This window comes from Tachypleus tridentatus, chromosome 1 (assembly GCF_004210375.1).
Source record: "Tachypleus tridentatus isolate NWPU-2018 chromosome 1, ASM421037v1, whole genome shotgun sequence".
Classification (NCBI taxonomy): domain Eukaryota; kingdom Metazoa; phylum Arthropoda; class Merostomata; order Xiphosura; family Limulidae; genus Tachypleus; species Tachypleus tridentatus.
The window spans coordinates 110867946-110940034 of NC_134825.1; the positions used below are offsets into that span (position 1 = coordinate 110867946).

The 72089-nt window shown below is 35.6% G+C and overlaps 4 protein-coding genes across 5 annotated transcripts; all 4 read right to left on the reverse strand.

The window, feature by feature from the left end:
• Positions 1-8884: 8884 nt before the first annotated feature.
• Positions 8885-11635, reverse strand: LOC143253575 (COX assembly mitochondrial protein 2 homolog). Its single transcript, XM_076507693.1, has 3 exons — positions 11482-11635; positions 10415-10486; positions 8885-9096 (listed from the first exon to the last, which is right to left on the reverse strand). Exons 1-3 carry the CDS (start codon positions 11560-11562, stop codon positions 9007-9009), a joined length of 243 nt encoding a protein of 80 aa, XP_076363808.1. The 5' UTR covers positions 11563-11635; the 3' UTR covers positions 8885-9006.
• A 2439-nt stretch (positions 11636-14074) lies between these two features.
• LOC143258295 (uncharacterized) lies at positions 14075-35341 on the reverse strand. Of its 2 annotated transcripts, none has more exons than XM_076517252.1 (5): positions 35190-35341; positions 29709-29843; positions 20477-20550; positions 15931-16043; positions 14075-14837 (listed from the first exon to the last, which is right to left on the reverse strand). In XM_076517252.1, the coding sequence occupies exons 2-5, from the start codon at positions 29831-29833 to the stop codon at positions 14682-14684; spliced, it is 468 nt and encodes a 155-aa protein (XP_076373367.1). In that variant the 5' UTR covers positions 29834-29843; positions 35190-35341; the 3' UTR covers positions 14075-14681. The 2 variants fall into 2 exon arrangements, with proteins under 2 accessions (XP_076373367.1, XP_076373369.1); XM_076517254.1 differs by lacking the exon at positions 35190-35341 and adding an exon at positions 30942-31099.
• Positions 35342-50707: 15366 nt separating this feature from the next.
• LOC143253626 (uncharacterized) lies at positions 50708-52657 on the reverse strand. Its single transcript, XM_076507820.1, has one exon. The coding sequence runs from the start codon at positions 52568-52570 to the stop codon at positions 51500-51502; it is 1071 nt and encodes a 356-aa protein (XP_076363935.1). The 5' UTR covers positions 52571-52657; the 3' UTR covers positions 50708-51499.
• An 8363-nt stretch (positions 52658-61020) lies between these two features.
• On the reverse strand, positions 61021-65171 carry LOC143258280 (sal-like protein 1). Its single transcript, XM_076517251.1, has one exon. The coding sequence runs from the start codon at positions 65073-65075 to the stop codon at positions 61173-61175; it is 3903 nt and encodes a 1300-aa protein (XP_076373366.1). The 5' UTR covers positions 65076-65171; the 3' UTR covers positions 61021-61172.
• Positions 65172-72089: the final 6918 nt, after the last annotated feature.

Consider the following 72089-nt stretch of genomic DNA (forward strand, 5'->3'; position numbering starts at 1 on the left):
ATTATCACCTACAACAATACCCTATTCTTAACTATATACTACAACAATACTGTTTCTATTTCTATATTATCACCTACAAAAATACCCTATTCTTAACTATATACTACAACAACACTGTTTCTATATTATCACCTACAACAATACCCTATTCTTAACTATATACTACAACTGTTTCTATATTATCACCTACAATGATACCCTATTGTTACCTATGTACAACAACACTGTTTCTATATTATCACCTACAACAATACTGTTTCTATATTATCACCTACAACAATACCCTATTCTTAACTATATGCTACAACACTGTTTCTATATTATCACCTACAACAATACCCTATTCTTAACTATATACAACAACAAACTGTTTCTATATTATCACCTACAACAATACCCTATTCTTAACTATATGCTACAACAACACTGTTTCTGTATTATCACCTACAACAATACCCTATTCTTAACTATATGCTACAACAACAGTTTCTATATTATCACCTACAACAATACCCTATTCTTAACTATATGCTACACTATTCCTGTATTATATACAACAACACTATTCCTGTATTATCATCTACAACAATACCCTATTCTTAACTATATGCTACAACAACACTATTCCTGTATTATCACCTACAACAATATCCTATAATTAACAATATACTACAAGAACACTGTTTCTGTATTATCACCTACAAAAATACCCTATTCTTAACTATATACTATAACAACATTTTTTCTATATGAACACCTACAACAATACTGTTTCTATATTATCACCTACAACAATACCCTATTCTTAACTATATACTACAACAACACTTTTTCTATATGAACACCTACAACAATACTGTTTCTATATTATCACCTACAACAATACCCTATTCTTAACTATATACTACAACTGTTTCTATATTATCACCTACAATGATACCCTATTGTTACCTATGTACAACAAAACTGTTTCTATATTATCACCTACAACAATACCCTATTCTTAACTATATGCTACAACAACACTGTTTCTGTATTATCACCTACAACAATACCCTATTCTTAACTATATATTACAAAAGTTTCTATATTATCACCTACAACAATAACCTATACTTAACTAGTTTCTATAATATCACCTACAATAATAATCTATTCCTAACTATATACTACTACAATCCTGTTTCCATATTATCACCTACAACAATACCCTATTCTTAACTATATACTACAACAAACACTGTTTCTATATTATCACCTACAACAATACTTCCTATTTTTAACTATATACTACAACAATACTGTTTCTATATTATCACCTACAACAATACCCTATTTTCAACTATATGCTACAACAACACTGTTTCTGTATTATCACCTACAACAATACCCTATTCTTAACTATATACTACAACAACACTGTTTCTATATTATCACCTACAACAATACCCTATTCTTAACTATATACTACAACAACACTGTTTCTGTATTATCACCTACAACAATACCCTATTCTTAACTATATATGCTACAACAACACTGTTTCTGTATTATCACCTACAACAATACCCTATTCTTAACTATAAACTACAACTGTTTCTATATTATCACCTACAACAATACCCTATTCTTAACTATATACTACAACAACACTGTTTCTATATTATCACCTACAACAATATTCTCTATTCTTAACTATATACTACAACAACACTGTTTCTATATTATCACCTACAACAATACCCTATTCTTAACTATATACTACAACAATACTGTTTCTATATTATCACCTACAACAATACCCTATTCTTAACTATATACTACAACAATACTGTTTCTATATTATCACCTACAACAATACCCTATTCTTAACAATATACTACAACAACACTGTTTCTGTATTATCACCTACAACAATACCTTATTCTTAACTATATACTACAACACTGTTTCTATATTATCACCTACAATGATACCCTATTTTTACCTATGTACAACAACACTGTTTCTATATTATCACCTACAACAATACCCTATTCTTAACTATATGCTACAACAACACTGTTTCTATATTATCACCTACAACAAAACCCTATTCTTAACTATATACTACAACAGTTTCTATATTATCACCTACAACAATACCCTATTCTTAACTATATGCTAAAACAACACTGTTCCTGTATTATCACCTACAACAATACCCTATTCTTAACTATATACTACAACAACACTGTTTCTGTATTATCACCTACAACAATACCCTATTCTTAACTATATGCTGCTACAACAACACTGTTTCTATATTATCACCTACAACAATACCCTATTTTAACTATATACTACAACAATACCCTATTCTTAACTATATACTACAACAAAGTTTCTATATTATCACCTACAATGATACCCTATTGATACCTCTGTACAACAACACTGTTTCTATATTATCACCTACAACAATACTGTTTCTATATTATCACCTACAACAATACCCTATTCTTAACTATATACTACAACACTGTTTCTATATTATCACCTACAACAATACCCTATTCTTACCTATGTACAACAAAACTGTTTCTATATTATCACCTACAACAATACCCTATTCTTAACTATATACTACAACAACACTGTTTCTGTATTATCACCTACAACAATACCCTATTCTTAACTATATACTACAACAATACCCTATTCTTATATTATCACCTACAACAATACCCTATTCTTAACTATATGCTACAACAACACTATTTCTGTATTATCACCTACAACAATACCCTATTCTTAACTATATGCTACAACAACACTGTTTCTATATTATCACCTACAACAATACCCTATTCTTAACTATATACTACAACAGTTTCTATATTATCACCTACAACAATACCCTATTCTTAACTATATGCTACAACAACACTGTTTCTATATTATCACCTACAACAATACCCTATTCTTAACTATATGCTACAACAACACTGTTTCTATATTATCACCTACAACAATACCCTATTCTTAACTATATACTACAACAACACTGTTTCTATATTATCACCTACAACAATACCCTATTCTTAACTATATACTACAACAACACTCTTTCTATATTATCACCTACAACAATACCCTATTCTTAACTATATACTACAACAACACTGTTTCTATATTATCACCTACAACAATACCCTATTTTTACCTATGTACAACAACACTGTTTCTATATTATCACCTACAACAATACCCTATTCTTAACTATATGCTACAACAACACTGTTTCTGTATTATCACCTACAACAATACCCTATTCTTAACTATATACTACAACAACACTGTTTCTATATTATCACCTACAACAATACCCTATTCTTAACTATATACTACAACAATACTGTTTCCATATTATCACCTACAACAATACCCTATTCTTAACTATATACTACAACAATACTGTTTCTATATTATCACCTACAAAAATACCCTATTCTTAACTATATACTACAACAACACTTTCTATATTTTCACCTACAATACCCTATACTTAACAATATGCTACAACACTGTTTCTCTATTATCACCTACAACAAAACCCTATTCTTATCTATATACTACAACAGTTTCTATATTATCACCTACAACAATACCCTATTCTTAACTATATACTACAACAACACTGTTTCTATATTATCACCTACAACAATACCCTATTCTTAACTATATACTACAACAACACTGTTTCTATATTATCACCTACAACAATACCCTATTCTAACTATATATACTACAAACAAAGTTTCTATATTATCACCTACAATGATACCTCTTCTATTGATACTCTGTACAACAACAGTTTCTATATTATCACCTACAACAATACTGTTTCTATATTATCACCTACAACAATACCCTATTCTTAACTATATACTACAACTGTTTCTATATTATCACCTACAACAATACCCTATTCTTAACTATATGCTACAACAACACTGTTTCTGTATTATCACCTACAACAATATACAACAATACCCTATTCTTAACTATATACTACAACAACACTGTTTCTGTATTATCACCTACAACAATACCTTATTCTTAACTATATACTACAACAACACTGTTTCTATATTATCACCTACAACAATACCTATTCTTAACTATATACTACAACAACACTGTTTCTATATTATCACCTACAACAATACTGTTTCTATATTATCACCTACAACAACACTGTTTCTATATTATCACCTACAACAATACTGTTTCTATATTATCACCTACAACAATATTGTTTCTATATTATCACCTACAACAATACCTATTCTTAACTATATACTACAACAATACCCTATTCTTAACTATATGCTACAACAACACTGTTTCTATATTATCACCTACAACAATACCCTATTCTTAACTATATACTACAACAGTTTCTATATTATCACCTACAACAATACCCTATTCTTAACTATATGCTACAACAACACTGTTCCTGTATTATCACCTACAACAATACCCTATTCTTAACTATATACTACAACAATACTGTTTCTATATTATCACCTACAACAATACCTATTCTTAACTATATACTACAACAATACTGTTTCTATATTATCACCTACAACAATACCCTATTCTTAACTATATACTACAACAACACTGTTTCCATATTATCACCTACAACAATACCCTATTCTTAACTATATACTACAACAATACTGTTTCTATATTATCACCTGCAACAATACCTATTCTTAATTATATACTACAACAACACTGTTTCTATATTATCACCTACAACAATAGTGTTTCTATATTACCACCTACAACAATACCTATTCTTAACTATATACTACAAAAATACCATTTCCATATTATCACCTACAACAATACCCTATTCTTAACTATATGCTACAACAATACCCTATTCTTAACTATATACTACAACAATACCCTATTCTTAACTATATACTACAAGAAAACTGTTTCTATATTATCACCTACAACAATACCCTATTCTTAACTATATGCTACAACACTGTTTCTATATTATCACCTACAGCAATACCCTATTCTTAACTATATACTCAACAACACTGTTTCTATATTATCACCTACAACAATACCCTATTCTTAACTATATGCTACAACACTGTTTCTCTATTATCACCTACAACAAAACCCTATTCTTATCTATATACTACAACAGTTTCTATATTATCACCTACTATATGCGAAAACAACACTGTTTCTATATTATCACCTACAACAATACCCTATTCTTAACTATATACTACAACAACACTGTTTCTGTATTATCACCTACAACAATACCCTATTCTTAACTATATACTACAACAAAGTTTCTAAATTATCACCTACAATGATACCCTATTGATACCTCTGTACAACAACAGTTTCTATATTATCACCTACAACAATACTGTTTCTGTATTATCACCTAGAACAATACCCTATTCTTAACTACATACTACAACTGTTTCTATATTATCACCTACAATGATACCCTATTGTTACCTGTGTACAACAACACTGTTTCTGTATTATCACCTACAACAATACCCTATTCTTAACTATATGCTACAACAGTTTCTATATTATCACCTACAACAATACCCTATTCTTAACTATATGCTACAACAACACTATTTCTGTATTATCACCTACAACAATACCCTATTCTTAACAATATACTACAACAACACTGTTTCTGTATTATCACCTAAAACAATTCCTTATTCTTAACTATATACTACAACAACACTGTTTCTATATGAACACCTACAACAATACCTATTCTCAAGTATATACTACAACAACACTTTCTATATTATCACCTACAACAACACTGTTTCTATATTATCACCTACAACAATACTGTTTCTATATTATCACCTACAACAATACTGTTTCTATATTATCACCTACAACAATATTGTTTCTATATTATCACCTACAACTATAATACTGTTTCTATATTATCACCTACAACAATACCTATTCTTAACTATATACTACAACAGTTTCTATATTATCATTCTTAACAATACCCTATTCTTAACTATATGCTACAACAACACTGTTTCTGTATTATCACCTACAACAATACCCTATTCTTAACTATATACAACAACAACACTGTTTTTGTATTATCACCTACAATACCTATTCTTAACTATATACTACAACAATACTGTTTCTATATTATCCCCTACAACAATACCTATTCTTAACTATATACTACAACAATACTGTTTCTATATTATCACCTACAACAATACCCTATTCTTAACTATATACTACAACAACATTGTTTCCATATTATCACCTACAACAATACCCTATTCTTAACTATATACTACAACAATACTGTTTCTATATTATCACCTGCAACAATACCTATTCTTAATTATATACTACAACAACACTGTTTCTATATTATCACCTACAACAATAGTGTTTCTATATTACCACCTACAACAATACCTATTCTTAACTATATACTACAAAAATACCATTTCTATATTATCACCTACAACAATACCCTATTCTTAACTATATGCTACAACAATACACTATTCTTAACTATATACTACAACAATACCCTATTCTTAACTATATACTACAACAATACCCTATTCTTAACTATATACTACAAGAAAACTGTTTCTATATTATCACCTACAACAATACCCTATTCTTAACTATATGCTACAACACTGTTTCTATATTATCACCTACAGCAATACCCTATTCATAACTATATACTCAACAACACTGTTTCTATATTATCACCTACAACAATACCCTATTCTTAACTATATGCTACAACAACACTGTTTCTGTATTATCACCTACAACAATACCCTATTCTTAACTATATACTACAACTGTTTCTATATTTTCACCTACAACAATATGCTATTCTTAATTATATACTACAACAATACTGTTTCTATATTATCACCTACAACAATACCTTATTCTTAACTATATACTACAACAACACTGTTTCTATATTATCACCTACAACAATACTCTATTCTTAATTATATGCTACAACAACACTGTTTCTATATTATCACCTACAACAATAACCTATTCTTAACTAGTTTCTCTAATATCACCTACTATAATACCCTATTCCTAACTATATACTACTACAACACTGTTTCTATATTATCACCTACAACAATACCCTATTTTTAACTATATGCTACAACAATACTGTTTCTATATTATCACCTACAACAATACCCTATTTTAAACTATATACTACAACAACACTGTTTCTATATTATCACCTACAACAATACCCTATTCTTAACTATATACTACAACAACACTGTTTCTATTATTACCTACAACAATTCCCTATTCTTAACTATATACTACAACAATATTGTTTCTATATTATCACCTACAACAATACCCTATTCTTAACTATATACTACAACAACACTGTTTCTATATTATCACCTACAACAATACCCTATTCTTAACTATATGCTACAACAGTTTCTATATTATCACCTACAACAATACCCTATTCTTAACTATATGCTACAACAACACTGTTTCTGTATTATCACCTACAACAATACCCTATTCTTAACTATACGCTACAACAATACCCTATTCTTAACTATATACTACAATAATACTGTTTCTGTATTATCACCTACAACAATACCCTATTCTTAACTATATACTACAACAATACGGTATTCTTAACTATATACTACAACACTGTTTCTATATTATCACCTACAATGATACCCTATTGTTACCTATGTACAACAACACTGTTTCTATATTATCACCTACAACAATACCCTATTCTTAACTATATACTACAACAACACTGTTTCTGTATTATCACCTACAACAATACCCTATTCTTAACTATATACTACAACTGTTTCTGTATTATCATACAACAATACCTTATTCTTAACTATATACTACAACAACAGTTTCTATATTATCACCTACAACAATTATATTCTTAACTATATACTACAACAACACTGTTTCTATATAATCACCTACAACAATACCCTATTCTTAACTATATACTACAACAACACTGTTTCTATATTATCACCTACAACAATACTCTTATTCTTAACTATATACTACAACAACACTGTTTCTATATTATCACCTACAACAATACCTTATTCTTAACTATATACTACAACAACACTGTTTCTATATTATCACCTACAACAATACCTTATTCTTAACTATATACTACAACAACACTGTTTCTATATTATCACCTACAACAATACCATATTCTTAACTATATACTACAACAACACTGTTTCTATATTATCACCTACAACAATACCTTATTCTTAACTATATACTACAAGAACACTGTTTCTATATTATCACCTACAACAATACCTTATTCTTAACTATATACTACAACAACACTGTTTCTATATTATCACCTACAACAATACCTTATTCTTAACTATATACTACAACAGTTTCTATATTATCACCTATAACAATACCCTATTCTTAACTATATACTACAACAACACTGTTTCTGTATTATCACCTACAATAATACGTTTTGATAGATATAATAGAAGGAATAGTTCTGGAAGTTTAAAAACTTACCCTAAGGTAACAAAGATAAATTACCACTGTTTGTTAGCATTCTTATTTTACTTTAGTTGCAGTGACAAAATGTGGACTAAAACTTTGTTTATTTAATAGAGATAATTTATCCTAAGTCCGTTGTATGCATTCATTTAAAGAAAAGTTCACTCATGACTGGTTAATTAAAGCTAGCATGCATGACACCAGTCAGCTGGGTATAGTCATCAACTTTCTTTTGTTCCATATGTGTACTGTTATTATTTTATTCCAAGTTATGCAAGTACAGACCTTAAATAAACAAACACAAAAGATATGTACTTTACTGTACTCTTATAATAAAATGACTACAAATCAGTTTCCTAATGATTCTTTTTGTTGAAGTTTCATCGTCAGTTTTTTGGCCTGGGACTTTTCATAATTTTCTCGTCTTCGATTTTCTCTCTGAATTGAGAAATAACAGAGAATGATATAAAATGTATTGAATATTAAGATTTACAAAACAGATGTAGAATTAGCTAATATTCTGCTTTGTCAACATAACCACATAATAAAGCTATTATATTTAACTTCATAGCAAGAAAGGACAGCAATCAGTAACATTTTTATATTTCATTTACTGAAAGCATGTCTTAGTGTACCAAATGACAGAGTTATTTAAATGATTAAATACTGAGTTAACATTTGGATAAACAGCTATAGGTAGAAATAGATGCCAATGGCATCACATGGGAAGACAGAATGTACTTGATAGTTTCAACTATTAAAGAAACTTCATTATTGTTATACCATTGTTAAGTTTCTTAAAATCAATTATTTCATCAGATAAGTTTGTTTATTTTAACCAACTAAAGAGAAACCCTTGAAGAAAAGTTAGACTTGTTTTGTTTATTGACACTGGTAAAATTGTGATTTCATTAATTTCATACTAATAATTCATGGCTAGTTTTGATATGAAAATAGGGAGTCACATTACTATCGTAACTTGAAGAAGTCATCATTTCACATTACTATCGTAACTTGGAGAAGTCGTCATTTCACATTACTATCGTAACTTGGAGAAGTCGTTATTTCACATTACTATCGTAACTTGGAGAAGTCGTTATTTCACATTACTATCGTAACTTGGAGAAGTCATCATTTCACATTACTGTCATAACTTACAGAAGTGATAATTTCACATTACTATCGTAACTTGGAGAAGTCATCATTTCACATTACTATCATAACTTGGAGAAGTCATCATTTCACATTACTATCCTAACTTACAGAAGTGATCATTTCACATTACTATCGTAACTTAGAGAAGTCATCATTTCACATTACTATCATAACTTACAGAAGTCATCATTTCATATTACTATCATAACTTACAGAAGTCATCATTTCACATTACTATCATAACTTACAGAAGTCATCATTTCACATTACTATCATAACTTGCAGAGTACACATACTTTTTTTGGATTTCAAAATAATTTTCCAAGAAAGAAACAGCTTTTTTAATCCTGAATATAATTAATATTAACTCTTAAACAGTGGGAAGGTTATAGCTAACAGCAACAGTTGATGATGGCTTCTGTTTATGGGTTAAACTACAGTCTAGATAATTATATGGAAGTTTTTTAAATTTCTACTTACTGTTATATCACACTGTTTCTGGAAAAAAAAAGCCTTACAATTATTTTATGTTGTCTTTAAAACTACTACTCATATTTTCACGATATTAATTTTGATGTTAAAACCATATTGATGTACACACCTCTCTCTTCAGACACTGTAACACATCCCTGTCTAAATCATTACAAAAGCCAATAAACTTCTTCCATTTGTTCTAAAAATAGAAAAAAAGACATTCATTAGTTAGTTTGTAAGTATTCATGAACTCTACAAACAAAATTCACTGACCTTTCATTATTTATAAACAAAGGAGGTCTTACTCGTAGAAAACAAAACTTCTGATGTTCTGTGTAGTTGTTGGTAGTTATCAGTAATTACTGTTTCCCATAACTGATGTTAAATAATCAAACTAAATAACCAATTATTTTGTGTATTTTATTTAGTAATTTAATACTGACACTTGTTCTCTCTGTTAAAAAACTATGTAATTACTCTGAGGTGTAAGTTACATAAATTAGTCCTTGATGTTATATTCTATGTAAACCTTACAATATGTTACTCCTGTTACGTGAAATGAATTACAAGACGTGGTAATTACCTGTATGTACTTACCTCACACTATCAGACTAATGAAGGGTTCTAAACTGAAATCTATAGTTTGTTTATTATTATATTAAATCTATTACACAAGATAACAATACTAACACTAGTAGTAGTACAAGTAAAAACATTAAGCCTAAACCACATTCAACACCCTCTTTAAATTTGATATCGTGATAAAGTTTAGTGGATTTTTAAAAATATTTCAGCCTTTTGAAGTGGACAAGCTAAAGACAATGTGAAATTAACAGTTAAGACCTTAATCTAAAGTTATATTATTGTTAATTTAATAATTAAACAAGGGCTAAAGATAGCCCGCTCATATAGGCTGAAACTCACAGTTTTAATAACTTAAAAAAAGACATATTTACTATAAAGTTGATCATTATATTATTATTAAATTTAATTATCCAATGGGATACCTCGTATGTTCCCTGTTTAATATTAATAATATATTATTAATTGTAACGCACTGGCATAGCTCTACGTCTGACTGTTAATAATATTGCTAAAACTAATTAGCAGGCGAATGTAACCTCTTTTAAAAATATATTTAATGTATTTGATAAGTTAGATTGACGGTATTCAATACTGATACATAATACTTACCTCTTCGTGACATGTTTTTAATTTTCTGATTAAGATATTACATTCCTCAGTATGAAGATGGGGAGACAAATCTGGATGCATTTTAGGCTTGGTGGCGCTACATGACTACTCTGGGTCCCAAGTCTTTTTTTTTGTGTGTTTTATCGAATAATATTATAAACATAATTTGGTTTTGTGAACGTTCACTTTCGATCAAATATAAAACACTTTTTTTCTTTTCTGTCTTATTAGACTTTCAACCTGGTTGTACTTGGCTAATGATTGCATTTCTGGAAACTGATGTTTTATGTCTTCCTTGTATTTCTAAAGCCAATTCTAAGAGCACGTGATTTCGAAAGAAATCAAATTAGCATGTGATAATATGCCGAACACATTTAATCTGCTATATTCTTTGCCGACGAGGCCTTTCGCCTATACTGGGTCTCATCAGGGCGGCTGGAATGGGCATTGTTTATATCATGGGTTCTCCAGTCCCAACAAACATGTGAGGGCGTTCGATTCGTATTCTGAGGGTCGCGGGTTCAAATCCTCGTCGCACCAAACATGCTGGCCCTTTCAGCCGTGTGGGTGTTACGATGTGTCGGTCAATCCCACTATTCGTTGGTAAAAGAGTAACCCAAGAGTTGGTGGTGGGCGGTAATGATTGGCTGCCTTCCATCTAGTCTTACACTGCTAAATTAGGGACGGCTGGCGCGGATAGCTCTTGTGTAGCTTTGCGCGAGATTCAAACAAAAACAAACAAACCCAACAAACATGCCGTGAGGGCGTTATAAGATACTGTCAATCTCACTGTTTTTGATAAAAGAGTAGCCTTAGGGTTGGTTGTAGGAGATGATGACTATCTGCCTTCTCTCTGATCTTTCACTGATAAATTAGAGACGGTTAGCGAAGAGAGCCTTCGTGAAAATTTGCGCGAAATTCAAACCAAACCTAATCAATTTCAGCACTTTATCAACAAATGTCATAGTGTGAACTACTCACAACTAGATTACAAAAGTGAACTGCAGTGATGTAATTAAGTGTGTATGCAGACTTTTAATTTGGGTGATTACTGGGATTGTAACAATTGCTAGTGAACGATATTTTGTCATAATTTGTTGAAATGATTAAGTTTTCGTGTCTTCAGTATCTAGTGATATTTTAACTATTACTTCTTTCTGTGGAAAGATAACATTTTTATTTCAAAAAGGCCCAGTCTGTAATAAAGACTGATAGTAATAATATTGAACACTAGATGGTGTTACCGTATCTATGCATAATAATTCATACGGTTTTTAAATATCTCGGTAAATGGTTTATCTTCAATGTTTGTACTTAATTTCTAATTATTGTCATGATATATTTCAATATTCCATGTGGATAGTTCTCTCGAAAGTTCCGCCTTTCTTGAATTCGTTCATAAAACGAGTGTTTTATACACATAATAGGTTTCTCTTGATGACGATACGTTTATATCTCCATTAGTTGTCCAAAACATTTCATATTCCACATGAGACTGTAAGTCACTTTTTTATCATAAAACTTTTTAAATATAACTCTGTTTTTTAGCAACGTAACGTAATCTTCTTGTGAGCTCACGAAAAAGTGAAACGTTAAGAGAAAGCTAAAAACTGCTACTTTACGTTCTGAGCTTGTGTGTTTATTTCTTATAGAAAAACATCTGGCTATTTGTTGTGTCCACCTAGCGTAATTGAACCCCTGATTTTAGTGTTGTAAATCCGGGAACTATTTGTTTACTATCACCAAGTTACCCCACCATGGTAAATCAGTAAACTTTCATTGTAAACTATACCGGCATGCCTAGCTGGGTTAAGGCGTTCGACTCATAATGTGAAGGTCGCTGGTTCGAATCCCGGTCGCACCAAACATGCTCGCCCTTTTAGCCGTGGAGGCGTTATAATGCGACGGTCAATCCCACTATTCGTTGGTAAAAGAGTAGCCCAAGAGTTGGCGGTGGGTGGTGATGACTAGCTGCCTTTCCTCTAGTCTAACACTGCTAAATTAGGGACGGCTAGCACAGATAGCCCTCGAGTAGCTTTGTGCGAAATTCAAAAGCAAGCAAAGCAAAGCTTTATGCGAAATTCTAAAAACAACCATTCATTGTAAACTAGTATTTTAGCGTAGGTGACTAGACATTTATTGGACTTTTACATTTAGTGTTCTGCATTTACAGAATTGTTTCTTTCTTAATTGCGTAACATGTAATATCGGTTAATAAATGTTTACGTGTTGTATTTCTTTCATCTGTTTGATTTACTGCAGCATTGATATAATCCACGAAATGTTATTTAGAAATATTTAATGGAAATCGAAAGTGTATACCAAATTTAATTGGTCCAGCAGGGTCAGGTGGTTAAGGTATTTGACTCGTATTTCGTGGGTTCAAATCCCCGTCACACCAAACACCCTCGCCCTTTCAGTCGTGGGGGAGGCGTTATAAGTGACAGTCAATCCCACTACTTGTTGGTAAAAGAGTAGCTCAAGAGTTGGCGGTGGGTGGTGATGACTAACTGCCTTCCCTCTAGTTTTACACTACTAAATTACCAAGTTCCATCGTGTAGCTTTTCGCGAAATTCAAAAATAAACAAATAAATTTAAATTTGAACAGTTTTATTATCCATATGAGTTACAGAACAAAATAGTTAATAAATATTTCCAAACAGGGTTAGATGAATATGTAAGACAAAGTTTTTATTTAGCTGAATATGAGGTACTTATATATCTAATGACTTCTAAATATCTAAGAAAACTCAAACCTTTGTTAGGTTCAATTTTTGTACGGTGGTTTCAACTGGATTTTTTATTCGCCCAGAGCTTAAACAATAGTCCTTAAATAACATTTAGAAATGTTTATACTTGTGTGTATTTTATTTATTTAATCTATTGTTATTTATTTTATTTTAGAAATAAAAGAGCCTTAGACCGTGATCTGGTATTCGACCTAATGATACTGAGACAACTGACAAGAAATGTTTTACCAGAAATGTAAGTATAAACCATTTTCAGAAACATAAAATAAGCATATTATTTACTGAAACTAATAATCCAACCATATTTAAAGATATTTTTCAAAAGTATTTCCACAAAACATAAACACCTGTCTTTATGTCTTAAGCCTACGAGAAACTGTTACATCATAGATACAGCGCAATCTATCACAGCCATCGACTGTAGGTATAAATTTAAAAGTTTTTATGGCACTAGTTCTTAACACCAGCCATCAGAAGTACACAAGAACGTGTTGCCCAGAGATTGTCAGCGAGTTTTTTTCTAAATTTATCCAAGTCGTAGTTGATGTGGTGTTTGTGACGCCAACATGGTTTCCCACGAGAATCCTGAATGCAGGTAAAAAATGCCTGAAACAAAACACACACATGAAGATCAGTGCTCTGTACGTAAGTAAATGATAAACATATTTACTGTTCATACAAATAAAGTTTATAACAATAATAAATGTTTTGATACAAACTGTGGAAACTTCAATACATTGCATGTAGGGGGCGCTGAACTGTATATTAACAAGACTTCATTGGGAATATTGTGTTCAGTCTTGGACTCTTATTGTAAGAAAGACGGTGAATTGTTGGAAAGGGCTTAGAGAAGGGTTAGTAGAATGATGCCTTGAATGGAGAAGTTGTCATATGAGGATGGGCAAATTATTTTCTCTTGACACGAGAAGAGACAGGACGATGTGATTGAAGTATTTAATAAAGGGAATTAACATTGTTGATGAATCGTTTTTGTTTTGTTCATATTTAACAGCAGGACTAGGGAACACAAATATAAAGTTTGGTAGGGTAGGAGTCATCTTTGGCTAAGACAGTTTCACTTCTCTAACAAGGTAGTTGGACCTGGAATGAGTTGCCTTTGGATATAATAGAACCATTAAATTAATGTAAGTTTAATAAAAGGCGTGATAAAGATTGTCTTTAAGATATTCTAAACTTATTTTAATTTATTGTTGTCGTAAGACCTTGTCAACGTAACCTGTAATTGTTTCTTTCAGCATTACCACTTATCGTTTTCTGAGTGTGAAATCTTACACAAAACAAGTCGACGGCCATGTTGATTTGTTCTTCGTTATTGTTTCTCAGTATTTCCAGCAGGGCTTGATTTGTTTGTTGTGAAAATATATTTATGAAACAGTATATTTATATGACGTTTTAAAGTGACCCTTTCAGTGGATAAGGTGTGTGTAATTTAATATTTAACTAACGGTAGAGACTATGAACAATTGTTTATCCACTGATACATTAACGCACACAAATTATGTAATCGAAACAAAGAACGAAATATTTATTTAAAAAAAATATTGAGACAGATTTCAGTATTGTGATAGTTATTTAAAATAGAGATAGAGAGGTCACATACTCTGACATAAAAGTTCATTCTTCTAACAATTTATATATAAGATGGTCACTAGGTGGTACCACATGTCAGTTAACTTACCTGCCGTAAAGAACATTTAACTTGATATGAGTGGTGACTCTTCAGGAAGTGAAGGAGTTTTAATACTCTCAAGAAAACGTTTCCACATTTGTGGAGAGCGTATTTATGGCACTCTGGAAAACAAACGTGTATTTATTCAGAATTATAAGAATATACGTGAATAAATTATAATACAGAAAAATCAACGTTAAGTAACTGAGGAGCTAGGCCTAATGTTTCAAGAACGAATTTCAGTAACCCAATCGTAATAGTGTTATGTAGATGAAATGATGCACTGAATTATAACACGAAATACAATTTATGTAGATGACATGATGCACTGAATTATAACACGAAATACAATTTATGTAGATAACATGATGCACTGAATTATAACACGAAATACAATTTATATAGATGAAATGATGCACTGAATTATAACATGAAATACAATTTATGTAGATGAAATGATGCACTGAATTATAACATGAAATACAATTTATGTAGATGACATGGTGCACTGAATTATAACATGAAATACAATTTGTGTAGATGACATGATGTACTGAATCATAACATGAAATACAATTTGTGTAGATGACATGATGCACTGAATTATAACATGAAATACAATTTATGTAGATGACATGATGCACTGAATTATAACATGAAATACAATTTATGTAGATGACATGATGCACTGAATTATAACATGAAATACAATTTATGTAGATGACATGATGCACTGAATTATAACATGAAATACAATTTATGTAGATGACATGATGCACTGAATTATAACATGAAATACAAGTTATGTGGATGACATGATGTACTGAATTATAACATGAAATACAATTTGTGTAGATGACATGATGCACTGAATTATAACATGAAATACAATTTATGTAGATGACATGATGCACTAAATTATAACATGAAATACAATTTATGTAGATGACATGATGCACTGAATTATAACATGAAATACAAGTTATGTGGATGACATGATGCATTGAATTATAACACGAAATACAATTTATGTAGATGACATGATGCACTTTATTATAACATGAAACACAATTTATGTAGATGACATGATGCAACGAATTATAACATGAAATACAATTTATGTAGGTGACATGATGCACTGAATTATAACATGAAATACAATTTATGTAGATGACATGATGCACTGAATTATAACATGAAATACAATGTATGTAGATGACATGATGCGCTGAATTATAATTTGATGGCGAGGTGTGATGGTGATGGTGGCTTAAGGTTACGTTGCAATTCAGTGGTTCTTCAAGTGTTAATTTTACGTATCTTACCAGTAGCACAATGTGTACTGAGTTTTATACTGGCATTTTAACACATAACATTAATATTACCTATCTTACAAATGTTGGAACAGTTTTCATAGCTGCTCCCCTAATGTACCCCAATGCTGAGGAAAAATCGAATATCAGTTTTGGTTTGTTGGGCTATTATAAATTTTTGCGCAGAGGTACACAGGTACTGTCGGTGAATAGTGCCCTAATTTCGAATTTTAATTTGTGTTTTAAAAGCTAAAGAGAAGGCAGCTGGTTAACAGCACCCAAGGAACCTCTTGAACTACTCCTGTCTGGGCGAATAGTGTAGTTTGACTGTAACTCTTATACAATATTTACGGCTTCAAAGCGTGGAGTTCTTTGCAGCATTTGGTCGCGAACCACGAGTCCTTGGTCTCGTATTTCGAAAACACTAACCACCAGTCCTCTTGTATGTTTTTCTGGGAAATCACAATTATTTTATAACACGAGTCCTCTTGTATATTTCTCTGGGAAATTACAATTATTTTATAAATATCTAGGTGGCGGTAGCTCAGCGCTAAAATTGTGTTTTGATCCCCATGATAAACACAGTGCAGATATTCCATTGTTAGTTTTACACTAAAACAAACACACATTGGATTTTGGTTTTTGTTAATGAAGCGGTGACATAACTGTAGTTGAAAAAAAATCACGAAATATCTCGCGCATTCCCTGACACAGGTTTGGAAATGAAACAGAAACGTTCACAAATCAACAAATCCAAGAGAAGATTTTTGTTTGTTTGTTTGGTTTTGAATTTTGCGCAAAGCTACAGGAGGGCTGTCTGCTTTAGCCGTCCTTAATCTAGTAGTGTAAGACTAGAGGGAAAGCAACTAGTCATCACCACCCACCGCCAACTCTTGGGCTACTCTTTTGCCAACGATTTAACGGACATTATACCCCCCCCCCCCACGGCTGAAAGGGCGAGCATGTTTAGTGTGACGGGGAATCGAACCCTCGGAACCCTCGCCCATGAGATTACGAGTCGAGCGCCCTAACCACCTGGCCTCGACAAAGTGAAGATACCATGAAAATTAATTCGCAGTTACCTTAGCAACGTTACAAAGTTAAGAAAGCGAAATTACAAAAATATCTTCCCGGAAAGCCACGTGTTACACGTTCGATTAGTTGAAATGAAGAATGGAACGTGGCATTATTCGTATCCGCCATTGAAATTTTTTAACCCTCTTAAAACTTGTTTCTTTCGATTATATTTCAGATGCATAATGTTGTGTTTTTTGTTACTGCTAAAATTCTTAATTAATATAGTATTTAATGTCGTACAAAATGCTAAATATTATACATTTAATAAAATTCCGAAATAATTGGAGACTCTCTATACCAGTATGTGATGGATCAGTTTGTTTTGTTCTTTGATCGATGTGTTGTTGTTTCAGTGGTTTACGTTGAAAAGAAAGAGCTTGTAACCATGGTTACAGTGTCAATATCTATGAGTGAGTTCCTCTTTATCCATATGTATATATGTTACAAAGAGCTTGTAACCATGGTTACAGTGTCAATATCTATGAGTGAGTTCCTCTTTATCCATATGTATATCCCATTGATTTTATTATCTACAGATATTTAAAACAACATCACATATTAACATACAGTTTTCAAGATATCGAACGTGAGTCATGAGGTTAGGAATGTACACCAGGGGCTGAAAAAACAACAACCGAAACCAAATGTCCTTATACTGACCTCGAATCGTGAAGAAACACTTTATGCTCAGCACGTGCTATGGAAACAAATTCACTCGCTGTCACTGTCACGTGGTCGTGTCATTTGTGACAATAACTTTGAAGCCAAAACTAAAGGACATGCAGAATAAAAACTACCGATTAAAAAGAAAAGTTAAAAACCGGAAAAGCAAAATGAAACGGACTAATTCATGGATTTCACGATGTCGTCAAGTCCATGTTACATCATGACATATACATTTGTGTGAAGTCCATGTTACATCCTGACATATACATTTGTGTGAAGTCCATATTACATCCTGACATAAAAATTTGTGTGAAGTCCATATTACATAATGATATATACATTTGTGTGATGTCCATATTACATTCTGACATATATATTTGTGTGAAGTCCATATTACATCCTGACATATACATTTGTGTGAAGTCCATGTTACATCCTGACATATACATTTGTGTGACGTTCATATTACATCCTGACGTATGTATTTGTGTGAAGTCCATATTACATCCTGACATATACATTTGTGTGAAGTCCATGTTACATCCTGACACATTCATTTGTCAGACACATGTATATATATATAAATATAAATATAAAAATATATATTTGTGTGAAGCCCATATTACATCCTGACATATATATTTGTGTGAAGTCCATATTGCATCCTGATATATACATTTGTGTGACGTCCATATTATATCCTGACATATATATTTGTGTGAATTCCATGTTACATCCTGACGTATACATTTGTGTGACGTCCATATTACATCCTGACGTATATATTTATGTGAAGTCCATATTACATCCTGACATATATATTTGTGTGTAGTCCATATTACATACTGACATATATATTTGTGTGTAGTCCATATTACATCCTGACATATATATTTGTGTGAAGTCCATATTACATCCTGACATATATATTTGTGTGTAGTCCATATTACATCCTGACATATATATTTGTGTGAAGTCCATATTACATCCTGACATATATATTAAGTCTCACTTCAAAATGCTCAGTCCCCCAGTGACACAGCGGCATGTCTGTGAACTCTAACCCCTTAAATCCGGGTTTCGATCCCCGTAGTGAGCAGAACATTGTCTAGTTTTGTAATTAATTCCAACCAATTAATCAGCAAACTCGTGATAAATGTTTTGTAAACAGATAAACAATTTTAAAGCACAACAAAAAGAACATCGGTAACAGAACCCCTGCCGTGGGGGTGTATAATGTGACGGTCAATCCCACTATTCGTTGATAAAAGAGTAGCCCAAGAGTTGGCGGTGGGTGGTGATGACTAGCTGCCTTCCCTCTAGCCTTACACCGCTAAATTAGGGACGGCTAGCACAGATAGCCCTCGAGTAGTTTTGTGCGAAATTCAAAAACAAAAAACAAACAGAACCCCTACGTCATCAACTGGATAGTGTCAATAAACATGATAAAAGAGCTATGTTGTCCTTCGGCTTCAAGCTGTTAAATGACATATCATTACCTTTTGTTTCGTCTCTCGTCTTTGATACGTTCATAATTTTATGATCGCTTCCTCTCTTCATGGGTAAAGGTTTTCTGTGAAATACAAGTGTATTAAAAAAACGGATTGATGTAGTTTTCACACACACATAAATATGTACATATATATTTGTAGTTTTCACACACATAAATATGTACATATATATTTGTAGTTTTCACACATACGTATGAATATGAACTTGTATATTTATAGTTTTCACACACACATATAAATACGTAGTTATATATTTGTATTTTTCGATACATTAAACTAGCATTCTCAGAAAGTTACGTGTAACTACAGTAATAATACGTTAATAATTATTTACGGTATGCTTGTGACTTGTATTTCATCAGGAAACCTTTCAAAAAGAAAGTCATGGACAACTTTAAGAATCACATACGAGTCACTTCACTTATTTTAATATTAAGAACAACCACACAGGTAGCGAGTACCATTACTTCAGTGATGTTTTTACATATATCGTACCATTACTTCAGTGATGTTTTTACATATATAGTACCATTACTTCAGTGATGTTTTTACATGTATAGTATCATTACTTTGCTTCTCTCACTCTGCAGCCCACCCCCAACAAACTCTCATTTTGGTCAACAGCTCTAATAGGAGGCGGCCACGTCTCAACCTTGGGGCCTCTCACCTGGCCGCTCCAGTGCCATCTATATTGTAAATTCTAAAACAAAACAAAAACGTTTTATACGTTGTTAAACTTTTAACTCGCACAACAAATACTGCTGGTGGAGCTACTGTGGGTGAATAGTGTAACTCTATCTATTACAACCTGTATCTCGGGATCCTAGAATAAACCACCCATTCAGAATGTAGGGCACTGTTCTCTCGGTGGTCCTTCTGATGGGAGCGTGATCTAATGTGGGGCATTGTTCTCTCGGTGGTCCTTCTGATGGGAGCGTGATCTAATGTGGGGCATTGTTCTCTCGGTGGTCCTTCTGATGGGAGAGTGATCTGATGTGAGGCATTGTTCTCTCGGTGGTCCTTCTGATGGGAGCGTGATCTAATGTGGGGCATTGTTTTCTCGGTGGTCCTTTTGATGGGAGCGTGATCTAATGTGGGGCATTGTTCTCTCGGTGGTCCTTCTGATGTGAGAGTGATCTAATGTGGGCATTGTTCTCTCGGTGGTCCTTCTGATGGGAGAGTGATCTGATGTGAGGCATTGTTCTCTCGGTGGTCCTTCTGATGGGAGAGTGATCTAATGTGGGGCATTGTTCTCTCGGTGGTCCTTCTGATGGGAGAGTGATCTGATGTAAGGCATTGTTCTCTCGGTGGTTCTTCTGATGGGAGAGTGATCTAATGTGGGGCATTGTTTTCTCGGTGGTCCTTCTGATGGGAGAGTGATCTGATGTGAAGCATTGTTCTCTCGGTGGTCCTTCTGATGGGAGAGTGATCTAATGTGGGGCATTGTTCTCTCGGTAGTCCTTCTGATGGGAGAGTGATCTGATGTGGGGCATTGTTCTCTCGGTGGTCCTTCTGATGGGAGAGTGATCTGATGTAAGGCATTGTTCTCTCGGTGGTCCTTCTGATGGGAGAGTGATCTAATGTGAGGCATTGTTCTCTCGGTGGTCCTTCTGATGGGAGAGTGATCTAATGTGGGGCATTGTTCTCTCGGTGGTCCTTCTGATGGGAGAGTGATCTGATGAGGGGCATTGTTCTCTCGGAGCGTGATATAAGGGGTGTTTCGTTTATTATTGTTAATTTTATGTTAATAGTGACACACATTCAGTTTTTGTATATCTGAATCTCGTGCATATATCTCCTTTAAAACAAAAACAGTAGGCATGATTTTCCATAAAGTCATCTTCTCCCAAGTGGATAAACGGTAAGTTTTATAACACTGAAATGTGGGTGTCTGTTTTTGCAGATTGCACAGAGCACATAGCTGACGAGTGGTATTAACAAGTGTAATTAGATATAACTGATACTTGAAACGTGAATACCTGAAGTATCTGTGTAACGCTTGTGTGTGTGTGTTTTCTAACAGCAAAGCCACATTGAGTCCGTCGAAGGTTGTGTAACGTACAATTGTCTGTTTTTCTTCAATTCTGTAAGTGCAATTATAATACTACAGTGGAAAAGCAGCACCTTCTAGTGCCAGACACTATACTAAAATAAACTTTTTTAAATATTTACATATATTCCGAAGTAACAATTACAAATAAAATCGACTTTATTACTTAAAAACTTCAAAATTTTGTTTTATTAAGGTGGAGCAGCGTCATCTATTGGTTGACTAGACAAATATATGAAACACCCAGACAAACGGGAATCTCCTACAAGAATAATTGTTATCATTTATTACTTAAGTTATTTGTTCGTGTTGATGATAATAAACTATAAATAAAATAAAAAGTTGGGTACATCTAATTGTAGTAGAGAATCAGTGTGTCTGTCAAAACAGATGAAGTGTACACGTTGTAACCAAGATAGACAGTTTATGTTCTTTGTTGAATTATAGCTAAAGTAACCTAACCAACCATTCTTCTCGTTATAACCAAGATAGACAGTTTATGTTCTATGTTGAATTATAGCTAAAGTAACCTAACCAACCATTCGCCTCGTTATAACCAAGATAGACAGTTTATGTTCTATGTTGAATTATAGCTAAAGTAACCTAACCAACCATTCGTCTCGTTATAACCAAGATAGACAGTTTATGTTCTTTGTTGAATTATAGCTAAAGTAACCTAACCAACCATTCGTCTCGTTATAACCAAGATAGACAGTTTATGTTCTTTGTTGAATTATAGCTAAGGTTACCTAACCAATCATTCGTCTCGTTATAGCCAAGATAGACAGTTTATGTTCTTTGTTGAATTATAGCTAAAGTAACCAAACCAACCATTCGTTTCGTTATAACCAAGATAGATAGTTTATGTTCTTTGTTGAATTATAGCTAAAGTAACCTAACCAACCATTCGTCTCGTTATAACCAAGATAGACAGTTTATGTTCTTTGTTGAATTATACTTAAGGAAACCAAACCAACTATTCGTCTTGTTATAACCAAGATAGACAGTTTATGTTATTTGTTGAATTGTCGCTAAGGAAACCTAACCAACCATTCGTCTCGTTGTAACCAAGATAGACAGTTTATGTTCTATGTTGAATTATAGCTAAAGTAACCTAACCAACCAATAGTCCTGTGTCCCCTACCGGATCAGTGAAAACTTTACGGACTTATAATTCTAAAATTTTGTATTTCATTTGTCGTAGTGGACAGGGCGAATATAGCCCTTGTCCAGCTTTGCACTGAAACCCACACAAACAGTGTCCCTGAAAAGTTGAGCCTTTATTATGGACACCTTTTTACCTTCCTTGTTTTATCTTTGTCCCGTACTGCTTTCATTTTTAATATAAATGATAAGTTTAATTGTAACCAGTGATGTAACTTTGGTTTCAAAATTTGAGTGCGTGTGTTTGGGGGTATTTCGTATAAAATACAAAATGTAGCGACTGACTGCTGCTCTGATTCGTAATCATATGAGTAAATTATTTAGAAATAAACGTTTTAACACTACTGCAATTTGAGGGGGCAGGTCCTCGCCTTTGAAAGCGTAAATTACGTTTGTACCCACAGTTCATGTTTCTATGCAATCGTAAAAGTACTTTATTAAATAATCTAACATATTCTTATTCGATTCCATATAAAATTCCTTGATAAAGCCAAAACAATTTCAATTATAACTGAAGCCTATGTGTACGACATTGAACGAGGTTGACTTCCGAAACGGAGTTTCTTACACAGATGTGCTAGTTTTTGTCTGGCTCTCTGCTAAAACTGGTTACTCCAGACATCCTTCTGGCAAGGCCGTGAAGCTTTAATTTTAGATACTATCTCCAGGTGTTCATTCTGCACACAAAAATAATCAACAATCCGGTTGATTTCAGTGATAAGTTCGTGAAAGATATGATTAACGACCTATTGCCATCTGGTGGTCCGGCAAATTTTGATGTAAAGAAAAATATACTTTGAGCTTGTTTTGTTTAAATGCTATAAACGTTATATTTTAAGACAATAGATTAATAATTCTTTAGAGAAAGTGGGAAAGATGAATGAATGTTCTTTATTGTGTGGATGTTAATAAAAAACAGTTTAATACGGACTTGACTTTTAATTGCCATAACAAAGCAGCTAAACCTGTTTATATTCAACAAGGTGGTTTTAACAAGCAAGTGCCTCCCGACTCCCAGGAGCTCAACGACTCTGAGGTCTTGCATTGCTAAAAACCGGGTTTCGATATCCCTAGTGTATCTTTGTGCTTAAGAACAAATAACTCGTCAGCAAGTTCGTTTTTGCTCGTTTTCTTTCGTCATGTAACTTGACGTTTTCCAGGGGGATTTCGTCAGAACATCACTATGTGAGGTCAAAAGTTGGTTTCTTTTTGTCCCCGTTCGAGTGTATTTTATTTAAAAGGGTAAAATTAATTATTTATCGAATATATATGAAATATGAAAATGTTCCGATATTCTGTAAATATGGTTTATCCATAGCAGGGATTGAACCCCAATTGTTAGCGTTATTAAAGCTAAAGCTAAAAGCTAGGTGTTTGAGAGTTTACAAGTAGACCGTTTCGCTTAATATCGCTGAGAGTTTACAAGTAGACCGTTTCGCTTAATATCGCTGAGAGTTTACAAGTAGACCGTTTCGCTTAATAACACTGAGAGTTTACAAGTAGACCGTTTCGCTTATTATCGCTGAGAGTTTACAAGTAAACAGTTTCGCTTAATATCGCTGAGAGTTTACAAGTAGACCGTTTTGCCTATTATCGCAGTCGCTGAATTGAAAGCGCGTCAGTGTTGAAAGATTCAATGTGCATCAAACATCACAATATCACTTTCACACGGACTCGTGTACAATTCATGAGCGCGGTTAGGAAAGAAAGGAAATAAGAGGGGCAGAGGAACAACCACGATACTGGTCAACGTGAGGAGCGGAGGACAATCACGATACTGATCAACGTGAGGAGCGGAGGAACAACCACGATACTGATCAACGTGAAGAGCGGAGGAACAACCACGATACTGATCAACGTGAGGGGTGGAGGAACAACCACGATACTGATCAACGTGAGGGACGGAGGACAATCACGATCCTGATCAACGTGAGGGGCGGAGGACAACCACGATACTGATCAACGTGAGGGGCGGAGGAACAACCACGATACTGGTCAACGTGAGGGGCGGAGGAACAACCACGATATTGATCAACGTGAGGGCGGAGGACAACAACGATACTGATCAACGTGAGGGCGGAGGAACAACCACGATACTGGTCAACGTGAGGAGCGGAGGACAATCACGATCCTGATCAACGTGAGGGCGGAGGACAACCACGATACTGATCAACGTGAGGGCGGAGGAACAACCACGATACTGGTCAACGTGAGGAGCGGAGGACAATCACGATCCTGATCAACGTGAGGGGCGGAGGACAACAACGATACTGATCAACGTGAGGGGCGGAGGAACAACCACGATACTGATCAACGTGAGGGACGGAGGACAATCACGATCCTGATCAACGTGAGTGGCGGAGGACAACCACGATACTGATCAACGTGAGGGGCGGAGGACAACCACGATACTGATCAACGTGAGGGGCGGAGGAACAACCACGATACTGGTCAACGTGAGGAGCGGAGGACAATCACGATCCTGATCAACGTGAGGGGCGGAGGACAACAACGATACTGATCAACGTGAGGGGCGGAGGAACAACCACGATACTGATCAACGTGAGGGACGGAGGACAATCACGATCCTGATCAACGTGAGTGGCGGAGGACAACCACGATACTGATCAACGTGAGGGGCGGAGGAACAACCACGATACTGGTCAACGTGAGGGGCGGAGGAACAACCACGATACTGGTCAACGTGAGCGGCGGAGGAGCAACCACGATACTGGTCAACGTGAGTGGCGGAGGACAACCACGATACTGATCAACGTGAGGGACGGAGGACAATCACGATCCTGATGAACGTGAGGGGCAGAGGACAACCACGATACTGATCAACGTGAGGGGCGGAGGACAACCACGATACTGATCAACGTGAGGGGCGGAGGAACAACCACGATACTGGTCAACGTTAGGGGCGGAGGAACAACCACGATATTGATCAACGTGAGGAGCGGAGAACAACCACGATACTGATCAACGTTGCATGTTTGTGAATCTGCCAGCACGTGAACTCCCACAATTTTGAAGCTAGTAGGACCACACCTGCCAGGCGGAGTCGAGGTGGCCCGGGGAGTTTCTTTGGTTATATGGCATAACACCCTATCAGGGGACACCAAGGAAGGCTCAAAATGCCCCTGGAAAGTCATTCAGGAATGGTAGGGTCTAGGAATGAGTTTGTAGGGCCACAGTATTCAAAGCTGGCATCAGATTTTGTGTTCATGTCCCATTCTGATGTTTGGCACACCGTTTTTGGAACAGTGCTCATCACCCCTCAAACAAGATAGAAAGAGCACATTTAGTACATATGCTCAAATGCGACGTTTTTGTTTTATCCAGTTTTATCCCCTTGAAATAACTAGGGATAATGAAGGGGACATTCTAAGGATTATAGGGAGTTTTCTGAATTAGGAAACGTGGGTATTTGACGTTGGTGTAATCCAGTGGTCTTTAGATACTGTAAACTGTCCTGAAATGTGATGAGCTAACTGAATACCACATTGTAACCATACATAACATACAGATCCAGTGGTCTTTAGATACTGTAAACTGTCCTGAAATGTGATGAGCTAACTGAATACCACATTGTAACCATACATAACATACAGATCCAGTGGTCTTTAGATACTGTAAACTGTCCTGAAATGTGATGAGCTAACTGAATACCACATTGTAACCATACATAACATACAGATCCAGTGGTCTTTAGATACTGTAAACTGTCCTGAAATGTGATGAGCTAACTGAATACCACATTGTAACCATACATAACATACAGATCCAGTGGTCTTTAGATACTGTAAACTGTCCTGAAATGTGATGAGCTAACTGAATACCACATTGTAACCATACATAACATACAGATCCAGTGGTCTTTAGATACTGTAAACTGTCCTGAAATGTGATGAGCTAACTGAATACCACATTGTAACCATACATAACATACAGATCCAGTGGTCTTTAGATACTGTAAACTGTCCTGAAATGTGATGAGCTAACTGAATACCACATTGTAACCATACATAACATACAGATCCAGTGGTCTTTAGATACTGTAAACTGTCCTGAAATGTGATGAGCTAACTGAATACCACATTGTAACCATACATAACATACAGATCCAGTGGTCTTTAGATACTGTAAACTGTCCTGAAATGTGATGAGCTAACTGAATACCACATTGTAACCATACATAACATACAGATCCAGTGGTCTTTAGATACTGTAAACTGTCCTGAAATGTGATGAGCTAACTGAATACCACATTGTAACCATACATAACATACAGATCCAGTGGTCTTTAGATACTGTAAACTGTCCTGAAATGTGATGAGCTAACTGAATACCACATTGTAACCATACATAACATACAGATCCAGTGGTCTTTAGATACTGTAAACTGTCCTGAAATGTGATGAGCTAACTGAATACCACATTGTAACCATACATAACATACAGATCCAGTGGTCTTTAGATACTGTAAACTGTCCTGAAATGTGATGAGCTAACTGAATACCACATTGTAACCATACATAACATACAGATCCAGTGGTCTTTAGATACTGTAAACTGTCCTGAAATGTGATGAGCTAACTGAATACCACATTGTAACCATACATAACATACAGATCTAGTGGTCTTTAGATACTGTAAACTGTCCTGAAATGTGATGAGCTAACTGAATACCACATTGTAACCATACATAACATACAAGGTATAAATATACAATACCACATTGTAACCATACATAACATACAGGGTATAAAAATCAGTTTATTCTGTTTTCCAAATACTCATTTTTACTTTCTCTTGACATGTGACCAGTACTTTATGAAGCATTAGTGTAGGTTTCGGGTAACTTATTACATCGTTTGTGTTTGAATATTCACGCTCAGCCAGCTGTATTTGTCAGTAGTCTACATTTAATGGACTAAAGACAATACTATCGGTCAAACACATAATGAGAGCCAAATTCTTGTAAAACCGAATAGTGTGGTTTGACTGTCACCCTTATGAAGCACCAATGAGCCAGCAGTGCGGCGAGTGATTATTATAATTTTTGTCGGTAATGGAGAGACAATGGAGGACCCGCAGATTTATGGTTCGGCACGATAGCCAGTAGGCCACGTCGTCAACTCAGAAAAACTTAAATTGAGGAAGGCCTCCAATGTTTAACAAGTGGATAAGCAGTGCCTCTTTAGCATTCCCTGTTTATGATAGTTTACCAAAACGTTGAATGTGTCTTTATTTTATTTATCTAAGGTTAATCTAAACACGAAAACTGTGCAGCAAAATACTGTTATTTTGTCTGCTTGATTGGTATTGTTTCTTGTTTCACCAGACACTTTGTTGGGAACTTTGAACTTCTGACCGGAACTTCAGTCCTAAATCTTTAATTTTCGATAGAAATTCTATAAGGTAGTTTGTTGTTTTACTCACAAAATAAAGAGTTTAATTAAAGCTCGATATTTGATGTGATGGGCGTGGCCATGTGATTAGCTTGACGGTCTGCAAATCATACTTACATAGAAAAACAACGGACCTATTTTATTTTATACTACTATACTATACGAAACTCTAAAATGAAAATAAAACCTACCCTTATCATTTAAATATTTATAACACTTTCTGTTAGATTAACTGCATTCGACAATCTGAAGGTTGCACATTCCAAAGGGTAACTATCTTAGTTCGATACCTTCTACTATTCCCGTGCCGCTTCACGCTTTCGACTGTGAGTGCATTATATTAATTATGTGACGGCTGGCGCTACTGACTAGCTGTCTTCTTGTCAGAATATGAAAATCAAAAATTGCTATACCCTAATCTTGAAGTTTACTCTGTCTAACCCATAAGTGGGTCCTCTAATTGAACACATAATATTAAAAGTCAATGAAGATAAAACGTTGTGAAGAAATACTAAACAGGAAATCATGTATCACTTGATAGTACCACGTACCAAGGTAAGACATAGCTGCTTCACAACAATATGAAACTCACCTTTTCGTGAAGTGAGCTATGGAATCGCTGGGTTCTGGTCTATCTTTGGATGGGATCTCTTGTAACGAAGATATAGACGCTACAAAGATTGCTGCCAGAAGTATAAAGAAGAGATTGATGGACATACCGAGATGACTGTACGAAGAAACAAAAATGAAAATTAGTTCGGTTATGTTCTATGTTTATAAAATTGTTTGGAACTTCTAGAAGGTAATTATAAAACTCTGAATGAAGACCTGACTAGGTTGTTTTTTAAATACTTGAAGTGTTGAAAAGCCCTAACGAGAATAAATTAATACTGGTTTGTTAAGGTATAGAACTGAAAATTGACTTATCCACAAAATTCATGGACAAAAGTGTGGGGCCCGACATGGCCAGGTGGTTAAGGCACCCGACTCGTAATCCGAATGTCGCGGGTTCGAATCCTTGTCACACCTAACATACTCGCCGTTTTAGCCGTGGGGCATTATAATGTCACGGTCAATCCCACTTTTCGTTGATAAGAGAGTAGCCCAAGAGTTGGCGGTGGGTGGTGATGACTAGCTGCCTCCCACCTACTCTCACACTGATAAATTAGGGACGGCAAGTGTAGATAGCCCTCGAGTAGCTTTGTGCGAAATTCAAAACAAACAAACAATTTTCATGTAAATTTGTGGATTCGATGCTGAGAACACCCCTCACCCACCCACCCCAAAGTAAAACGAACAACTACATACACAATTTCAGAAAACTCGAATTTACGAAGGTCTACTTATGTTAACAGGTGAAGTTAAACCTAAAACTCATTTTGCTCCCCCAAGATTTCTTGTCTCGAAAATTTGTTGATTCGTTTATACTTTTTGTGTGTCAAAGAGTCCACAGATGACGCAACGGTATGTTTGAGGACTTACACCGTTAAAAACATTGGTGAACAGAACATATGCAACTTTGTGCTTAACGCCAAACAAAGAAACAAACAGCCCACTTGCAAAACTTCAAGTCGTTTTCTGAAAAAAAAAAAAAAAAGAAGTTCAAAAATGAAGTAAACATCTCCCACAAGAGGGCTTCAGACAGGATCAGACTCACTTTGAATGGATACAATTTGAAGACAGCGTAAAGAAACCTTTGTATCATGATCATAATATAATCTTGTTGAAACACCGTACAGTTGTTACTATGAGTAACTTTTTCTTTGTTACCCATTTCAACTTACTCTATCCTCTTTCATCTGCCAGTAATGCACTTGTTACTTACGTAAGTTATCAATACAGGTACAAACGAATCTCACTGAAAACATCACTGTGGACATCTATCGAAATTAAATATATCCAAAACATGCACATATAAACAAACAATTAATTTATCTATTACGACGACTCTGTTGGTATATGGTCATCGTATTCGTGCTCTTGTACGACAGTTGTTTTGTCTAACTTTTTTCCCACGTACAGCACACGAAATTGACGAGCTAACACAGATGTCCAATCCAAAAGCGTACACAAGTTGACTGGTTGTGACGTCATTTGCGTCAGTGTCACTGGCGCCATCCAATATCCTGCGACAATAACTCCCACCTTAAATGATGTTGTGTTCTCACTGGAAACAAAGCCCACATTATCCACGCCGTCTTTCCAGGAACTTTCGAGTTGTAACTGACCACAACAGATCCAGCCCATCTCGAAAAATGAAACCAAATTCGGAGATGCTTTGCAGCCCGGCGTGTAGGTGTTTGAGAGTGTTGACAGTCGAGTAATAGAACGTTGGTTAGGCTACAGTTGTGTGACACACCGACAAGTATAAACTTACGAGTTTTTTCTCCCGAGACCAAAGTGGAACTGGGATTGTTGTTAAGCTGTTTTTTGTTGACCTGGAATAATATAATACACACACGGAAGTCCAGCTGTGATATTACACAATAGAGCTGGTTTGCGTATAAATGATGTAAGACTCACGTGGGTCTAAAGAAGCATTTAACTTATATTTCAAACAATAACAAAATTATAAAATGGATGAATACATTTCGTGGCTTACTCCTCTTGAGTTGGATTAAATCATTGAAAATATAGCAATAGTTCAAAGCAATCGCTTTGTCGGGTGGGGGGGGGGAAGCGAAGATGGAACGTAACCACGATTCTGTAATCTACGCTTCCGTTTACCCCCTCCCCACGTTTTTTCCCTCTGAGAGTTGTTCAGTGGGCATTCAATTTAAAGACTCTCAGATAACAGTTCAATGCACCACAGGGGACGCCCGCAATGGTGAAATCTACACACTTGCTTTACGCTTTCTTGGATAGACTTAAAACAGTGATTTGTTGTCGTATCAGTGGGGACTACAAACCTGATTCACACCTGTTCCTAAACACGACTGGAACGACGTTTTCTTTCTTGAGTTAGGGTATTCAAATTATTTCTCATCGTGTCTCTAGTTTTTGTTTGCTCACAGTGATTTAGCCACTTGTGTCGTTTTTAATAATGTTTTTCTCACCGCAGATATCTAGTTTTCAGCATTATAAACCCTCAGAACTGCCACTGATCCCCGTGTATGTATGTGTGTCTAAAGAGACTACGAGTATTGTTTGTTTGTTTTTAAATTTCTCACAAAGCCACTCGAGGGCCATCTGTGCTAGCCGTCCTTAATTTAGCAGTGTAAGAGTAGAGGGAAGGCAGCTAGTCATCACCACCCACCACCAACTCTTGGGCTGCTGTTTTACCAACGAATAGTGGGATTGAACGTCACATTATAACGCCCCACGGCTGGGAGGGCGAGCATGTTTGGCGCGACGGGGATGCGAACCCGCGACCCTAAGATTACGAGTCGCACGCCTTAACACGCTTGGCCATGCCGGGCCTCCTACGAGTATGCTTTAGGTTTCACTGAGAAGACTGTTTTATTAAACATTCAAGGACTACCACTAATTTTGAGGTAGTTTTGAAGTAGTTTTGACGTAGTAGGAAAACTATCGGTCATCGATCGCCAACTCTTAAGCTACAGAAAAACGGGTTTCAATCCTGCGACTCGTATACTTCAAGTCTTTATTATGGAAGACCTGATTGAGAAGAGGGGCGGATGTTGCTTTCTTTAGAGCCATGGTGTTGAGCAGTCTATCATTTCAAAGTTAGGGACAACTAGCGCAGATAGTTCTCGAGCGGTTTGTACGAATTTCAGCAAACAAATCAGATAGTTAGTGTTCTGTGATGCAAAGCCTCGAACGCAATTTTTTTGAGTTTCTATTAACGTAGTGGGATTTTTGGATGTTTCGATAAAAATATTGCGAAGTTCAGTCAACTGATAATAAAAGCGTTTTATTTCTTGCACTACAAGTAGTACAAGTTTCGTCTGACTACCGAGAGGCCTAAATCCACGAATGAATAACATGAAATTATCTACTTATACATTTTCTCGTAAGTAAGCAATGGTATGTATCGTATGTCTGTTGCTTAATTGGAAGCTCGTAACTTATTGTGATTAACTAACTGGTTCGTAATCCCAGGGTCGCAGGTTCGAATCCCGGTCGCACCAATCATAGTCGCCCTTTCAGCTGTGGGGGCGTTATAATGTTACGGTCAATCCCACTATTCGTTGGTAAAAGAGTAGCCCAAGAGATGGCGGTGGGTGGTGATGACTAGCTAATTTCCCTCTAGTCTTCCATTACTAAATTAGGGACGGCTAGCGCAGATAGCCCTCGAGTAGCTTTGCGCGAAATTCAAAACAAGCAAACAAACTGGTTCATTCAATAATCAATCACAAGTTTATAGAATGTGACTCCAAATATTGAGTGACACAAAAAATACAATCGATTTTGAAGTCTATGATAAATTTGATTTCACAGTTCCATAGTTAACGATAAAGTAATTATGTATAGTTATCAACATTAATAGTCATCAATACAGGTGTTACATTTGTCAACTGTATGAAAAGAAATACAATCGAAATGTTGATAAAGAAAACAAAATTTGCTTTCTTTATTCGTTTACGTTCCTTAAACTACTCAGTTGCCAGATCATTTCCCCTCTTCAACTTTACTGAGAAAACTGTTCTCATCTGTTAAATATTCAACTTTACTATCCTTGCTGGGAGAGATGTTCTCTTCATGTAGATCAGAGTTACTCATTCCTGGTGATACTCTGGAAGTGGTCATGACAGTAATCTCCGGCTCTTAATTACTACCAGCAAGTCTTCTCTGACTCTAACAGTTGTCTCAACGTACTGTTGGTGAAGTCTTCTCTGACTCTAACAGTCGTCTTAACTTACTGTTGGTGAAGTCTTCTCTGACTCTAACAGTTGTCTCAACGTACTGTTGGTGAAGTCTTCTCTGAATCTAACAGTTGTCTCAACGTACTCTTGGTGAGGTCTTCTCTGAATCTAACTTTTGTCTCAACTTACTGTTGGCGAAGTCTTCTCTGAATCTAACAGTTGTCTCAACGTACTCTTGGTGAAGTCTTCTCTGAATCTAACGGTTGTCTCAACGTACTGTTGGCGAAGTCTTCTCTGAATCTAACAGTTGTCTTAACTTACTGTTGGTGAAGTCTTCTCTGACTCTAACAGTTGTCTTAACTTACTGTTGGTGAAGTCTTCTCTGAATCTAACAGTCGTCTCAACTTACTTTTAGCGAATTTTTCTCTGAAGCCAACAGTTACCTTATCTTACTAGTGGAGAAGTCTCATCTGAAGCCAACAGTTTCCTAATCTTACTAGTGGAGAAGTCTCCTCTGAAGCCAACAGTTACACCTCCTATGTGTTTACAACTTCAGTATGCCTTATCTTCTCTCTAGTCTTTCATCAAAGAGATCTGGATTCACAGTTATTGTTAAATGTTTTATTTTGTACAATAACACATACTGTAGAAGAACAACGCGTGTTTTCTAATACACGAAGCCAGGAACAGTACAATAATACATACTGTAGAGGAACAACACGTGTTTCCTAATAAACGAAGCCAGGAACATTACAATAATACATACTGTAGAAGAACAACACGTGTTTTCTAATACACGAAACCAGGAACAGTACAATAATACATACTGTAGAAGAACAACACGTGTTTCCTGATACACGAAGCCAGGAACACCACAATAATACATACTGTAGAAGAACAACACGTGTTTCCTGATACACGAAGCCAGGAACACTACAATATATACTGTAGAAAAAAAAAAACGTGTTTTCTAATACATGAAGCCAGTAACACTACAATATATACTGTACAAAAATCACTCGTGTTTTCTAATACATAAATCCAGAAACACTACAATACTGTAGAAAAAACACATGTGTTTCCCGATACACGAAAATAGACAAAGTATAATAAACTATCTGCAAAGTAACACTTATTTTTTTAGTTCAAGAAGCAGGGAGCATTATGGTACACTACATAGAAACCAAAACATCTTTTATAAATTTTTAATTAATTAGAGATGTTTCACACGTTTCGTATTTAAGTAATGCTGCGCTGATAGCGAAACGGAAACTAAGCGTAAAGGAACGTATTAAAACATTTCTTACAGTTTCGGTAGAGAAGAAACAGGTGGTTTCTTGTCCAACAGCGAAGGGTCCCAGCTGAATGTTGACTGATTCGAACCACCGTCAATCTCGTCTGACCTGTTTCTCGTGTGGTGCGTGCCAGTGACGTCAGCACGAATTCATGAGCGTGTAAAGTGAAGAAGCTAAGCTGATTGGTTAGCTTGTTCCGCTTACGTAATTTGTCATAGAATAACAACTACTGCAAACTGTAAACTTTCTGACAATCAATGTATTAACTGTTTAAATTAAAAAGCTTGTAACTGTTTGTATTACTAATAAGAATGTTTTAACGAGAAAAATATAGACTATGTGAGGTCTCCTAACACCAGTAGAAAATTCCTCGCATAATGTACACTAGACGGTACTGAGTGCTAATGTAGAAACTACTGCTTGTCTTTGAGGTTTGACATTGAGTTTAAAATTTCGACTAGTTCTTCGTTTCTTAAGACATCAACACGAAACTTCGAGTTGAAATTTGGTATTACTCGTGTTTGTGTCTTGTTTCATGAACAAGTTAATTGAACCAAAACAAGATGAAGTAACAGTTGTAACACAGTATAAACGTTTCGATAGCGTATCGTGTCACGCCTGGTCCAACTACTATCTTGACCCTAGAATTAGCAGTATGGGGGTCACAAACCCATCGTATTAAAATATGCACGAGATATGTGTTAGGCTAAAGTTAACATCATTGAAGGTAACTAGCGTAGAGTCGATTCTGTATTTTACGGGAGTAGGTAAACGAAATATACGTCTATACACGTAGTATTGGGTCCGGCATGGTCAAGCGTGTTAAGGCGTGCGACTGGTAATCTATGGGTCGCGGGTTCGCATCCCCGTTGAGCCAAACATGCTCGCCCTTCAGCCGTGGGGGCGTTATAATGTGACGGTCAGTCCCACTACTCGTTGGTAAAAGAGTAGCCCAAGAGTTGGCGGTGGGTGGTGATTACTTGTTTATTAAACTAAGAGCTACACAATGGGCTGTCAGTGGTTAGTCAGTCGCGGTATCGAAACGATATTTTAACGTTATAAACATTCAATCTTGTCTTTCAGTTACTGGTGACTATTTACACACATACATATATACAAATACTAGAGTACCAACAACTGTTTCAAGACAAAGTATATTATATTATATTTTTGCACCAACTTATAACACATTAAATACCGTCCGGCATGGCCAGATGGCTTCGTAATCCGAGGGTTGCGGGTTGGAAACCCCGTTGCACCAAACATGCTCGCCCTTTCAGCCATGGGAGCGTTATAATAATACGGTCAATCCAACTATTCGTTGTTAAATAGTAGCCCAAGAGTTGGCGGTGGGTGGCGATGACTAACTGCCTTCCCTCTAGTCTTACAAATTAGGGACGGCTAGCGCAGATAGACCTCGTGTAGCTTTGCGCGAACTTCAAAAACAAACACATTAAATATAATCAAATTTTTACAGTAGTTTCTATGATGTGAAATACAACTTACGTATATACATGTTGTTTGTGTGTTAATTGTGTGAAATTGTGTGTAAATTAGTATGGCTAGCAAAAAACTAAAAACAGTCGTATCTAAAGTAAAAACCAAAATCTATACCAGGATTCAAACCCGGATAAACTTCCTTATTCATCACCTGTATTATTTCGAACTGCTTCTTCAAGTGAAATCATATTGGAACATTCCGATTTCCGGACCAATGAATCATTCTAAGATGACCACCAGTGTTTTTTGTTAAACGTAAATGGAAGATAGAGTAATTTTAAATGTATCAGTGGTCTACAGCCTTCCCATATATATATATAAAGTGAACTGGAATATCAGAAAGTGGAACATGTAATACGATCTTGTTAAGGCCCTGGATAAGTTTTCATTATACTTCTATACCAAGGTTACATGGTTTTAAGTTTTGTGTTATTTCCAGAGCTGTGGTTTGTTTACATTAACGTTTCATTTTGTGGTTTTTTTGTTTATGATTGTTCATACTGTTTTATCTAACAATCAGAACTGTGTTTTTGTTTTGTACCGAATCACTAATAATCCTAATCAGAACTGTGTTTTTGTTTTGTACCGAATCACCAATAGTTTTGTGTTAAATGTGGTGTTTACATTAACGTTTCATTTTGTGGTTTTTTGTTTATGATTGTTCATACTGTTTTATCTAATAACTGTGTTTTTGTTTTGTACCGAATCACCAATAATCCTAATATTTTAAGAAAATAAATGAGGTGTTTAAAACTCGTACTTAAAGTTAGGTATACTGATTGTAGTCCAACCATTAACTTAAAGTTAGGTATACTGATTGTAGTCCAACCATTAACTTAAAGTTAGGTATACTGATTGTAGTCCAACCATTAACTTAAAGTTAGGTATACTGATTGTAGTCCAACCATTAACAGTTTATACTGATTGTAGTCCAACCATTAACTTAAAGTTGGTATACTGATTGTAAAACCATTAACTTAAAGTTAGGTATACTGATTGTAGTCCAACCATTAACTGCCAGTTGGTAAACTGTTTAAAACTCGTACTTAAAGTTAGGTATACTGATTGTAGTCCAACCATTAACTGCCAGTTGGTAAACTGTTTAAAACTCGTACTTAAAGTTAGGTATACTGATTGTAGTCCAACCATTAACTTAAAGTTAGGTATACTGATTGTAGTCCAACCATTAACTGCCAGTTGGTAAACTGTTTAAAACTCGTACTTAAAGTTAGGTATACTGATTGTAGTCCAACCATTAACTTAAAGTTAGGTATACTGATTGTAGTCCAACCATTAACTGCCAGTTGGTAAACGTGAGACATGTTTTGAGCCCAGTTTCTACAAACGCCGCCATCTATCGATAATATATATACGTTATAAAATTAAGTCTTGTCAGAAACATTCATTGCTTAACTAAAAATAGTGTTCTCATGATTGTAATCAATTTCTGCTCTTCAAAACAAACAAACCAGTTGCAGGAAATACTGTTTAGTTATCAGTATGGAAAGCATATTGTTTACACGTGGAACTGATTTGAAAGGACCTAACTTTGTTATATATATATATTTATAATCTAGTACTTTAATACAAACACAGGTGTAATTATTTATAAATATTCATTTCTCGGGCAAGGCAGGTGGTTAGCATGCTCAGATTGTGAATTTGAGGATTCATGGGATATGTCTCGTTGCTACAAAAAGTACGTTCCGCCCTTTAGTAGGGCTGTTGTTTTGAATTAAGCACAAAGCGACACAATGGGCTATCTGTGCTCTGCCCACCACGGGTATCGAAACCCGGTTTTTAGCGTTGTAAGTCCGCAGACATACCGCTGAGCCACTGGAGGGCCTTTTTAGTAGGGCCTTGAGTGTGTTGTAATAGTGTCGATCAAATACAAATATACAGTCAGATGAAAGAAGCTCAAATGTTGGCTTGGGGTAGGGGGGTGCTGACTAGCTAAATTCATTCAAGTGCATATATTCTGACCCCACATCTAGAGTGAAAGAGACAGATAAGGCGTGATGAAGAACAAACATATTATCACATTTCCTTTCTTACGTCACGTAAAGCAAACTTTGATACCTGTGTGGTCCACGGTTCTCTCTAGTATGTTTTGTGAATTACAGTATTCTGTAATAAGGTGGTACAGTTAGTATTGGGGATAACTTCTTTTCATACTTCGTAGGGGAGCCAAGTGCGTCTCAGTAGTTAGTGCACCGTTTATGTATCGAAAAGTCCAAGGTTAGAGTCACGATATGGCAAACAACACTTTCCATATTTTTAATTGGGGTGGCTATAAGTGTGACAGTAAATCCTCATTCCTGGCTTTCCTTTATCCAGTTGAAAGTTGGCTCGGGTGTTGGTAACCGGGCTGAACCTGTAGTTAGCAGTTCTAATTTAAATCCTGAGCTGGACGTTTCACACACGTGTTCATGTTGAAATGCTAAATATTATACTCCGTAAAGAACGTTGTAAGCCATGCTAAAGAAAAGAACACTTATGTTGAGGTGTTTCGTGTGAGAACTCTAAGCTCTTAGTCCTAATCTGGTATATAGACTTCCTATGTAACACTTTCTACACCTCTGTGGACAGTGTCGTCTCCTGGAACAATGGAGTTTGTTGTTCTGGTGGAGAACCCAATGACTCACCATATTTATCAAAGAACGTCTTTTCTGAGGTATAAACCTTCACATTATGACTATGGTTTTTCCATGACAGTCACCCAGCCATTCCGTTCAGCTGGATGGTGAAGATCACGTGCGATTATTCAAATTACATTCAGATACGTTTGAAAGCGGATGAACAAAAGGTTTTATTTCATTCTCTTACTGAGGTGTATTAAACAAAGAGGGTTATGGTATTGTTAATTAAAGAGTTATGTTCAAGTTATTATTCTGAAATGTATGACTGCTGTTTTAAATAACTTCAAACATTTCCCTTCAGTTGATGGGTATTTCAACTTCTGTAAAATAGCTAGATATTCATGCTCATTAATATTAGGGCCCTGGCATGGCCAGGTGGTTAAGGCGTTCGACTCGTACTTTCAGGGTCGCGATTTAGAATCCACATCACACAGACATGCTCGCCCTTTCAGCTGTTAGGGCGTTATAATGTTACTGTCACTCCTACTATTCATTGGTAGAAGAGTCGCCCAAGAGTTGGCGGTGGGTGGTGATGACAAGCTGCCTTCCCTCTAGTCTTACACTCCTAAATTAGGGACGGCTAGCACAGATTACCCTTGACAAGCTTTGCGCGAAATTCAAAACAAACAAACATTTTTTTATAGATTATTAAATAAATGTCCCTCCCCCCAGAGGCACAGCGATACGCCTGAGGACTTAGAAAGCTAGAATCTGGGTTTTAATACCCGTGGTGGCAAAGATTGCCAACTGTGTAGCTTTGTGTTTAATTACAAACAAACTTAAAAAGTTTTATCACAATCTTTTGATGTACCTAAGAAAGAACAAATATTCTAATTATGAATGACATAATCAAACTTATTAATCAACTTAATTAGTGTACCCTCTGTATTTTCATCTCTACCTGAATTGATAATTTGAGAAAAAAAATAAACTATTTGCGAAAGATATATTTAACTACTTTTTAACAATAAAACCGTTTATAATTTATTAAACCCTCAGACGAGAGTGAAAACACGGCTAGTCGTCACCTCTTGGGCTACTCTTATCCAATCGAATACACTGCACATCGAAGTTTTTGCTTCTTGAACACTGTTGAGTGTTCCTTATATATTTTTGGCTGCTGATCACGAAAATCACATCCAAATTTGCCCATCACGTACCGTTTCATCGAAATCTTCAGTTTCACCAGGATATTGCTACAATGGAAAAACGATATCAGGGCAACTAGAATCCGTCAATGCTTGCTGACCACTGTTGGACATTGCAACGTGATGCACCGGACATTGAATACCAACGAAAATCAGGAGCAAAACACTTTTAATTATGTTGAACTTAATAGCGTATTAGAAACATAAACAGAATTAAATACGTTAATGCCGGTAAACAGTTAACTGTTTATTTCTCAGAATTCATACGTGATGAAGCAAAACCAAAACTATATTTGTGCATACCCACCAGGTACCTGTCACAATCAGCAAAAACATTTCAGGAAGCAAAACTTTTGAAAAATTTTTGTGCAGTGTTATTTAGACGGTGGTCAGTGTCTTTAAATTCCGGTGTAATGACAGCGTATTTTGTGATAAGAGGATATTTCATTTTGTCACTGACGTGCTAACTAAATATAATATTTACGATATTAATAATTTATCAATATTAAACTTAAAATGTGAACTTTATATTTTTTTCTTTTCCTATAGCTGCACCCCTCCCCCGATAGCTAAACAGTAGGTCTGAGGGCTTATAATGTTAAAAAACGTGTTTCGATACCCGCAGTGAGCAGACCACAGATATCCTATTGTGTAACTTTGCGTTAAACAATAATAACAAAAGTTCCTGTAGCTTATCAGAAAATATAGAACTAGTAATTTTCTTAATGTCGCGTTCGTCAGTTGTTATAAGGACATTGACTTTACAATTACATAATTCGTTTCTGTTTTATTCATTTAATTGGTCTAGGTTTTGGTATTTACAACAATGTTTTTATTGTCATTTTCAGTGCACTACGTATGAAACATAGAATAAAATAATTTCCATGTCACTGAGTATATTCACTGGAATAATCTTCGCATTGTCTATCGAAATATTATTTGTCTAACAATAGAATAAATTCTTTGTTTTTACATATAACATTACAACAATATTTATAAATTTCCTCGAATTGTTTATTAATTAAAAGAGAGCAAAACTTCCCATCACTAAGTTTTCTCTTCCAAATGTTACTTGGACCAGGTCGCCAAGAAAGGGAATTCTTGTTGTTTTATTTAGTGTTCTGTTTGAGTTCGTTTTGAGTAGAGAAGTCCTGGTTTATTGAGTAAGGAAGTCCTGGTTTATTGAGTAGAGAAGTCCTGGTTTATTGAGTAGAGAAGTCCTGGTTTATTGAGTAGAAAAGTCCTGGTTTACTGAGTAAGGAAGTCCTGGTTTATTGAGTAGAGAAGTCCTGGTTTATTGAGTAGAGAAGTCCTGGTTTATTGAGTAAGTAAGTCCTGGTTTATTGAGTAGAGAAGTCCTGGTTTATTGAGTAAGGAAGTCCTGGTTTATTGAGTAGAGAAGTTCTGGTTTAGTCCTGGTTTATTAAGTAGAGAATTCTTGGTTTATTGAGTAGAGAAGTCCTGGTTTATTGAGTAAAGAAGTTCTGGTTTATTGAGTAGAGAAGTCCTGGTTTATTGAGTAGAGAAGTCCTGGTTTATTGAGTAGAGAAGTCCTTGTTTATTGAGTAGAGAAGTTCTGGTTTATTGAGTAGAGAAGTCCTGGTTTATTGAGTAGAGAAGTCCTGGTTTATTGAGTAAGGAAGTCCTGGTTTATTGAGTAGAGAAGTCCTGGTTTATTGAGTAGGAAGTCCTGGTTTATTGAGTAGAGAAGTCCTGGTTTAGTTCTGGTTTATGGCTTATTGTTCATGTGGACTTTTGTTTTTTTTTGGTTTTCACTGGTTTAATAAAGGACTTTTTTAAATTTAAATCAACTTATCATGTTTTAAATATTGCTTTTTGAAAACAAAATCTTACATGGTAAACGAGTTACTGTTATTATGTAGTGAATTTGTTCATATTCAACACTTGAAAACACCAGACAGATCTAGATATCCTAACCCTAACTATAGTCAGATATTTGTAAGTTGTTTTTATGCAATTAACTTTTTTTTTCCTAGATCAAAAGTGACACAGTTGACGTGCACGTGTGAAGACAGGTAAAGTTAGGTCATCACAGGTATGAGACAATCGCTTCATTTATTACGCTTTAAATCCAAAACTATACTAAAAATAGTTTTAACAGTACGAGTTTCCTTGTGCGTAAAAGATACACGTAACTATCTATATATTACAAGTTGTATTATAATTAATACAGTGACCACTAGATGACAGCACTACACTACCTATTAATATGATGAACTTGGTTGTAGTCTCCTTTATGGAAACTATTTCTCCTCCATAGGTTGTTTCTTTCAGACCCCTTTGCCTCTAACCGTTCTTAGCTTTGAACTTGAATATGAACGTTTGACCCATAAAGCGCTTGGCTTGTTTTCAGAATTTTCGCGACAGGCTACATGAAGGAGCTATCCTCATATAGACGCACACAATTTTTAATTCATAAACTAAAAGGTAGGCAATCAGTGATGACGAGAAAACCTACTTGTAGAGTAAAATATATATGTAAAAACGGCTGGTGTGGGTGAGAAAAGTTTTATATATAGGAGCGAACAACGTTTCGACCTCCTTCGGTCATCGTCAGGTTCACAAAGAAAGAAAGAGGTATTTGTTTGTTTTGAATTTCGCGCAAAGCTATTCGAGTGCTATCTGCGCTAGCCATCTATAATTTAGCAGTGGAAGACCAGAGGGAAGGCAGCTAGTCATCACCACCCACCGCCAACTCTTGGGCTACTCTTTTACCAACGAATAGTGGGATTGACCGTCACATTATAACGCCCCCACGGCTGAAAGGGCGAGCATGTTTGGTGCGACCGGGATTCGAACCCGCGACCAATCGTATTACGAGTCGAACGCCTTTAAACACTTGGCCATACCGGGCCCAGAAAAAAGAGGTAGCTGACCAATAGCTGACCGCATGTTTGAAGGGGGTTGTGTAACTAAGTGTAGGAATGTAGAAGGCGTGCTTAGATGTTTGATTATATTTATTAATATAGGTATAAAGTTGTTTCTTTGTATTGGTTTATTTTGGGCTTAAGTTGTTGTATAAATAAGGTTTCTTTAATTTTGCATTTGTTTGTTTCTTTATTTAGTATTTGGTGTTTTCTATGGTTATATTGTGTTTATTTGACTTGCAGTGTTCGAAAACGTGTGAAGGTGACCTTTTATGTTCTTTATATCTGGTTTCCATTTTTCTACTTGTCTATCCAATGTAGAAGTCGTGGCAGTTATCACATTGTATTTTATAAATAATGTTGGTGTGGTGTTTGTCAGTGTAGTTTTTACATTGTATAGACCTCAGTTTTGTGCCTGGTTTTTGAATAAATTTGGTATTAACTGGAATGTCATATTTTGTTACTAGTTTTTGCCAAATGTTGGTTATTTGTTTGCTGATGTCAGGAATATATGGTATGCAGCAGTATATGGTTTTGTGATTTTTTGAGTCGTGGGGTATATTTACTTCTGTTGGTTGATTTTGCTTTCTGTCTAGGTGTGTGCGTATAATGTTTTCTACGGTTTGTGGAGGAAACTTATTGATGTTGATGAAGTATTGTTTTATTTTGTCTAATTCATTGTTAATTTTATCTGGTGAGCATAGTTTTATGGCTGTGTTTATTTGGTTTCTTAGTATGTTGAGTTTTTGTTTTGTTTCATGTGCTGAGTCCCAAGGAATGTATAGTTCAGAATGGGTGATTTTTCGGTGGATTTCTGTTTTAAATTGTGTATCAGTTGTTGTAATTTTGAGGTTAAGAAATGATATGTGATTGCTTTCTTCTGTTCACATGTGAAGTTAATGTTGGGATGTATAGAGTTAATGTGATTGAAAAAATTGAGTGTGTGTTCTGTAGATGTGAATCCCGCAACCGTGTCATCTACATATCTGTATCAGTATAGTGGTGGATGTAATGCTGTGTTAATTGCTTGTGTTTCACCTTGTGTCATAAAAATATTGGCTAGAACTGGTGATACTGGGTTGCCCATGCTTAGGCCATTTGTTTGTATATAGTTGTGGTTTTTGAACATGAAGTTTGTCTTCATCGTGGTGAATTCTATGAGGGTTGCTAATTGGTTGCTGGGAATGTCTATATATGGGTTCGGGTCTCGGATATAGAGTTCTAAGACTATCTTGCGGGCTTCAGCGGTTGGAACTTCTGTAAAGAGGGATATAACATCGAAGTTAATCAGCATTACCCACCCTCAACCTCTTGGACCATTTTAGTTTGATAGAGTTGCGCACCTAATGTCCCAAAAAAAAATGTGAAGCACGTTTTCACGACGACGGAACGCGAACCACAAACCCATTGGTTCATAGTCCAAGTTAACCAACTTCTACGTCATATTCGGTCCAACTTAATAATTATTTTTGAATGCTACAGTATTGTTTAGGAAGCTATTGTATGTTCATCTCTTTTGAATTTCGTGCGAAGCTACACGAGGGCTATCTGTGCTAGCCGCCCCTAATTTTGCAGTGTAAGACTAGAAGGAAGGCAGTTAGTCATCACCACCCACCGCCAACTCTTGGATTACTGTTTTACCAACAGATAGTTGAGTTGGCCGTCACATTATAACGTCCCCACGGCTGAAAGGGCGAGCATGTTTGGTGCGACCGGGATTCGAACCCGCGATCCTCAGATTACGAGTCGGCTTTGTACTTAATTCCAAATAAAACCCAGTGACAGCTCCCTCTCGTGACAGTAGTTGAAAACATGGCCATTTTTATCCTCGGTACGCACTCGTGTATTTCTCACTAAGAATATTTGTACAAAAATCACTTTAATTATTAAATATATGGTTATTTGTTAAAATTGTAAAACAGATCACAACTAACGAGAGTTTGAAAAATAATATTAAATAATTAATTTATGTTTACAGTTGCTCTGTAAATTTCTTCTTAATTAACTCATTAATTAATATAGAGGTAAATCACATCTCCATAAAAGTTCATATAATTTATAAAATAATTAACATGGATCACGTTCTAGCTTCACGAGTGCTTTCCAGTGTCCTCCGTTAGTAATGAATCAGTTAATATGTGTTCTCAGCTGTGCGCATGCTCGATTTTGCGTTGATTAAAAATTATGACCGCTTCAGAAAAATTATATTCCATTTTTAGCACTAAATAAAGAGTATAAAGTGGTGATTAGCAAGAAGAGATTCGTTCTTTTTGCAGTGTTATATAATATTTCTTCTCTTAGGTTTTCATTAAATTTCGAGAAAATGTTGAACATCCCGTTTATAGATAACAATAATTTCATTATTAAACCTTCAGATGGCACTGACAGGTTTCAGCTCGTCGTGTACACACGTTGAACAAAATTCGGTTGTTTTTATTCAAGTTTTCATCTTAAAATTCACGATTAAATTCAGCGAATGTTTGACTGTAGTTTTTTACAAATCAAACTGTTTAATAGAAGTTACGGTAATTAATTTACCATTGTCTAAAGTTAAAGTTACCAATATCTAAAGTTAATGTTACCACTATCCACATCTAAAGTTAAAGTTACCACTATCCACATTTAAAGTTAATGTAACCAGTATCCACATCTAAAGTTAAAGCTACCACTATCCACAGTTACAGTTAATGTTACCAATATCCACACCTAAAGGTAATGTTACTACTATCCACATCTAAAGTTTATGTTACCACTATCCACATCTAAAGTTAATGTTACCATTATCCACATCTAAAGTTAATGTTACCAATATCCACATCTAAAGTTAATGTTACCCCTATCCACTATCCGTTTTTCTTGTTTGATATAGTAATAACTTTCAAGTTATTGATTGTTTCGTGTATTGTTCACAGTTACCGAATCCTCACGTATATTGTGTTTTTACTTGTTACAACACCTAGTGTAAACCACCAATATAATGTTAAATCACTCATTTTCTGTGTAAAGGAGACAGGTAATCCTTAGCATTATTTAGTGGGACTAGTTGTATTATTAATGGTGTTTTTGTGGTGTAGTTTCTGTGTTATTAGGAACTCTGCAACTGACAAAAGTCATGGACTAAAAGCAATTCTATGGATGAATAGTTTGGAAAAATATATGTGTTATACTAAGGTTAAGGTATTCCAACGCTAGGCGGCTGTTCAAATTCAAGCCCTTACACTACGTTCGAACGTGTGTCGTTTCTTAGAGTCATCTGTTCCCACGTTGTGTGAAAAGTATATCGGAAATCCGTTTATGGACTATGACCATAACAGAGAGGTTTTAAGATATTTAATTATATGGCCAAGAGATGGCGCTACCTACTAAATGTTATTAAAGTTCCTCCACAGTGTAAGGTTGGATCTCCGCTGATCTGAAGTATCGTAAGTCCTATTTCAACCGTTTATATTATTCTAATTGTCATTCTGTTTCTCTCCGTATTTTCTTGTAGAGTAGCCAAACCAAGCTGTTCAAATATATGTTGTTTTTTATTCATGACTCTCCTCTTTAAGCCTCACTAGCTACTTTTAAAACACGAGCATGGTGAAGAGAAAAAAAATATTTCTGGACATAACTGGTTCTGTTTGACTCTAAACTTATTTAGAATCACTTAGATTCAAACAAACACAGGCATGACCAGGTGGGTTAAGGTGTTCGACTCGTAATCCGAGGATCGTGGGTTCGAATCCCCGTCGCACCAAACACGCTGGCCCTTTCAGCCGTGGGAGCGTTATGATGGTACAGTTTATCCCACTATTCGTTGGTAAAAGAATAGCCCAAGCGTTGGCGGTGGGTGATGATGACTAGCTGCCTTCCTTCTAGTCTTACGTTGGAAAATTAGGGACGGCTAGCGCAGATAGCTCTCGTGTAGCTTTGCACGAAATTCAAACAAAGAAAAACCTTCCAGTGCTTTCTCAACAATTGTTTAAAATCACAATAAATAATTAAAAACAACGTTTCGTATTTACACAGTTCAAAACTTTATTAAAGCCGTGTGACTTCCTCTTTAAAACAGCACTCTACATGTACAAGTTTTGTACGCTATTTTCAAGAGTTACTTACAAGATAAACTTTTACCTTTTTCCCATTTCTTTACTATTATTTGTATATTTTACTGGTTAATTTTTATACATGTCATGTGTCATCATATTGCCTTGCTGGTTGTTCTTTATTATTTCATTATTTCTAATTGTTTATTATATTTAATTCTATAAGGATGAACTAAAATTAAAGTTTTGTTTTCCTCCTAGTTTTGTATGCCCATTAGTTTTTGCTGTAGTCGAGGTTTCTATTTTACTAAGGTTATATACGGAAGAACAGAAAACTCAGCCATAGCCGACCACGTGACTTGTAAGTCACTCCTGAGGTGACGTAATCACATCGAAACTTGTAGAAGGTTCTTGTATTAAAGTGGAAGTCAAATGACTTCAGTAAAGTTTGAAACCGTGTGCATGTTAAACGTTGTTTTTAATTAATTACTATAATATTCAATGTTATACAAGTGTCGTTAACTCGCAAGAAATAGTTTGTTTATCTTATAATTTTTGAACAGAGCTACACAAATGGCCGTCTGACATAGACGGTTTCAACTTTGTGCTGTTAGACAGCCTGTTCGCAACACTCGCTACCAAATATTAGGGATTTACCTAATTTTTACAGCGCGTCCTCGGCCTTAAAGTGCGTAGCACGTATCTCAAGCAAAGAAACGAATCGTAAATCCTCAGATTCAAAGTCCGACCACGCCCGATCCTGGTGGAGAGAGTTGTGGCCAGTTTCTGGGCTACTTGTAGAAAACGTGTCTTGCATATGTTTTACAAATAATAACGATCGTTTTGGGGTGCTCATTTGAAATAATAAATTAATGGATCAGAGGTAAATCTGAGCTCTTATAACGGTAAAAATGTGGATCCAATACCTACGGTATACACAGCCCTTTGTATAAACAAACCTGAAACTGAGAGACACGGCTGTGTTATCTTTTAGCTAAGATTTAAATCGTAAGTCAAATGTTTCAAATTAAACTGCTCTTTGGTGTTTGCACCAAGTAAAAAATAAGCACAGTGAGCTAATAATAAAAAAGACAATGAAAATAAATAAGCTGAGTGACAGAAGAACCCTGTCATAATTAACAGAATGAATACCCAAGTGTAACTAACACAACCATACACAAATAACTTGCCACAACCACACCCGCTACTCATAAGGTATGAGAAAACAGAACGTGCGTAAAAACTCGAGAACTAGAAATTAACACAAGATAAAACGTGTCAAGTATAACAAATATAATTAGTTCTGTTTATTGTTGGAGACCCCAGAGAAGTACACAATGTATGCGCTTCCAGATTTTAATAAGCACATTGTAATCAACTAAAAACACTGATAGCAATAATAAAACTGTTTAACTTAAACTTGTGGTCTCGTAAAGCCTCAAACACGTGGGGATCTAAATTCCTGAATCTCGCGCCTCTGGTTTTTGAGTTTCGTTTGATATGGCGTCATAAAACGCGTTTTAAATTTAACAGTCGATGTGTTGTTAACAGCAAGGGTTCTTGACGGATGAAACAATTCGTCGTCATTTCCATAAGTAACAATATAAATAAAATCAGTATGTATAATTAGCTATATTCTGTATCGAGTAGTCTTGCTCTGAGTAGGAAGGTTGTTCTTAAAGAAGTCATACTAATATCTCGTTGACTTCAGATGTGTAATTTACCCGTGTTGTCTAACGTGTCTGTTTCTTGTCTTAACGGAACGCGTTTCAACATGTCAGTTTTTTGTCTTAACGGAACGCGTTCTAACTTGTCTGTTGTCTTAACGGAAAGCGTTCTATCTTGTCTGCTTCTTGTCTTAACGGAACGCGTTCTAACTTGTCTGTTGTCTTAACGGAACGCGTTCTACCTTGTCTGTTTTTGTCTTAACGGAACGCGTTCTACCTTGTCTGTTTTTGTCTTAACGGAAAGCGTTCTAACTTTTCTGTTGTCTTAACGGAAGGCAACTAACTCACTGTTTGGACGATATTGAACACGATAATATTTTCTGACCGTAAGAGAAATTTACACAGAAAGTGCTTTATTGTCAAGATATTTCAAGTAAAAACTTTCACACTTGTTAGATTTGGTAACGTTTTTAATTTTGTTTTAATTTAACGCCAATGAGACGCCAATAAACTGGTTTGTGAAGTTCATAAAACTAGAAGGAAATAATAATAAGTCTGTGAATTTACTAAAATATGGAGTTTCATTCACTGGACACAGCAGATGTTCCAAGTGGTTTTCCTCTCAAACAAACAACGAACTGAACGTGCAGAAAGTGTGATAAATTAAACATTACCCACGTGTGGTTCCAGTAAGAAGACATGTAGTGTTCCAACACGTGCTTACCCACACAGATCAAGAAACGTCTAATGGAGGTTGATAGCATCTTGAAGTTTGAACGCTCTGCGTAACAAGTTAAACATGTTTAACAATCTACTCACGCAAGGTTCAGTGATGTACATTTTCGCCTCTGTATTTTTGACAATAAAAGCTATGCTTGTTGTTCCAAGCTTAAATAATGATGGGAGTTTATTTTAAGTTTAGGTTTTGGTTGTTATCGTTTTCAAAGTTTCCAGAGTAATTTTGAGATTTATAACAATGTCTTCTTACTGGATTAAACTATGTCCTTACAATTAAGTTATTGTTTGTTTGTAATGAAGCACAGAGCTATACAATGGGCTATCTGTGCTTTTACCACCACGGGTATCGAATCCCAGTTTCTATCGGCGTGAGTTCGCAAACATACCACTGGAGAGCTACAGTTATGTTAGAAAATGTATTTATATTAATGTGCTAAAAATGACAATTCTAAAACCCCCAAGAGATTCCACTGAAGAAATTACAGCAAAGTTTGGAGATGATAATTTCAAATTTGCTTTGGACACTGATTCTTCAGAAAACAGTTTTCTTTCCAGCGAGAGCCCATTTGACAAAGAAAGTGGTAATCCAGATCCTTGCCTTCATAATTCTTCACGTGAGTCTCAGTATGAAAATGGCTTTGAACACATGGACAAAGAGGAGGGTAAACCTGAAAATTATCTTTTATCAGCAGAAAGATCACTTTCACCACCTACAACTACTTCTGGCTCGAGTTTCTTTTCTTCTGCTGTTTTAAAAGATAAAACTACTTCTCAATCAGAATTACACACCTCCACATTGACTGAATTACCAATAAAGACATCAAACAAAGCAAAACTAATATCAGCGAATAAGAGTCAACCTGATGATTTATCATCACAACAAGATGTTTTGGTAAAGCCCTTGGAACATCTCATCCAGAAATCAGATGCATCAGAAACATCAAAGCTACAAACTTTAGTGGACAACATTGAAACTAAAATTAACACTGATAAATTTGAGTGTCTTATATGCCATCAAGCATTCAGTCATAAAAGCATTTTCCAAATGCACTACAAAACGCACACTGGAGAAAAGCCCTTTCTATGCAAATTATGTAGAAAATCTTTTACTACTAAATAAAACCTGAAAACTCATAAGAGGCTACATAGAGCCGAACCAGAAGTTTACAGCAGTAATTATCAATGTGACTTAAATAATCAAATCACAAGCTTAGCTGAAGCTAGCACTGCAAGACTGCTTGGTGTTAATCATCCTGGTTTGTTGTTTGCTAATAGTAAGACTTTTGTTGTTCCTCCAGTTTTAAGATCTCCAAATTCTTCAAACCAAGTATCTGACAATTCAGAACACACTCGGTTATCAAGAAGTTCTATTGAGCCCTCGTTAATCGAAAACAATGATACATTTATTGAAGATCTCAAAACCCAAAGTTTGAATTATAGTGACAATAACGTCGGTTCATCCAGTAAAACCATTCTAAATCCTGAATATTGTTCTCCATCTTCTCTACACACTGACATATCTCAAAAAGAACGCATACAAAAAAACCTTAACAGTCCTAAAGAACCACACGAAAACCACCAACTGTAAACAAACTGAGGAACCATACCATAGTCCAACCAACATAACACCTGCCTCATCTCCACATAATACATCAAATTTTGGATTTCACACCAGTGAGAGGTCACTATCTCAAAGTAAAAAGAGTACATTCATTCAAACGGATATTTCGTGCACAATGCCAAAAACAGGAAGCTCAAAAGTTCTCAAAAAAGACCTATCTGGTGCAGATTGTGATGATGTATCCATTATTCTTGATGATAAAAAATTAAATTTTTGAATGTTTCCCATTTCCTGAAGCACACTGCGTTGGGAGGACTCCATGAGAGAAATCTTAGGTTCCAGAAGTGGAAGCATCTTGTCGAGATGTTCGGGAACCGGATTAGGGTTCATTTCAATGTGTGGATAGTTACCCCTGTGTCGTTGGAAATGGACTTTCAAATTACCTTTAGTTGAGAAACGGTTCCCACAAATATTACATTTAAAAGGCCTCTCACCAGTATGATATCTTAGATGTATTTGCAACCCACTATAACTTCCAAATAGTTTTCTGCAATAATAACATTGATGTTGACATTGTGCTGATTTCTTTACTCCTTGTTCTTCTTCCAATACATTTGTTTCATTTCCTTTCTCAGGACTTTTAATACCATTGCTGAGTGTTACTCCAGACAGGTCTCTAAGCAAGAAAGGCCCTCCAATCATCGTGTTTTGAATAGCTTCTTCAGTATGTCTTTGCAGAAGGTCGAGTGTGTTTGGTTCTTTTAGAAACAAAGACTCAGTACATTGGTGACTGACAGAACGATTATTTGATTCAAAGGAAACGTCAACCTGGTGATTATGAGGTGGTGTTTTATGAATTGAATTGTAACCCTGGTGGTTTTCAGATAGCATTTGATGAACAGAGTTATCACACTGAAGATTTCGAGGAGATGTTTGATTAAGAAGAAGAGAACCACTGATTGGGCTGAGGGAGTGAGGAAGAGTAGTAAACTTTGCATCAGAACTTGTATCCAATGACATGTTTATGTGAACCTGTAGCTCTCGAATGACCTGAAGTTGTAGAAACTGCTGATGTTGAAGATAATAGAGTGCCGACTGCAAAACTTCCAGTTGTTCACAAGGAGTTCTTAAAGAAAGAACAGATTTACGAGGTTCTGTCGTTTGCAAATTTTGTAGAACAGTCAGAAGACTATTAGAAGTGGGCAATCGTTGCAAAGAACCCATTGAATGAGATAGATTATTTGTCAGTAAAGATGGAGAAACGTCTCTGTCCTTAGCAGTAGAGTCCTGAAAATTTTCAAATCTTGTGGATGGTCCATCATAAAGAACTCTTTACATTTTGTATCTGGTAAGGACTGGTTACATTCTGTATCTGGTAAGTACTGGATCAGAGAATCGACTTTGCCGATAATTTTATTTACACAACAGTCTTGCCTCTGTGACCAATGGTCATCATATCTTGCTGAAATGGAACTTACGACAGATGCTGGACTATGTTTTCCATCTCTTGAGGACGACAGCTCGCCCAATGTAGCCATCAGTCGTTTCGTCATGCAGGTTTTCTTGTGTGTCAGGAAGTCTTTTAATTCCAAAAACCCTGTTTGGCACGATCCACACACGTGCTCGTCATCGAAACTGTTGTCACTTGAGTTCTCTGTGATAAAAACAAAAGCGATTAGAGCTCCAAGATCTCTGCTGTCACAAATTTGATATATATGTAGGATATTAAGAAGTAATAATTTAAATTGAAAAAAAAACAAATTTGTTTGTTTTAGAAGTTTGAGTAAAATCACCACACTACTACTTGTTTAGATTGTCGTCCCTAATTTTTAACTGATAGATTGAGGCTACTTGCTCATAGTCGTCCCTAATATTTATCTGCCAGATTAAGGCTACTCGGTCATAGTCGTCCCTGATTTTTATCTGCTAGATTAAGGCTACTTGCTCATAGTCGTCCCTAATTTTTAACTGATAGATTAAGGCTACTCGCTCATAGTCGTCCCTCATTTTAACTGATAGATTAAGGCTACTCACTCATAGTCGTCCCTAATATTTAACTGATAGATTAAGACTACTCGCTCATAGTCGTCCCTAATATTTAACTGCTAGATTAAGGCTACTCGCTTATAGTCATCCCTAATATTTAACTGATAGATTAAGGCTACTCGCTCATAGTCGTCCCTAATATTTAACTGATAGATTAAGACTACTCGCTCATAGTCGTCCCTAATATTTAACTGCTAGATTAAGGCTACTCGCTTATAGTCATCCCTAATATTTAACTGATAGATTAAGGCTACTCGCTCATAGTCGTCCCTAATATTTAACTGCTAGATTAAGGCTACTCGCTCATAGTCGTCCCTAATATTTAACTGCTAGATTAAGGCTACTCGCTCATCGTCGTCCCTAATTTTTAACTGATAGATTACAGGCCGTCAATAACACCCAGCGTCAAATTTAGGTTATTATTGTCTCACAAAATACTGCCGTTTCCTTGTCACTCTCATAGTACCCCCCACCCCATAGTGTAGAGCGCGTATTGCAGCAACAGGTCGCGAAACCTGGGTCAGCGGATTCAACATCCAGGCATGCTGACTTCTTCCTAGCCTACGAGTCGTTAGTTAAAGACAGCTCTGCTCTTGTGTGAAACATCGTAAATATACATTCAAATAATTCAAAACAAACTATTATATAACTTATCTGACACTTAAGTATCATATGGTGCTGTATACGTTCAAGCAGAATTATATGCCAGTTTCCATAGAACATTTGCCAATAATATGGGGGGACCATCTCATAATTTTAAATTGATGAGTAATTTTATTTGGTGGTTTCGGCATGGATTTTATTCAGGTTGTTAGACTGAGGAACATCTGATATAACTGGGGACTTCAAGATGAGTTCGTTTTACTCACGTAATTGGGAGTAGCAGCTCGCACCTACATAACTCATGTCGTCCTTCCTACCAGAGGTGACACGCCCTCTACACTCAAGAAACTTCCATGACACGTCAGTCTTTAAAAAACAAAACAATAACTATAACTGATATTAACGTATTACCATTACACGTATGAAGATATATATGCACGCTCAGATGCGCTTCCAGATTTTAATAAGCACATTGTAATCAACTAAAAACACTGATAGCAATAATAAAACTGTTTAACTTGAACTTGTGGTCTCGTAAAGCCTCAAACGCGTGGGGATCTAAATTCCTGAATCTCGCGCCTCTGGTTTTTGAGTTTCGGTCGATATGGCGTCATGAAACGCGTTTTAAATTTAACAGTCGATGTGTTGTTAACAGCAAGGGTTCTTGACGGATGAAACAATTCGTCTTCATTTCCATAAGTAACAATATAAATAAAATCAGTATATATAATTAGCTATATTCTGTATCGAGTAGTCTTGCTCTGAGTAGGAAGGTTGTTCTTAAAGAAGTCATACTAATATCTCGTTGACTTCAGATGTGTAATTCACCCGTTTTGTCTAACTTGTCTGTTTCTTGTCTTAACGGAACGCGTTTCAACATGTCAGTTTTTTGTCTTAACGGAACTCGTTCTAACTTGTCTGTTGTCTTAACGGAAAGCGTTCTATCTTGTCTGCTTCTTGTCTTAACGGAACGCGTTCTAACTTGTCTGTTGTCTTAACGGAACGCGTTCTACCTTGTCTGTTTTTGTCTTAACGGAACGCGTTCTACCTTGTCTGTTTTTGTCTTAACGGAAAGCGTTCTAACTTGTCTGTTGTCTTAACGGAAGGCAACTAACTCACTGTTTGGACGATATTGAACACGATAATATTTTCTGACCGTAAGAGAAATTTACACAGAAAGTGCTTTATTGTCAAGATATTTCAAGTAAAAACTTTCACACTTGTTAGATTTGGTAACGTTTTTAATTTTGTTTTAATTTAACGCCAATGAGACGCCAATAAACTGGTTTGTGAAGTTCATAAAACTAGAAGGAAATAATAATAAGTCTGTGAATTTACTAAAATATGGAGTTTCATTCACTGGACACAGCAGATGTTCCAAGTGGTTTTCCTCTCAAACAAACAACGAACTGAACGTGCAGAAAGTGTGATAAATTAAACATTACCCACGTGTGGTTCCAGTAAGAAGACATGTAGTGTTCCAACACGTGCTTACCCACACAGATCAAGAAACGTCTAATGGAGGTTGATAGCATCTTGAAGTTTGAACGCTCTGCGTAACAAGTTAAACATGTTTAACAATCTACTCACGCAAGGTTCAGTGATGTACATTTTCGCCTCTGTATTTTTGACAATAAAAGCTATGCTTGTTGTTCCAAGCTTAAATAATGATGGGAGTTTATTTTAAGTTTAGGTTTTGGTTGTTATCGTTTTCAAAGTTTCCAGAGTAATTTTGAGATTTATAACAATGTCTTCTTACTGGATTAAACTATGTCCTTACAATTAAGTTATTGTTTGTTTGTAATGAAGCACAGAGCTATACAATGGGCTATCTGTGCTTTTACCACCACGGGTATCGAATCCCAGTTTCTATCGGCGTGAGTTCGTAAACATACCACTGGAGAGCTACAGTTATGTTAGAAAATGTATTTATATTAATGTGCTAAAAATGACAATATGCAAGATTAAAAAAGCACCACATTTATTTGAAAACAAACAAACAAACAGAAAGAAAGAAATATATGATATCAGTTTCGAAACAAAATTTGATATTTGTCGTAAAACGTATTATTTTTGAAGAGTTTTTTTTTGGTTAGTTGTATCCTTTATACGTGTAAAAATACTGCAGTAATAGAGAAACAAAATCCAAATCTTTTCTGTACAATTAGTCTTTGAAATCACATAACCCAACTGCTGTTCTAACACTGACAACTTCCGTTATCCAATAAATTAATGTTTTAAATAAAACTTAAGTTCAACCGGCCATTTTCTTTAGCTAACCCTGAATATTTTTAGGTAAAAGGTGATAAAATCTCTAGTTTTCGTTAAAAACAAGTACTATATATATATATATATATATAGTATATATATATAGAAGAAGAAGATACAGCCATAATCATGGTTGAAGTTTTGGTAATTTTAGTTTGTATAGAGCAATTTATATTAACCTCAACCGGGGTAGCCGCAGTATGTGTTAGGTTGTGGAATAATTCGTGAGCGTTTTTAAATAATTTCATTCAAGCATTACATGCAAGACTATACAATACTTCAATGCATGAACACATTACACCCAAAACATTTATTATGATACTTTATTTCATGTAATATCTAGGTATATAGTATGCATTGTTTTAAACGAAATTGCAAGAAATTAAATGCGAAAAGCAGATGGTGTCGAAAATGCTCGATTTTGTCCACTTGACATTCCATTTAATGAGCTGAAAATGAAAGCAAAAATTAAAGACATATGAAAATCAAACACACCATCTATTAGAGCAAAAATTTATCTACCAAATGACATGAACTATTTTGCGAAAGCGTTTCATTTATAAATATATTTTTTTAACTTGAAAAACTCTCACGAATTATTCCTCAACCCAATATATTTGGACGTTTAAAAATGCAGTTAACAGTAATTTGATTAAATGGTTTATCAAAGTAAATTATGAAGTGTTTATTATTTTAATGCAAACTAAAATACTATCTAAAACATGATCGTGAATCCGAGGGTCCATGGTTTGCGTCCCTTTTACTTCAGAAACTGACGTAACACATTGAGGCTCTGGGTGCAATACGAAAATAACAGTTAAGAGTAGCCTAACAATCGGCGTTGGGCGCTTTTTTACCACCTGTTTTCTTCCGATTTATTAATATAAATTTGGGGATTGTTGGCGTAGACATCTCTCGTGTAACTTTGCGTTAACATTTGAAGTAAACAAAAATCATTTTACTGGATGTTATTTGATCAGGGGGTGTCCTGCTTTACCCATTTCCACAAGTATTAAGTAGGTTTATAAGATTAAATTATAATGTGTTTACGATTTTTAACTGGCGACAAGACTTAGTAGTAGGATTAAATTAACCAGAAGTAAGTCGGAGCATAGCTAGTGTTAACTTTATGTTCATTTGAATCGTTGGTTAGCGTGCATGGCTGCTATATGGGAGATCTTAGGTTCGAGCCCTTGATGTTTTTCGAACATTAAGTTGTGGAAACATTAGAAAACTGATAAATTAACCCTGTTACCCATACAGGAGTAATCACATAGGTTATCCATCCTCTCGCCAGCAATTCAAAACGGCTAATGTTGACAAGGGATTTTTGTTCCCTAATCCCGCGGCCCGGCATGGCCTAGCGCGTAAGGCGTGCGACTCGTAATCCGAGGGTCGCGGGTTCGCGCCCGCGTCGCGCTAAACATGCTCGCCCTCCCAGCCGTGGGGGTGTATAATGTGACGGTCAATCCCACTATTCGTTGGTAAAGAGTAGCCCAAGAGTTGGCGGTGGGTGGTGATGACTAGCTGCCTTCCCTCTAGTCTTACACTGCTAAATTAGGGACGGCTAGCACAGATAGCCCTCGAGTAGCTTTGTGCGAAATTTCCAAACAAACAAACAAACAAACCCTAATCCCGCGATTTAACCCGCGAAACGCGTGACACGCCGTTCGTGTTGAAACGAACTAAATAGGACACGTCTGATAACTCTGCCTCTTTACCCTTATTTCGTTTAAGGTTAAAATAAGCTGGCTACATTTCAACAATAATTGTGTAAAGTAAGGTTCATACTACTGTAATATATAAAATATTATGAAACCTTAATGCAGACTTATGAAGTATTATCACTGTGTAAACTATACAGATTTTCTATCTTTCCTGAAATAGTATACTCTTCAAAACAAGATACGCAAAAGGGATATTTTTGTTATTTTAAAGAGAAATATATGTAATAACGTTACAAGCTCAGAGTATGTGATGTTACACGTGTTAAGGCACTGATTGTCAGACCAAAATGACAATAAAAGTTGTGCACTTTGAAAACGGAGGAAAACATCGGATTTTTCGCCAAAACGCATGCGTGTCCAATAAATTTGTTTGAGAGATCTGCATGTTCTGCAAGTGCAACATGTGCAAAATCCCTATAAAAGTAACGGGTTCTTGGTTTCCATAGCTCAGTGTTAAGCCACCGACACGCAATACAGTTACGCCAAGACTGACTGAAGCACAACGCAACAACGCCATTGGTAGATTGGAAGCAGGCGAATCTCGATCAGATGTTGCCAGAGCTGTGAATGTCCACCCAAGCACCATCACAAGGCTATGGAATCGTCACCAACAACATGGATCAACTCGTTACCGTCCACGATCTGGCAGACCTCGTGTGACCACGCCCGCAGAAGATTGCAACATCCGGTTACGTCACCTTCGGGATAGGACCACCACTGCGACGTCTACTGCCTCAACCATACCAGGACTGCGTAAGATTTCCGATCAGACCGTACGCAACCGTTTACGAGATTCTTAGGCCCCATGTGCAACCCATCATGGTGAACGTCAACGACGTTTTTCAACATGACAACGTCCGTCCTCACACAGCCCGACTCACCACTGTCTTCTTGAGACACCACAACATCAACGTTCTTCCTTGGCCCTCCAGATCACCAGATTTAAATCCCATCGAAAATCTCTGGGACAAGTTGGACCGACGTCTGCGACGGCGACAACCTCAACCGCAGACTCTACCTCAGCTTGCAGCAGCTTTGCAGGCTGAGTGGACAGCCATTCCACAGGATGTGATTTGTCATCTCATCGCTTCCATGGGCAGGAGATGCCAAGCAGTTATTGATGCTCACGGGGGCATACTCGTTATTGACGTTGAGTGACGTTAAACTTCACCTAGTGAGCGTGGGCTTCGCCTTTGTAGACTTTGGATGTTCAGCAGTGAATGTGCAAAGTTTCACGCATGTCATACAGAACTACCCGGAATAAACTTGTTAACAATTTGTCTCATATTTTGTCTTTTGCGTTTCTTTTTTTTTGAAGAGTATATTTTTCTAACTACGGTTAAATTTGTCAGACTTACCAACAACCGTTTTTTACGACATTGTGTACAGCGTTGAGTTTAACTTCAGTCTTAAATGATTTTTGTTTTGTTTGTTTTGTTTTGAATTTCGCACAAAGCTACTCGAGGACGATCTGTGCTAGCCGTCCCTAATTTAGCAGTGTAAGACTAGAGGAAAGGCAGCTAGTCATCACCACCCACTGCCAACTCTTGGGCGACTCTTTTACCAACGAATAGTGGGATTGACCGTCACATAATAACGCCCCCACGGCTGGGAGGGCGAGCATGTTTGGCGCGATGGAGATGCGAACCTGTGACCCTCGGATTACGAATCGAACGCCTTAACACGCTTGTCCGTGCCGGGCCCCAGTCTTAACTGAACACAAATGCCAGGTTAAAATTTATCTGTTGAAATAATACAAAACGTATCCCTCATTCATTACCATTAGGTCAGCGATAAGTTTATGGAATTACTAGTATAAAATCAGTGGTTCGATTCTCGAAGTGGATAGAACGCCGGTAGTTTATTATGTATACTTTTACAGTAAACAATAAAGGGAATCTACTTTTCGTCCCATTTTTATATTTATATTTTCGTCATACACTTCACGTAAAGGGATTTTTGTTTTTCATTTCGTTTATGAAAATGTCTTTCAAATGTTATTGGTATGAAGTTGCTCAAGGGTAGAAAACATCTAATTAAACAAGATTATGTAAAAGTGTATTCTCTTTGTTTCCATATTGGACTAGTCTATGAATAGGAACCACAAAAATCGGCCTCTTTCCAAGAGACCACTACAAAAATATTTGCGTGCATCACTTTGAATGCGAAGATTTGGGTGATACTGTTCAGTTCTTCTTGTCTTGTGAAGATATGGGTGACACTGTTCAGTTCTTGTCTTGTGAAGATATGGGTGATACTGTTCAGTTCTTGTCTTGTGAAGATATGGATGATACTGTTCGGTTCTTCTTGTCTTGTGAAGATATGGGTGACACTGTTCAGTTCTTATTGTCTTGTGAAGATATGGATGATACTGTTCAGTTCTTCTTGTCTTGTGAGGATATGGGTGACACTGTTCAGTTCTTCTTGTCTTGTGAAGATATGGATGATACTGTTCAGTTCTTCTTGTCTTGTGAAGATATGGATGATACTGTTCAGTTCTTCTTGTCTTGTGAAGATATGGGTGACACTGTTCAGTTCTTCTTGTCTTGTGAAGATATGGGTGATACTGTTCAGTTCTTGTCTTGTGAAGATATGGATGATACTGTTCGGTTCTTCTTGTCTTGTGAAGATATGGGTGACACTGTTCAGTTCTTCTTGTCTTGTGAAGACATGGATGATACTGTTCAGTTCTTCTTGTCTTGCGAAGATATGGATGATACTGTTCAGTTCTTCTTGTCTTGTGAAGATATGGATGATACTGTTCAGTTCTTCTTGTCTTGTGAAGATATGGATGATACTGTTCAGTTCTTCTTGTCTTGTGAAGATATGGGTGATACTGTTCAGTTCTTCTTGTCTTGTGAAGATATGGGTGACACTGTTCAGTTCTTCTTGTCTTGTGAAGATATGGGTGATACTGTTCAGTTCTTGTCTTGTGAAGATATGGATGATACTGTTCAGTTCTTGTCTTGTGAAGATATGGATGATACTGTTCAGTTCTTCTTGTCTTGTGAAGATATGGGTGACACTGTTCAGTTCTTATCGTCTTGTGGTGGCTTTCGAAATCAGTAGCTCTTCAAAGTTTTTGACTCCCCACCAGAGGGAACTTTCAGTTGTTTAATTTCTGAGGAGTGTAAATCGGAAGGTCTTCTAGATGGCAGTGAATCTACCAGATGTCAATGAATCTACCCTTCTGATTCCGTGGCAGAAGTTCCTGTTTGGAGCTGCTCAGAATGATATCTTGCCTCAGAAGAAGGAGGACAACCTTTTTGAGATTTTTCAGAAGAATTAGAATTTGATTTCTGAAGGGGATGGATTACTTGTGGCCCCACGGAAAGACAGAGTGTTTGGGACTTATCAGATGGACAAACTTCCTGCCGCTGGGTGCTATCCAAAGTTTCAGAGCTTGTGTGTGGTTCATTTGCTGACTGGTGGTCCACAGGAGGACAGTTGCTTTGCATATTGATCGAGCTGTGGATCACGGATATTTTATTCATATTGGACTTTGTTAATCCTTTCATGTAAACAGGAGGCAGAGGTGGAAAGAAAAGATTGGGACGTAGCAGTTGAAATTCGCCAGGTATGAGAGAGTGAGCCACTTTAAGAGTAGGGAAGTCCATGAATTCCATATTGAGTCCCCTTCGTGATGCCCACATGTGCGTCCCCATGTGTACCTTCAAGTTCCCTTTCGTTGTGAACGCTCTGTTACAGACGTTACATTTAAAAGGCCTATCTCCAGTGTGGGTCCGCATGTGAATATTGAGTGCACTGCCACTAGAGAAGGGTCTGTTGCACATAAGGCACTCATGTTTTGACAGTCCTGTTGGTCTTTTAGGTAATGACTGAGGCGTGTCGTTTTCATATGTTCTTTTAGTCTTCACGTCGTCAGTTGCAGGTTGGGTATTTCTACTGGAATAAGTGGGAAGAAAACTTTTCACAGTATGTGAATTTGTGAAGCTGGAGGGAGTTGATGCTGGGTTATTCTGTATAGAACTCTCTGTAATGTCATGAGTTAACATGTGCTGTTTCATGTTCCCTTTCGTGGTAAATCCTCGATCACAAAGATTACATCTAAACGGGCGCTCTTTGGTATGACTTCGAATGTGAATGGCTAGTGCACTACTACAAGCGAACGTTTTGAAACAAATACCACACGTTGTTTTATTAAATCCTGGTGACGGGGGGAAAGGAAGTCCAGGAGAAGCAGCTGTTGATACTGGAAATGTTGGTTCACTAGAAGATAGAGCTATGCAAGATGTGGTGTCTGGGATTTCATGATCATGTGGTATAGTTGATGGTAGGGAAATGAATCCCGATGCATCTGGAGACACTAATAGCATCCTAGCATGTTGGGTAGACTTAAACAATAATTCTTTTGATTTCACTGAATAACCACCAGGTAGGTCTTTTTTGAGAACTTCTGAGCTTCCTGTTTTTGGCATTGTGCACGAAATATCCGTTTGAATGAATGTACTGTTTTTACTTTGGGATAGTGACCTCTCAATGGTGCGAAATCCAAAATTTGATGTATTATGTGGAGATGAGGCAGGTGTTATGTTGGTTGGACTATGGTATGGTTCCTCGGTTTGTTTACAGTTGGTGGTTTTCGTGTGGTTCTTTAGGACTGTTAAGGTTTCTTGTATGCGTCCTTTTTGAGATATGTCAGTGTGTAGAGAAGATGGAGAACAATATTCAGGATTTAGAATGGTTTTACTGGATGAACCGACGTTATTGTCACTATAATTCAAACTTTGGGTTTTGAGATCTTCAATAAATGTATCATTGTTTTCGATTAACGAGGGCTCAATAGAACTTCTTGGTAACCGAGTGTGTTCTGAATTGTCAGATACTTGGTTTGAAGAATTTGGAGATCTTAAAACTGGAGGAACAACAAAAGTCTTACTATTAGCAAACAACAAACCAGGATGATTAACACCAAGTAGTCTTGCAGTGCTAGCTTCAGCTAAGCTTGTGATTTGATTATTTAAGTCACATTGATAATTACTGCTGTAAACTTCTGGTTCGGCTCTATGTAGCCTCTTATGAGTTTTCAGGTTTTCTTTAGTAGTAAAAGATTTTCTACATAATTTGCATAGAAAGGGCTTTTCTCCAGTGTGCGTTTTGTAGTGCATTTGGAAAATGCTTTTATGACTGAATGCTTGATGGCATATAAGACACTCAAATTTATCAGTGTTAATTTTAGTTTCAATGTTGTCCACTAAAGTTTGTAGCTTTGATGTTTCTGATGCATCTGATTTCTGGATAAGATGTTCCAAGGGCTTTACCAAAACATCTTGTTGTGAAGATAAATCATCAGGTTGACTCTTATTTGCTGATATTAGTTTTGCTTTGTTTGATGTCTTTATTGGTAATTCAGTCAATGTGGAGGTGTGTAATTCTGATTGAGAAGTAGTTTTATCTTTTAAAACAGCAGAAGAAAAGAAACTCGAGCCAGAAGTAGTTGTAGGTGGTGAAAGTGATCTTTCTGCTGATAAAAGATAATTTTCAGGTTTACCCTCCTCTGTGTCCATGTGTTCAAAGCCATTTTCATACTGAGACTCACGTGAAGAATTATGAAGGCAAGGATCTGGATTACCACTTTCTTTGTCAAATGGGCTCTCGCTGGAAAGAAAACTGTTTTCTGAAGAATCAGTGTCCAAAGCAAATTTGAAATTATCATCTCCAAACTTTGCTGTAATTTCTTCAGTGGAATCTCTTGGGGTTTTTAGAATTGTTTTATCTGTCGTATTTGCAAAAGCAGATTGTGATGATGTATCCATCATTCTTGATGATAAACAATTAAATTTTTGAATGTTTCCCATTTCCTGAAGCACACTGCGTTGGGAGGACTCCATGAGAGAAATCTTAGGTTCCAGAAGTGGAAGCATCTTGTCGAGATGTTCGGGAACCGGATTAGGGTTCATTTCAATGTGTGGATAGTTACCCCTGTGTCGTTGGAAATGGACTTTCAAATTACCTTTAGTTGAGAAACAGTTCCCACAAATATTACATTTAAAAGGCCTCTCACCAGTATGAGATCTTAGATGTATTTGCAAGCCACTATAACTTCCAAATAGTTTTCTGCAATAATAACATTGATGTTGACATTGTGCTGATTTCTTTACTCCTTGTTCTTCTTCCAATACATTTGTTTCATTTCCTTTCTCAGGACTTTTAATACCATTGCTGAGTGTTACTCCAGACAGGTCTCTAAGCAAGAAAGGCCCTCCAATCATCGTGTTCTGAATAGCTTCTTCAGTATGTCTTTGCAGATGGTCGAGTGTGTTTGGTTCTTTTAGAAACAAAGACTCAGTACATTGGTGACTGACAGAACGATTATTTGATTCAAAGGAAACGTCAACCTGGTGATTATGAGGTGGTGTTTTATGAATTGAATTGTAACCCTGGTGGTTTTCAGATAGCATTTGATGAACAGAGTTATCACACTGAAGATTTCGAGGAGATGTTTGATTAAGAAGAAGAGAACCACTGATTGGGCTGAGGGAGTGAGGAAGAGTAGTAAACTTTGCATCAGAACTTGTATCCAATGACATGTTTATGTGAACCTGTAGCTCTCGAATGACCTGAAGTTGTAGAAACTGCTGATGTTGAAGATTATAGAGTGCCGACTGCAAAACTTCCAGTTGTTCACAAGGAGTTCTTAAAGAAAGAACAGATTTACGAGGTTCTGTCGTTTGCAAATTTTGTAGAACACTCAGAAGACTATTAGAAGTGGGCAATCGTTGCAAAGAACCCATTGAATGAGATAGATTATTTGTCAGTAAAGATGGAGAAACGTCTCTGTCCTTAGCAGTAGAGTCCTGAAAATTTTCAAATCTTGTGGATGGTCCATCATAAAAGAACTCTTTACATTTTGTATCTGGTAAGGACTGGTTACATTCTGTATCTGGTAAGTACTGGATCAGAGAATCGACTTTGCCGATAATTTTATTTACACAACAGTCTTGCCTCTGTGACCAATGGTCATCATATCTTGCTGAAATGGAACTTACGACAGATGCTGGACTATGTTTTCCATCTCTTGAGGACGACAGCTCGCCCAATGTAGCCATCAGTCGTTTCGTCATGCAGGTTTTCTTGTGTGTCAGAAAGTCTTTTAATTCCAAAAACCCTGTTTGGCACGATCCACACACGTGTTCGTCATCGAAACTGTTGTCACTTGAGTTCTCTGTGATAAAAACAAAAGCGATTAGAGCTCCAAGATCTCTGCTGTCACAAATTTGATATATATGTAGGATATTAAGAAGTAATAATTTAAATTGAAAAAAAAACAAATTTGTTTGTTTTAGAAGTTTGAGTAAAATCACCACACTACTACTTGTTTAGATTGTCGTCCCTAATTTTTAACTGATAGATTGAGGCTACTTGCTCATAGTCGTCCCTAATATTTATCTGCCAGATTAAGGCTACTCGGTCATAGTCGTCCCTGATTTTTATCTGCTAGATTAAGGCTACTTGCTCATAGTCGTCCCTAATTTTTAACTGATAGATTAAGGCTACTCGTTCATAGTCGTTCCTAATTTTTAACTGATAGATTAAGGATACTCGCTCATCGTCGTCCCTAATTTTTAACTGATAGATTAAGGCTACTCGCTCATAGTCGTCCCTAATTTTTACCTGCTAGATTAAGGCTACTCACTCATAGTCGTCCCTAATATTTAACTGATAGATTAAGGCTACTCGCTCATAGTCGTCCCTAATATTTAACTGATGGATTAAGGCTACTTGCTCATAGTCGTCCCTAATATTTAACTGCTAGATTAAGGCTACTCGCTCATAGTCGTCCCTAATATTTAACTGCTAGATTAAGGCTACTCGCTCATAGTCGTCCCTAATATTTAACTGCTAGATTAAGGCTACTCGCTCATAGTCGTCCGTAATATTTAACTGGTAGATTAAGACTACTCGCTCATAGTCGTCCCTAATTTTTAACTGATAGATTACAGGCCGTCAATAACACCCAGCGTCAACTTTAGGTTATTATTGTCTCACAAAATACTGCCGTTTCCTTGTCACTCTCATGGTACCCCCCACCCCATAGTGTAGAGCGCGTATTGCAGCAACAGATCGCGAAACCTGGGTCAGCGGATTCAACATCCAGGCATGCTGACTTCTTCCTAGCCTACGAGTCATTAGTTAAAGACAGCTCTGCTCTTGTGTGAAACATCGTAAATATACATTCAAATAATTAAAAACAAACTATTATGTAACTTATCTGACACTTAAGTATCATATGGTGCTGTATACGTTCAAGCAGAATTATATGCCAGTTTCCATAGAACATTTGCCAATAATATGGGGGGACCATCTCATAATTTTAAATTGATGAGTAATTTTATTTGGTGGTTTCGGCATGGATTTTATTCAGGTTGTTAGACTGAGGAACATTTGATATAACTGGGGACTTCAAGATGAGTTCGTTTTACTCACGTAATTGGGAGTAGCAGCTCGCATTTACATAACTCATGTCGTCCTTCCTACCAGAGGTGACACGCCCTCTACACTCAAGAAACTTCCATGACACGTCAGTCTTTAAAAAACAAAACAATAACTATAACTGATATTAACGTATTACCATTACACGTATGAAGATATATATGCACGCTCAGATGCGCGAGGGACAATTTAAAATTATATGGGAAATTATGTAAGATTCCCACTGCTACAGAACACTAGTTCATTGTAAGTATACTTCTATAACCTGTCTCCAGATGATGTAAAATACATACCCGTTGGTTGATCTGTACAGATATCTGTTGGTTTCATTGTCCAACTGTGGAATAATGCTGTGAATATCCAAAGCTGCTAGGGTTTGACAAAATCAAACATACGAGGCAGTTATGTAAAGTTTAAATAATATGTGTATCTATGTTTATAACAGTATTGGTATATGTGTGTTGTTAATGGTGTGGATGTAACTGTGTTTATAATAATAACGTGTGTATCTATGTTGATAACAGTATTGGTATATGTGTGTTGATAATGGTGTGGATGTAACTGTGTTTATAATAATAACGTGTGTATCTATGTTGATAACAGTATTGGTATATGTGTGTTGATAATGGTGTGGATGTAACTGTGTTTATAATAATAACGTGTGTATCTATGTTGATAACAGTATTGGTATATGTGTGTTGATAATGGTGTGGATGTAACTGTGTTTATAATAATAACGTGTGTATCTATGTTTATAACAGTATTGGTATATGTGTGTTGTTAATGGTGTGGATGTAACTGTGTTTATAATAATAACGTGTGTATCTATGTTGATAACAGTATTGGTATATGTGTGTTGATAATGGTGTGGATGTAACTGTGTTTATAATAATAACGTGTGTATCTATGTTGATAACAGTATTGGTATATGTGTGTTGATAATGGTGTGGATGTAACTGTGTTTATAATAATAACATGTCTATATGTGCCTAGACCACAAAATAACCTATACACTGTAAACAGAGAAGTACAAACACATTGTGACTGGACCAGAACATAACCTATATACTGTAAATAAAGACATACAAACATATATTGTTGCTTGTAATATGGGTATATGTATGTTTATTATAATATGTGTGTATCTGAAGTTCTAATAACAAACCTGTGAGGTACATTACACCGTGGGGTTTATTTTGCGACTGTAAGTTATATTGTTTATAACTTTAAAGAAAAACACAAGTAAAAACTTTTATGTTTGTATCCGATATTTTTAGTTTTTCTTTAAATACAACTACTTGTTTGGATATGTCTTTTTAATCGTGTGAACAGGACTATGTGCCAATCATGTTACAATAACGCCTTATTAGGAAATAACAAATGTTACCGTAACAACTGGATTTGTGAAGCTTTGGTCCACTTTGAGCAGTCAACTTTAATCATTGAATTATTACAGTGTTTTCTTGTCCGGCTGGAGGTATATAAACCACTGCTACGCGTGCATGAGATGTTTACTTCTTTGAGTAATAAATTAGACATCAGACAAAGCTTACGGACAGTAGTAATCTATTAATCAGAGAATCTCAAGAAATGAAACTGTTATTTTGTGATATATTTACCAAGTTAGTCAAACCTAATTCATTAGAAATGGTACGTTTTCTTTTTATCTTGGATACGAATGTATTTCGACAGCAATTGTCCGTGTAAGTTTAAAGATTCAAGACTCGTATAGCAAACTCCCCAATGAATACAGACATTTATTGTTGCTCAGAGAAACATGGTTATGACTTTGTGTCTCCATCTCTATAACTTCCTCCCTTCCCCCAGGACACAAGAACCACGGCAGTAGGTTTTCACATGTAAAACTCATGCCTGGAGGTACGGCCATAAACTAGCTGTTGACAACTTTTACAGCCAGGGTTCCATCCAATAAAAATCTCTTTTGATTTTTATCTATCAGCTTTGTAATTACAATCGGTCCGTCATTGGACATCAGGGGTGAAAGGTCAGTGTGCAAGAAGAGCTATCGCCGTGTTTTTGTTGAATTAAAACTTTTTGAAACATTGTATAGATATTTTGCGTAAGTAGCGTTTTATGTTTTCAAAATCATACTGTGGTGGTTCCTTGATATATTATAGATGTAATCAGTGCAGCAAAGTTATTTGTAATGTTAGCATTTTATTGTAAGTATAATCAAGTGTCTCTTGTATAAGAGTTTAGAAAATTAAGGTTATTTACTCACTGTACAAACACACAGTGACTGGACCACAACATAACATATATACTGTAAATAAAGACGTCCAAACACACAGTGACTGGACCACAACATAACCTATATACTGTGTAAATAAATACGTACAAACACAGAGTGACTGAACCACAACATAAATTGTGCGCTATAACTAAAGACGTACAAACATATAGTCACTAAATAAAAGTCAAGAGACAACTGGGTAATGAACAAAACTATTATAAATGTACAACATTTCGACATGTTTGTTTGTTTTGTCTTTATTTATCCCACCTCAACACAGAAATACAACAAATAAAACACAAGTTAATGAATTAGCATGTAACAACAACTCTACAGATTACCATGATGAAAATACCACAAAGTTAATAAATTAGATAAAAAAAATTAAAACAGGTAATTTTGAACAGCAGGTAATTCACCAAATAATACAGTTTACATAAACAAAACAAGAAACCAATGAATCTGTCATTGGCGACAAAAATAAAAAGACAATGCAAATAAAGAAATAACAATTTATCTTAACAAAGTACACAAGAAATAACCTTGGGCACCTTGGGTTACCAAGATACCAACATAAGAATACACAGAATAAAAAACATTTAATGAGTTATGTAACAAAGATCTATGATAATGCAGATGTATATGCCTACGTACACGCACCTTAAACATGGAAGTTAAATGAATTTCGCGATGACTTGCCAAATAAACTGAACGAGTAGAACATATAACCTGACGTGCCAAACTAATAATCAAACGGAATATGTTCCAGATTCTCCTGGGTTTGAGTTAGCATCAGTGACTAGTAGTTTATATAGACACATGACTGCACACAATATAGAACAAAGAGGTCACATGACCGGAGATTCTTTAACAGTGTACTAAGGTATCTTGGTGTCCTGGGGTGTTGGTTGGTTTGGAGTAGGGATGTTTTGTTCAATTAAAAAAGCTACCTTTATTCAGTTTGTTCATGTTTGGTTCTTTGTTTAAAACCACGGTATTTGGTCTCGTGAGTTGCAGTAAACACGGGTGTTTTATATTTCATGGCGATTTTCTATCAAGTGTTGTTTAAGTTTCAACTATAAACTACACGGAAAATAAAGACATACAAACAAACATATAATCATCAAATCACAACAACACAATCAATATACTAAAAATAAAGACAAACAAACATATAGTTACTAAATCACAACAACACAATCAATACTCTTTAAATAAAGAAATACAAACATATAGTCACTAAATCACAACAACATAATCAATACACTGTAAATAAAGACATACAAACATATAGCCACTAAATCACAACAACATAATCAATACTCTGTAAATAAAGACATACAAACATATAGTCAATAAATTACAACAACATAATCAATACACTGTAAATAAAGACATACAAACATATAGTCACTAAATCACAACAACATAATCAATACTCTGTAAATAAAGACATACAAACATATAGTCACTAAATCACAACAACATAATCAATACACTGTAAATAAAGACATACAAACATATAGTGACTAAATCACAACAACACAATATATACACTGAAAATAAAGACATACAAACATATAGTCACTAAATCACAACAACACAATCTATAAACTGTAAATAAAGACATACAAACATATAGTCACTAAATCACAACAACATAAACAATACTCTGTAAATAAAGACACATAAACATATAGTCATTAAATCACAACAACATAATCAATACTCTGTAAATAAAGACATAGAAATATATAGTCACTAAATCACAACAACACAATATATACACTGAAAATAAAGACATACAAACATATACTCCCTAAATCACAACAACACAATCTATACACTGTAAATAAAGACATACAAACATATAGTCACTAAATCACAACAACATAAACAATACTCTGTAAATAAAGACAAACAAACATATAGTCACTAAATCACAAGAACACAATCTATACACTGAAAATAAAGACATACAAACACAAAGTCACTAAATCACAACAACATAATCAATATTCTGTAAATAAAGACATACAAACATATAGTCCCTAAATCACAACAACACAATCTATACACTGTAAATAAAGACATACAAACATATAGTCACTAAATCACAACAACATAATCAATACTCTGTAAATAAAGACATACAAACATATAGTCACTAAATCACAACAACATAATCAATACACTGTAAATAAAGACATACAAACATATAGTCACTAAATCACAACAACACAATCAATACACTGTAAATAAAGACATACAAACATATAGTCACTAAATCACAACAACACAATCAATACTCTGTAAATAAAGACATACAAACATATAGTCACTAAATCACAACAACACAATCAATACTCTGTAAATAAAGACATACAAACATATAGTCACTAAACCACAACAACAGAATCAATACACTGTAAATAAAGACATACAAACCTTTAGTCACTAAATCAAAACAACATAATCAATACACTGTAAATAAAGACATACAAACATATAGTCACTAAATCACAACAACATAATCAATACTCTGTAAATAAAGACAAACAAACATATAGTCACTAAATCAAAACAACACAATATCCACTCTGTAAATAAAGACATACAAACATATTGTCACTAAATAACAACAACATATAGTCACAATCATAATCAATACACTGTAAATAAAGACATACAAACATATAGTCACTAAATCACAACAACATAATCAATACTCTGTAAATAAAGACATACAAACATATAGTCACTAAATCACAACAACACAATCAATACACTGTAAATAAAGACATACAAACATATAGTCACTAAATCAAAACAACACAATCTCTACACTGTAAATAAAGACATACAAACATATAGTCACTAAATCACAACAACACAATCTCTACACTGTAAATAAAGACATAGATATATATAGTCACTAAATTACAACAACATAATCACACATGTAATCAATACAAGACTGAGTCACTAAATACCCTGTAAATAAAGACATACAAACATATAGTCACTAAATCACATCAACAGAATCAATACACTGTAAATAAAGACAAACAAACATATAGTCACTAAATCACAACAACACAATCAATACTCTGTAAATAAAGACATACAAACATATTGTCACTAAATCACAACAACACAATCTATACACTGTAAATAAAGACATACAAACATATAGTCACTAAAACAAAACAACACAATCTCTACACTGTAAATAAAGACATACAAACATATAGTCACTAAATCACAACAACATAATCAATACTCTGTAAATAAAGACATACAAACATATAGTCACTAAATCACAACAACATAATCAATACTCTGTAAATAAAGACATACAAACATATAGTCACTAAATCACAACAACATA

Excerpts from the sequence above, each read along its gene's own strand:
- LOC143253575 (XM_076507693.1), bottom strand. The coding sequence starts at position 11,562 with ATGCATCCAGATTTGTCTCCCCATCTTCATACTGAGGAATGTAATATC. Across the intron at positions 10,487-11,481 it reads TAAAAACATGTCACGAAGAG|AACAAATGGAAGAAGTTTAT; the intron begins GTAAGTATTATG and ends TTCTATTTTTAG. Across the intron at positions 9,097-10,414 it reads TACAGTGTCTGAAGAGAGAG|AGAGAAAATCGAAGACGAGA; the intron begins GTGTGTACATCA and ends TTCTCAATTCAG.
- LOC143258295 (XM_076517252.1), bottom strand. The coding sequence starts at position 29,833 with ATGTCCATCAATCTCTTCTTTATACTTCTGGCAGCAATCTTTGTAGCG. Across the intron at positions 16,044-20,476 it reads GACGAGAGACGAAACAAAAG|AGTGCCATAAATACGCTCTC; the intron begins GTAATGATATGT and ends TTTGTTTTCCAG. Across the intron at positions 14,838-15,930 it reads TTAAATGTTCTTTACGGCAG|GCATTTTTTACCTGCATTCA; the intron begins GTAAGTTAACTG and ends GTTTTGTTTCAG.
- LOC143253626 (XM_076507820.1), bottom strand. The coding sequence starts at position 52,570 with ATGGGTTCTTTGCAACGATTGCCCACTTCTAATAGTCTTCTGACTGTT.
- LOC143258280 (XM_076517251.1), bottom strand. The coding sequence starts at position 65,075 with ATGACGAAACGACTGATGGCTACATTGGGCGAGCTGTCGTCCTCAAGA.